The sequence below is a fragment of the Engraulis encrasicolus genome, chromosome 20 (genome assembly GCF_034702125.1).
Source record: "Engraulis encrasicolus isolate BLACKSEA-1 chromosome 20, IST_EnEncr_1.0, whole genome shotgun sequence".
In the NCBI taxonomy this organism is placed as follows: Eukaryota; Metazoa; Chordata; class Actinopteri; order Clupeiformes; family Engraulidae; genus Engraulis; species Engraulis encrasicolus.
The window spans coordinates 8,356,656-8,419,363 of record NC_085876.1 but is presented as its reverse complement, the minus strand read 5'-3'; the positions used below and the strand labels follow the sequence as shown (position 1 = coordinate 8,419,363).

The 62,708-nt window shown below is 44.4% G+C and overlaps 4 protein-coding genes across 4 annotated transcripts in view; 3 read left to right on the top strand and 1 right to left on the bottom strand.

Moving 5' to 3' along the window:
* Positions 1 to 8,020, top strand: part of ahdc1 (AT hook, DNA binding motif, containing 1) — a 34,783-nt gene extending 26,763 nt beyond the window's left edge. The window contains exons 2-5 of the mRNA XM_063186142.1: positions 2,097 to 2,134; positions 2,632 to 3,878; positions 3,957 to 7,704; positions 7,938 to 8,020. Coding sequence (XP_063042212.1) covers positions 2,820 to 3,878; positions 3,957 to 7,664 — 4,767 coding nt within the window. The 5' untranslated portion in view covers positions 2,097 to 2,134; positions 2,632 to 2,819 and the 3' untranslated portion in view covers positions 7,665 to 7,704; positions 7,938 to 8,020. The remainder of the gene's footprint in view (positions 1 to 2,096; positions 2,135 to 2,631; positions 3,879 to 3,956; positions 7,705 to 7,937) is intronic.
* Positions 8,021 to 23,723: 15,703 nt separating this feature from the next.
* On the top strand, positions 23,724 to 37,478 carry wasf2 (WASP family member 2). Its single transcript, XM_063185334.1, has 9 exons — positions 23,724 to 23,852; positions 25,581 to 25,740; positions 27,467 to 27,601; positions 28,058 to 28,211; positions 29,436 to 29,553; positions 30,585 to 30,709; positions 32,231 to 32,365; positions 33,334 to 33,806; positions 34,312 to 37,478. The coding sequence occupies exons 2-9, from the start codon at positions 25,608 to 25,610 to the stop codon at positions 34,470 to 34,472; spliced, it is 1,434 nt and encodes a 477-aa protein (XP_063041404.1). The 5' UTR covers positions 23,724 to 23,852; positions 25,581 to 25,607; the 3' UTR covers positions 34,473 to 37,478.
* Positions 37,479 to 39,831: 2,353 nt separating this feature from the next.
* On the bottom strand, positions 39,832 to 40,836 carry gpr3 (G protein-coupled receptor 3). Its single transcript, XM_063186141.1, has one exon. It carries the CDS (start codon positions 40,834 to 40,836, stop codon positions 39,832 to 39,834), a length of 1,005 nt encoding a protein of 334 aa, XP_063042211.1.
* Positions 40,837 to 42,339: 1,503 nt separating this feature from the next.
* On the top strand, positions 42,340 to 53,259 carry cd164l2 (CD164 sialomucin-like 2). The gene is made up of 7 exons (XM_063185333.1): positions 42,340 to 42,539; positions 43,430 to 43,590; positions 47,101 to 47,193; positions 48,888 to 48,965; positions 49,466 to 49,501; positions 51,712 to 51,877; positions 52,734 to 53,259. The coding sequence occupies exons 2-7, from the start codon at positions 43,512 to 43,514 to the stop codon at positions 52,747 to 52,749; spliced, it is 468 nt and encodes a 155-aa protein (XP_063041403.1). The 5' UTR covers positions 42,340 to 42,539; positions 43,430 to 43,511; the 3' UTR covers positions 52,750 to 53,259.
* Positions 53,260 to 62,708: the final 9,449 nt, after the last annotated feature.

Genomic DNA, 62,708 nt, shown 5'->3' with positions numbered 1-62,708 from the left:
TTACTGAGAGCCTTAACCCCTTAATGCACGCCGTACCTCCAGTGGCACGTTGTAATAGTCATTGAAAAGTTAACTACCATAGTACTACAATACCATGACATAACACAGGGCCTTTAGTAATTCACTACGACTTGTTCATTGCCATACTAGTAACAGCACATTTATAACGCTGTGTCTTCATGGGTTAAGTAACAGATTAAGACATAGACATGACAGTTTTGGCGACAGTAAGGTTATAACATACAATAGGCTCTGCGCTAAGGGGTTAATCCCAAACTGCTCCTGGGGGCAGGGTAGTACCCTATATGGCAGCCATTGCCAGTGGTAGATGAATGTGTGAAGCATATAATGTAAAGCGCTTTGACTGCTGAAAGGAGTGGAAAGGTGCTACGTATATAAATACTGTCCATATAGCACAACTGTCACATACACCAAAGTCACACTTATTTTTACCAGGTCGGTTCTTCAAGACAAGCCCAAGATCAGAACTAGTGAAGACCAAGTCAAGACAGTCAGGCAAGCCGACGGGGGGGGGGGTCAAAGGGGTCAGTTGTCCTGGGCCCAGGAGGATGGCTGGGCAGAGGATTGGGTCCTCATTACATTGTCTGTAGTGGGTGGGGGTCGTATTGCAATATTGACAGAACAGAGAGCTGCGGCGAACTTCCGAACTTTCGTGTTGCAGTTGCAATAGAGTCAAATAATGCTGGAAAATATTAACGAGAACCCCGTTGGCCATCTACCCCCTTAATAACACCCCCAGTATTGTCCATAGGGCTGATAGCTCTTTTGCAAGTATGTGCACTCGGTCACACATGGTTGCTTGCGTTACGTAGCCTCTTACTGCAGATGGGGTCGGCGGCAGGCCTATTCACTATTGGTTGAAAATACTAAACTGCATCACAACAACATTGCTATAACAGTACTGGGAGCCTTAAGTAACAGATTAAGACATAGCCATTACAACTTTGGTGACAGTGAGGTTATAACATCGGCTCTGCGCTAAGGGGTTAAGTCACGCAGCAAGCATGTCCCCAGCCATACTGTACTGAAAACATATACATACAGTAACAGAGGTCTGAATTAGCTAGCTACCAGGGCACGCTGAGAAGTTAGGAGCCTTTCTCAAGGGCATGTCATACTGTATGTAAAGGTCAGAAATAGCCTAACCACTACATTTACTTACCACTGCATCCCCTGTCGGGTGTCACGGATGCCGTTAGCAGAGTCCGGTGGTAGAGCGTTAGTAAACCTCCCTCCCGAAGCCTCACACTGATGAGACAGCGCTGAGCTATCGGCCTAGACCTTTAAGGTCAATGATTTTGCACTTGTGCTCCCATGCCGAAGGGTTGCTACAGGTCGCGAGTTCGAGCCCTGAGTGGCAGACTGTGTGATGACCTTGGTTACACCATCATATGGCTGTGAGAGGATGGAAGAGAGTCAATCGGCAGCATTTGTTTGATGTACTCAGCTGATAGGTTTTAGCTCTAAAAGGTCCAGAACCTAGCCCAAACCTAATCCAAAAACATCTGGGTGAACAGACAAAATGAATCTCAAAAGACATCCTTTTGAGATTCATTTGGTCTGTTCACCCAGATGTATTTGGATTGTATTTACCGTAGCTGTATTGAACGTATGTACGTAATGAACGTATTTTACTGTATTAATGTGAATGAACTGAATTGAATTTTATTTTATTAAGTGTAATGTAATTATTAAATGTAAACAATTATTTCTTGAATGGCCTGGTTGAACTAACCATACGATAAATAGTCATTATCTAAAATATGTTTGTGCAACCACACATGGTTGTACACCATGGCTTTACACCAGTCGCATAACAACCAGGCCCCAGGGCAAAACACATATAGATACCCCACCCCCAAACACCCACTCGGCCTGCCAAGGTCATGATTGGGCCCCCACAATGCCAACAGGAGGGCCCTGGGCCCATAGACAACAACCCCCCATAGCTCTGCCCCTGTTTTGCACTTTTATTTACCCAGCAAATGTTTTGCTTTCATTTGTGCATTCATTCAAGGTTAAGCCCATTGCTTGGACTCCCTGGCTAATATTTTGTGTATTCTGTTTCCCCACAGCCCCCACATTCATAGAAATGGCAGCCAAGACAGAAAAGGTAAACAGCGTGATTTACTGCCGAATGACTGTACTGATCATAGTAGTCATTTTCAGTGTAAAAGAGAGCATGTGTCAAAAATACATACATTCTCAATTATGCGGTGTCTATACAACATAGAGTAGTGTACGAATAACCAGAAGATTGTTAATGTTTCTATGTGTTCAATTAACACTGCAAAATGTACTGTGTGTATCAAAAGAGTACAATAATTCAGTAGAATATTTAATGAAAACTGTAGAATTTACAAAACCATTTAGTCATACATGAGCAATGGATTGATGGATTGATCGATGGATTTATTTATTGATTGGCTGATTGTTCATTGATGGATGAATTGACATCATCATTATTTTCGTTATTGTGAAATACAGTACAACTCTGCTACACGTGTACCACCTGTACGTATGAATCACTCTGTGGTAGTTGTGGTGTCTGCTTTGTAGCTTTATTAATGACATGTTCTCTTTCTCTCTGTTTGTGTTTTATGTCCTCAGGCTCCTGTGTGGTAGCCCCCTCGTGTGTGCCATCAGGGACTGTGGAGCAGAAACACTGGTTCCCATATTTTGACAGCTAAACCAACAGGGGCCTTCTTATTCCAACTGATCTTGACTGGGCTACAATAAGCACTAGGAGGCTTCTGAAATAATCTCACACACACACAAACACACACTCCTATAGTCCCATGAGCGGCCTGTCTGGGCGTCTTCGATCAGGCGGCGTGCGCGTTGTGTGTGGGGGGGTGGCGGAGGAAGAGGACTGCGCCGAGCCGGGGGAGGCCTGGGGGGGCCCAGAGAGGGAGGAGGAGGAGGGGGCCCCCGCCACTGCGGCGGTCGCCAGTGGCTCCGTAGGACCCGGTCCCCGTCCCAGTCCTGGTCCTGGCTCAGGTCCGGTGGCGAGTTCGGGTCTGGGTTCTGGTCCCGTACCCTCGGGCCCCTCAGCCTCTGCTGGGCAGTACGGCATCCGCCCCCCTCACTCCCTGGCCAATGGCCTACGTAGCCATGACAACCAGCGCAGGGCGTCCTCGTGTAAGCACAGGGGCGAGGAGGCTACGGTTACCACAACGACAACAGCGGCGACACCTGCGAGCCTGCATCAGCAGGATCGGCAAGCCCACGCCCCCATCAACACCCCACCTCAACGGCCGCCAGAGACGCACACAGCCCAGCCCTCAGAGCTGCCCACAGAGTCTCACACAGTGTCTCATACGCCAGGGTGCACTCGCTCAGAAATGGAGCTGGAATCGACAGCGGTGCAGTCACAGTCACAGCCGCCGACACAGACACAGACGCACAACCAAACGCCGTCGCCGCTCGTCAAGTCTGTGCCGTCTGGGCATCCCCCGCTCTCCTCAACCAGCTCCACCCTCACCAACACCATGACCGGCACCGCCACCACCCCCAGCCCCACCACAGCCCTCCCCCTTGACCACACCAAGCCAAATCACACAACCACCACAACACCAACAGCCGCCACCACCGCTTCTGCCGCGGTCACCGTGTGCGGGACGGGCGGTGTCGGTGTCGGTGCCTGTGGTGCCGCCCCTAACACCACGACAGAGCAGGAGAGGAAGTACACCCTGAGGAGCTCGGGGCGGCCGCGCTTCCCAAGCCACCTGCGCAAATCCAGCAGGCTCCGCCGCACCTCCGAAAGCACAAGGGAGCGGCAGGACGACGAGATCCTAGAGATACTGGATGAGGAGGAGAGAGCGGTAGTAGTGAAGAGAGAGGAGAGACCAGTAGTGAAGAGAGAGGAGAGGCCAGTTGTAAAAAGAGAAGAGAGGCCAGTTGTAAAAAGAGAAGAGAGGCCAGTAGTGAAAAGAGAGAAGAGGCCAGTAGTGAAAAGAGAGGAAAGACCTGTCATAAAGAGAGAGGAGAGACCTGTGGTAAAGACGGAAGAGAGACCGGTAGTGAAAAGAGAAGAGAGACCGGTAGTGAAAAGAGAGGGGAAGGCGTGGAGAGGAGGACACGGAGGAAGGCTAGGATTAGGAGGGGTGGTAGAGCGGCTGAAAACAGAGCGAGTTCCCGAGGTTTCTCCTCCTCCTCTTCCTCCTCTTCCTCTTCCTCCTCATCCTGCTTTCCCTCCTCATCCTGCTTTCCCTCCTCATCCTCGCCCCCGCCCTGCTCCCCCTCGCCCAGCGATCGGCCACCCTCACCCTCGCCCGCCCCAGTTCGGCACCCCGACCCCTTGCATCCCGCGCAGCCTCGCCGAGTGCCCCATCTGCCCGCCGCACATCAAGCGCAAGGGCCGCTTCATGGGCACCCGCCGCATCGTGGTGAAGGTGCCCCGCATCCCCGTGCACCTCAGCCGCCGCCAGAAGAGCTACAAGATCTCCTCTCTGGAGCCGGTGGGCCCATGGGCACCAGCAGGGGGCGGCAAGGAGGCCAACGCCTCGGGCCCGCCGGGCGCGCCGGGGACACCGGGTGAGGGAGGAGGAGGAGGGCCTCCGCGCGAGCCCACCGCCCTGCTGCGCATGAAGAACAACGGCAAGAGTGTCATGGTGATGTTCCCGCCGGGAGAGCTGCCTGTGATCCTGAAGCGGCGCCGGGGGCGGCCCCCAAAACAGGCGCTGCCCGGGCAACCCGACCTGAAGGAGACCAGAGCGGCCGCTGCAGCCATCGCAGCCGCCGGGGGCAACGGAGAACCGGTCAAAAAGCCGCGCCGACGAAGACGGGTGAAGCTGCCGTCCCCTCAGCCGTGCTACGTGACTGAGACCAATGACGCATGCGGCGAGTATGCAGACGTCTTGTCCAAGCTGGCATTCCTGACTCGGCAGCCTCCGCCCACCGGGCGCTGCTCCCCGCCGCGATGCTGGACGCCCACGCAGCCAGAGAGTGCCAACGCCGTGCCCCCGAACCCTGGCCTACCCGCCCTCCTCCAGAAGCTCTCAGGGTTTCGGAAGAGGGGCGGCAGAGGGGGCGGTGGCGGTTTACGCGGTGGTGCGGCAGGACTCGGGGGCAAAGACAACAAAAGCTCCTTCTGTGAGTTTTTTGAGACCATTGGAAAGAAGCGGAAAGCCGTGCCTGAGCCGGGTACGCCGCGGGGCAAGCGAGGCAAAGGGGCCGCCGGAGCCGGGCTGAGCAGGGCGGCGCTAGCAGAAAAGATCCAGGCGGGCGAAATGATGGACCCCATGGCCCCTCCTGGTGAGAAGCCGCCGCGTAAGCGACGCCAGCGCAAAAACGGACAGCTGAAGGGCGGACAGGGTAGCTTGTCTGGCGACGACTGGGCCAATGGCAGCATGGGGTGGGGCGAGGGGAAGCGCACACCCGAAAGGTACAGCCTCATGTCCTGCTCTGAGGGGAGAGGCAGTAGTGCCGGCGGGATGTACGGCAGCCCAGGTGTGCAGAGCAGCAGTGGCGGCGATGACGCACAGGGACTGTTTGCCGGCTACTTCCGCTCGCTGCTCGACTCGGACGACTCCTCGGACCTAGTGGACATGTCCAGCCCCGCCGGCCACAGCAAGACGCCTGTGGGGTTCGAGGGTTCCCCGCACCGCTGGTCCCCTGCCTTCCCCAAATGTAGCCCAAAGGGCCAGAGCACTCCCACGGGCGAGGCCGGGGGCCTGCCTCAGACCAAAAGCAGCGGGGGCAGCAGCACCCCCGCCAGGCCCTCCTCCTACCCCTACGGACAGATATCTCCAACCACGCCCACCTACTCCAAGACCTCCGCGCTCTCCCAGGCCCGCTCGCCCAGCTCTACGCACCCATCGGCGGGCTACAGCCCTTTCCCTTCCGGCTACAACATCAGCGGCAGCGGTGCGCAACACCCACACATGTCTTCAGGCGTTATGGGCTCACCCAGCCAGGCACAGCAGAGGGGGAGTGAGTGCAGTTTTGGGTTCGGGCCGACAAAGGCCTCGTCCTCCCCCTCGTCCCAGTGCTCGATGGCCTACGCCGGCTACCAGCAAGTAGCCAAGTGCGGCTACGGGTCCTACAGCCCGGGCCACTCCGCCATGATGAGGGGTGAGGGAAACGGCCCCACGTCGCCCGGGGGAGGGGGTTACATGATGATGTCCAAATCCGGCCACCACCATGCTACCTCCTCCTCCTCCGCTGCTGCGTCTCCACATGAAGAGTACCGGCAGTACGCGGGTCAGTGGGGCTACCACCACCGACAGCAGCAGCAGCAGCAACAGCAGCAGATGTGGGGAGGCGGTGCCGCCAGTGGCGTGGAGGGTTTCATGGGGAGCCACAGCTACCACGGCTACGCTGAGTACGCCGGCGGCGGTGGCGGCGTCCCCACCACGTCACCAGAGTCCAAGGACATCCTGGACATTTCCAATTACACGCCGCAGAAGGCCAAGCAGCAGACACGGCCGTGCTTGGACACGCTTTCCGAGTCGTCATCGGACTCATCGCACATCAGCGGAGGAGGGGGAGGAGGCGGAGGGGGACGCGGCCCCCCACCGTCGTCATCGTACAGGCAACAGAGGGAGATGCCGGTCATGCCGATGGAGAGCCAGTCCAGCCTGTCGAGCCTGGAGAAGCTGATGATGGACTGGAACGAGAGCTCCACAGGGCCAGCATACAGCTGGAGCCAGAGCATGCTGTTCCAAGGTGGGGGCGGCGGCAACAGCTGTGGTGGTGGTGGTGGTGGTGGTGGTGGCGGAGGGGGGTCCACCAAGCAAGGTCGTGGACGGAGGAAACACAGCGAGAGTCCGCATGGTGAGAAGGAGACCTGCTCACCTGCAACGGTCACACCAGGGTCGCCCGTGAGCCCTTCCTCCCACGGCCCGCCGGCCAAACGCGGAGGGGGCGGAGGCAGAGGGTCCAGGGGTGCCCGGGGAGGCCGGTACGGCTACTCGCCCTGCCAGAGGGAACGATCCACGCCCAAATCCAAGATGGCGGCTCAGAAGTCTCCTCCGCGGAGCATGTTCCAGGACACACTGGATTACTACAGCGGAGACAGCAGCAGCCTGTCCCCCATGAGTCATGGCCCTGAGACCTGCGAGTATCCGTCTCCGTACTCGGGCCACAGCTCCACGGCGTCGTCTGACGAGCGCATCTCGCAGATCTACCCCAGCGAGACTACCTCCCTCTCGCCCAGCCCGTCCATGCAACTCGACATCCTGAAACCCTACCCTAAACCCGCCCAGTCACAGGCTCCCCACACCCAGTACTGCCCCTCATCCTCCTCTAGGACATTTAGCCCCACCCCGTCCCCGACGACGCCCCGCCTCATGCCCCAGCAATGTGGGGGCTCGTCCGGGAGCAAGGAGCCCATCTCGCAGTATGACTCACCCCGCTACAGCTCCCCGTCCCCGTGCTGGTACAACCCCCACGCCTACGAGGATCCCCGGACGCCCCCGACCACCGCCAAACGAGACGTGGTACCATCCACCCTGTCCATGATGAGCCCAGGCCTGAGGGCCGTCCCCCAATCCCCCTACCATACCCCTTCTCCCTCCGTACAACGAGGAGGTGGCCCTCACTCGGACGTGGGGGACCCTGAGGAGTATGGGTACCCTCGAGGGGGCGTACTGTGCCAGCTGCTCGACCAGACCAGCGAGGACTGCTTCACCAGCCTCTAGACAACAACAACAGGTCTCCATGGCAATGTGTGCGGCACAGGTGAGGTCTTTTTTTCTTCTGGCCACCTTTGTGGGCTTTGTAGAGTTGTTCTGGGTAAACAACATTGCTCTTCTATCTGGTTGTTTATCACACACACCTACACACACCCACGCGCCATGCACTTTTATATACAGTATATAGAATATATACATGCAGGGTTTTTTATTCATGAAAGATAATTGTGCTCTTGCAATTAAATGATATATCTCTCTCTCTCTCTCTCTCGTTTGCAGCTGATATGGACGACATCTTGCTCATTTTTACTCCTTTTTTAAAAAAAGAAAAAAAGACTGAAGAAAAGATACAGAGGAGAACAGCTTGGACTCTGTCTTTCTCCAGCAGTGACAATCAAGAGACAACCACACGCACACACCCAAGCGCATTCACGCACAAAAAAATACATTAACACATACATAGACACATTCACATATATTGTACACACATACAAAATACACACACACACACACAATACACATTCTGCCTCTCCTTTTTATGTTGGGTTGGGTGGGTTGATTGAACAGTTGTTGGTGCTTTGCTATTGTAAGTGAGAGAGCAGATAGTCAGGGAATCAGCCCCCCCTTTTCCCTCCCATACCCTTCTCCCTCCATTTGTATTTTAGCTCCAACATTATACAGTAAATATAGGAGGTTGTTCAGTTTGCCCCTGGGTGGAAACCTAAAGGTTCGCTGAGGAACCTATAGGTGTCAAATTAGTTCTTGGAAGAGAACACACTCCAAAAATAAAAGAAGTTTTTGGTTCTTGTGTTCTCCGAGGTGCCTTCAAGAAAACCGTCAAGAATCAATTTGTCACCTAGAGCGCTTTCTGGGTTTCCCCAGAAGCTGTTTTCAGGCCGGACAGAATGCTGCTGCCCACAACACTTAAATTTGGAAGCAAAGTGCTTACCAGTGAAGGACCCACGTCCATGCCACGTGCGGTGCTCTGCGTTAGTCTTTCTCGGCGGGGGCTATAAGCTTAAAGCCATTATTAGTCCATTTCATTTTTTTAATATGAAGGGGGTCAGTCAGTAGGTTAGTGCTGCGCACATTAATATGAAGGGGGGCATTGGCAGGCCTATGGTGAGGCCAAGGGGGCATTTGTTCCAAAGAGGTTCAAAACCACTGTACACTCTACGTTGTCATCATGGCTTGCCTTGATGCCATCAGCCGTTTTGAGGTTAGGTGTGGAACTGGTTTTCTGCCGGCCTGAACACACTAATAACAATGCGAAAGCTGAAGGTCAAGGAACTTTTCATTTTTACAGTCAACAAACCTATCAGTCACTACAGCCCTGTGGTTTGGACTCTCCCTGACTTTCTTTTCATGTTTTTATTCCTTTGCTTTTGTTGTATTTCTCTCTTTCTCTTGTTTTCACCTATTGCTTACCTGGGGGGTATTCAAAGAACCAGACTGAGTAGTAAACCAGATTGAGTTAACCTGGAGGCCGTGGTAAAACTTGTAATAGAAGAGCCTGGAGCACTCATTCTCCAGGTTTACCACTTTCTTTAGGTTACCTCAGGGCTTCCGCACACCGACTCTGACAAAGTGCTGAGCACTGCTCCGCAAAAGTTCGATTCCATTGTTTTCAATAAAACCCTGCAAACTGGCGCGATAGCGATGTCGGATAGCGATTAGAGACAAGTTCTATTTTGTCAGTGCCGCCCATTGACTATCAATGCTATGTTCGTGTTAAATTGGGTTTGGGGGTCGGAATTGTGTCGGACGCGAAAGTGCTTTGCAGTGCTGTCGGAGCCGGTGTGCGGAAGCCCTTAGTCACATTCGTCATTTGACTATGTTCTTGGAATACCCCCCTGCCCACCCAACAATTCCTCCCCTCCAAACCATCCCTCACACACACAAATAAATGGAAGTACTACTCTGTACCTAAGCTTTTATCACCATCAGTAACTTTTTGCTGAGTAATTATGCATCTACCCTTTCAGGAGTACCAACACATTCTAATGTGATCAGAATTGTGCCAAAAAAAATGACTTCTCACTGTGATGTCATAAGGACCTTGTGGGATTTTTAACAAAGTTCTATGGGATCGGTAGAATGTTCAAGCAAAATTCTTGAAGAACTGGGGGGAAATCCTTACCCCTCAAAGGGGTAATAATGTCGGCTACCTTCTAAGGTGCAAAGTGGTGACCTTCTGGGTGCAAAATATTTTTTTACCATCTTACCATTTTAGGGTACGTAATTGCTCTGCAGAAAGGCACTGGTGTTGTGACAAGTTTACATACAGAGCCGTACTTCCACCTGTCTTTGTGAACCAGATACTTTACATTAGTGATCCCACCGGCAACACCAGCATTTGTACATAAGACACACCAAACAGCTCAGTGTTGTTATGGAAACTGCTATGTTCATGCTACAAAAAAAAAAAATCAGTATGTGAGATGATGATGATCATGACAATGATGATGATGATGATGATGGCAGTTTTGTTGTTAAAAGAGGTGGGTGTGCTTAGGCACACACCAACAAGCAAAAAAAAGAATGAAAAAAAAAAGAATGAAAACAGGGACGTAAATAACAGATCGCAAAGCATCACAGTCTGACTTGGGGTGTCTGATATCTCATAAAGGGGGAATGAAGGTTTGAAAGGGAGGGGGCCTCGTGGCGCGCGTTTTGGATGACCCCGCCCCCTTTTGTTCTTCTCTTCCTGTGATTGGTCTGCAGCATGGTTCTACTGCTCCTCTCCATGTTGTCCCTGTGCGTATGTTACACCATTTCCTGTCTGGAGGAGGAAGCACACTCGTGCCCAAAGACTCGTGCCCGCCACCACCTGGTGAATACACCAGCGCCAGGGCATTCCAGATTTCCTCTTTTCCTTTGACTTTGTTCCTGTTCTCTTTTTTCTCTCTCTCTCTCTGTCTCTCTCCCTCTCTCTATTCTCTCTCACACTGTCTGTCCCTCACTCTGTCTGCCTCTCTCTCTCTCTCTGCCTCTCTCTCTCTCTCTGCCTCTCTCTCTCTCTCTCTCTCTCTCTCTCTCTCTCTCTCTCTCTCTCTCTCTCTCTCTCTCTCTCTCTCCGTGGTTGGCTGTATTGTGCTGCTCTTGTGATGATTATTATATATGTCTATTCCATCCCAGTGGGGTATTTAAATACATGCTCTTCTGATCATTGCTTAAATGCACGTCTCCTGTCTCTCCATATGTGTATGTGATACAGAAGTGTCAAAAGTAAAAGTAGGAGTTAAGAAACCGCTGTGACTTCACTAAGTAACTGGTCTATGATGAACTGATTCTTATGATGAACTGAAAATATCACGTACTGGTGTTGTCATCATGTACTGGTGTTGTACTTACACAATTTACTTGTACTTTTTCTTTTGACACCTCTGATGTTTGAGAAATTGCTGCATAAGTGTGATAAATTCTACAATATTATTCAGCCACTTGTATGGGCAGGTAAAACTCAGACTTAAATAGGTGATAATACAGCAGGCTGCACAAGGGCCAATTCAATATGAGGTACCCAAATTCACCATGAGGACAACAAATGTTTCTTACAGTAATATGGTAGCAAGGCTGCATTCAGGACCGCTGCTGAGGTTTTGGAGGCCCTAAGCATAACTGGTTAGGAGCCCCCCCTTATGATTAAATAATAATAGTAATAATAATAATAATAATAATAATAATAATAATAATAATAATAGTACTAATAATAGGTTTATTAGTCAATCTCAATTTAGCAGGCCCCAATTTTGGAGCCAAAGTGGTTGAGGCCCTAAGCGCTCTGCTTACTCTGGATATGCCTAGTGGTGGCCCTGACTGCATGGCTAATGCACATACAAAATCTCCTCATGATGAAATCATACTCTGTCTTACTAGATCAGTGTTTCTCAAACTTTTTCAGGCCGAGGACCACTTTGCCCCCCCTAAAAATGTTCAGGGACCACCTGTCAACTGAATTGACAGTTGAGGGGTGCTTATTTGACACTGCTCATTTCGATGCAATATATTCACATTACAAGACTGCATTTTTGTGGTTAAAATAATACTTCAGCTAGTTTTGTAATTATGTTACAAATATAGCCCACAGCTAGCTCGTCTTGGAAAAGTAGAAATCCCCTCGCGGACCACCTGAGCACTGTCGCGGACCACCAGTGGTCCCCGGACCACACTTTGAGAATCACTGTACTAGATGATACAAAGTCTCGCTAGAAAAAGGAGAATCTAAATATTCTTTTTTTATATTCTAATTTATTTAAATTTCATTAAAAAAAAATGTTGATGACTATTTTTGTCACCACAGTAACCTTAGCAAATGGCTTGAGAAGGCCTGGATGTGCAAATTCAATGTAGCCCAATTGTCTCACAAGGTCTGATTAAGCAACAGATATTCAAGCAGTTTGAGCACATCCAATTGTGCTTTAGGTGTGTACAGCACACTGTGAATGGTATGAAATAGCATCTGTTTTCAAATACTTTAGTGCCTGACAGTGCGAGAAGGATTTACAATAACTTAATGCACTATACATACACTTAATTGGTGTGTATAGGCCTATTTGCCCAAGTCAAACACACAGGTTTTGCCGTTTCTCCCTGTCAGAGTGACAAGGAGCATCTCTCACAGTGGAAAAAGACATATTTCAAAGGACGTGTTCGACTCAAGGTCAAACTCAGTTCAGCTGCACACACAGCGGAGTGAGAGATGCGGGAGAGAGATAGAGAGCGTGCGTCCCACGGACTCTGCCCTCTCCCCCTTATCTAGCGTTTAGATGTCAAAGATTGTGTCACTGTGATATTACAAAAAAAAACAAACGCTGTGCATTAAAACACACACACACACACACACACACACACACACACACACACACACACACACACACACACACACACACACACACACACACACACACACACACACACACACACACACACACACACACACACACAAAGATCTCTCCTTTTTCTAACAGCCTGGCTACTGATGGCTTTGGTCTATTGAAGGTTTGGCACTGGGTCTGAATGTCCCTTGTCACAAAAACAGTCTTCACACTCACAATACAGAGCCCATGACTGACCGGGGGTTTATGCTGTGTAGTATCATTCAATGTGAATCTGAAAACTGGATTTCATATTTATTAAGACTGGAAGACAGCAGTTGTGACATGCCTTGCCTCAGTACCGGACAGTCTTGGCTGTCAGGATGCATGTCTTTTGTCAACTCACCATCACCTTACAGTAAATGCAAAGACCCACACCCCACTAATTCCTGTTTGGCAGAGGGAGAGAGAGGGCAAGGAAGAAAGATAGGAAGAGAGAGGGAGGGAGAGCAGGCCTGTCGACAGAAGGAGGCCAAACACGTCACTTCTCCCGGGCCCACAGAAAAAGGGGGGCCAAGATTGTGACCCCATTTCCTTGAATGTAGAAGAGGGCCCTTTTAGATACATTTGTCGGGGGTCCTGCCAAAGCTGTCAGTCGGTCCTGGGAGAAAGAGAGAGAGAGAGAGAGAGAGAGATATCCAAGGTCACCAGGTGAATAATGAAACACCTTCAGAAGAACCAATGCCAGATGTGGCCACTGAGGCACAGTGGACTACCCTGGCTATTGCAACTGCAGCTCTCTGCAAGCGTTTGGTCTGGATAACTCACCTTGTTAATCCACTGCTCCAACAGAGGTCCACAGAGCAGGTCTACCTCGTGCAGGGCAGCTGACAGCTTTGGCTGGGCCTGGGACAAAGTTATTTAAAAAGCCCCCCACCCAATACAATATAATAAGAACTCAATTGTTCACTGTCACTGGTGGTACTATATGCCAAGTTCATGTGGCATATAGTACCTGACGAAGCTTACGCATACCCGCAAAAGCCTGGAGATGACCCAGAGTGCACAGTAAGTATTGGATAAAGCAAATGACTCTGAATACTGCATGAAGACGACAAGCATGTTGAATCCATGGGTTTAATGGTAAAAATAAAGGACGTGCCTGAATAGTCCAGCACGCAATTTTAAAACATGTTTAAACTGATTAGTAGTGATCAATCCATAGGGCTTTATAATTGATGAGTGAACACACTGTGCTGATTAGCTGCTTTTATTTGTTTGTTTGTTTTTTGTTCATTTGTTTGTTTGACAGTTCAGAGGTGAGTAAAATCATGTTTTATTGACATTTGTCCTACACTACTATTAATTCAAATGAATACAGTACTTACGCCCAGTGGTGAAATTGGATTTTTTTTTTTTTTGCCAAAAAGGCCAGGGTCCCTTCTTTTACTGAGAGGGGTCGATATCTCACTACTGTATTTCTTCAAAATAGAGTAACAGGGGATGCTCAGCTCTGGCCCGGTAGTATTGAATGAGGAGAGCTGAGAGAGTCCAGAGAGTTCAGGAACAAGTTTTTTTTGTTTCGTTTCAACACTTAGTTTTAAAGAGTCAAATGTAACACTCTTTTAGTTGGTCTTAGTGTTGAATGTACACTGCTTTCTGTGGTAAATGGTGGCATGTATGTACCTAACAAGTAGCTGCTGAGCTGTACTTGCTTCACGGGCCCGCAGACAGGGGGAGACAACGGGGTCAGTTGTTCCGGGCCCACAGAATTGTATGGGTTGAGAGCTGAGCACCTTCAGATGATTTTGCCTTGAGGCCGGGTCAAAGCTGGCAGCGGCCCTGAGCCCAGTTCTGCCGCACCTCCGCCCCCTACTGCCTGCACTTGGACATGGACGTGGACAAGTGCAGCACGATTTCCCCCTCTCACATTCAAGGTGTGACTAACCAAAAGCAAATAATGCCCAGAGGATGTGGTCTTTTGCCAAAACTGTTTTTAGACTAGAAATATATTACAACCTATAATATATTACAAGCCTATAGCCAAATATTTTAATTAAATTCGGGCGGTTGGTTGAATCATTCAACTAGCCTAATTAAAAATAGCCTATATAGTAGCCTATATAGGCTTACCACCAACAACAATTATGAAATAATGAAAACAAATTATACTATGTAGCCGCCTTAACAATAGAAGTAATTAGGCCTATTAATGAATTCGTTTGCCAAAAAATAGGCCTAAGCAAAAAAAAAAAAAAAAAGAATTTCACACTTATCTTAACACTTATCATACTGTCACAGGTGGGGGGTGCGCGTTTGACAGCGGCACCCCCACTTAATACCAACTACCCCGAGGAGCATTGTACACATCAGGAAACACCAAGACAACAAAGTCATTTAAATCAAGTATTTATTTTCTATTTGGAGACATAGTTCTGTATGCATGTGTGTGTGTGTGTGTGCGCGTGTGTGTGGATGTGTAACCAGTTCTCTGTCCGCGGGGTCCAATGGTCCAATGGTCCAATGTCTCTGATCAGCACCTCAAACCTCTCACTCGGTCCGTGCGCATCGTAGCCTCCGACAGGTTGGGCGGGGCCACCTGGCTCGTCTGGGCACGCGGAGGCGGATCAGCTGGTGGAGATAGGAGAAGGGTAAACAGGCTTCCAGTCTCTGAATTCGTATGAATAACGCACAGGGGGATGCTAACTCCCATCACCAATTGTGAATAAAATATGCCTACACAGCACGAGTAACTAAGCTACTTATTTAAAGGAGCACACGTGAGCAGCACAGCAACCAACACAGCACACATAAAACGATGGTGTAGGGGTGGCCATCCTCGCTGCGCAAAAAGTCTTTTCCGATCGTGCATTCGCTGGGTCCGGGAGTGAGAGAGTGAGTGAGTGACAGACAGAGCGGGCCAGGGGCAGTGCACACAGCGGGGAGGAGGCTTCAAGGTGAAGGCTATGGTGACCAGGCGTGGCACTTAACTTCGGTGGAAAGCGTCCTCCACCACCAGCTTTCCAACGCAACCTCTTCGTGACTCTGGCCGCAAACCTCGTTCAGGCAATATGCCGTCCGCGCCATTCGTAGTCGTCTGTTGCTTGTGTCGTCCAAAGGACCGAACGCGTGCCCTCCTGGCCCCATCCGGATACCGGCGTGCAGCTCACCCCCCTCCCAAGGCTGCCCCCCGGCCGCGGTAGTCTCTCCGACCCTTCTCTTGTGCGGTAGCTGTGCGTCTCGTCCTCCTCCGGATCCTCCTCGCCATCTTGCCACCTGCATTCAAAAAGCCCATACCCACCCCGTACACCCAATCACCTTTCGCCTCTTCCCATTGGCACCTGCAAACATTTGCAATCAGTGAGAATAACAGTTAGTCAAAGTTTGTCACCCCCGTGACAATACGACTGCTGTGTTTTTTTTTGTTTTTTTTTAAAAGGCAGTGCACAGCCTTTTGTGACACGTCGTGGTTTGACAGGTTATCCAGCCTCCAAAGAAGCGGTCATAAGTGTTCACAATCCGTTCCTGGCATGAATGCAGAATAATAAAAACAAAACACCGTCGACTGGCGGTCTTGTTTAGGGCTCGCGCGTGTGTTATTATCAAATGCCCACTGTTACGTGCAACACAATGTCGTCGCCAAATTTAAAATTCGATCTCTCTCATGCTGGCGTTACGGGACACACTTAATTACAATGGTGTTCCTGTCTGATTGAGTCGGTTTTAATTGTCTTTACCGGTTCAAATTGTAGTAGGTATGCAAACTCTGTATCCTGAGGATACCCGTTCCTGGCTTGAATAGTGCTGAAATAAGTTAGAGACGGATTGGGAGACGGTGAATGCAAGACAGAAAAAAAGTCGAGTTTAAATTCACATTGTGGTCTTGTTTAGGGCTCACACTTGTGTTATTATCAAATGCCCTATCAAATGCCCAATGCTAAATAAAACATGCAATTTGCTGACTGTATTTCTACTACTACTAAAACTGGGGGACGGGCAAGGACGGAAGCACAAACAGACCACAGACACAGGCAGACGCTGCTCTGCAAAAGCGGTGCTATACTGCCCCCCGCATTCCGAATGGCCACAGGGTGTAATGATCACGGTACGCTGCCGCGGCCCGGCACGGTAATGAGCAGATTGAAGTTACACCATCTGTAGTTTACAGCAGCTCTTTGTCCGGCTTTAATCACTCGCTTCTTGTGAAGGAAACATAACTGGTTCGTGCAGAAGATTAAAGTAGAGGAGGAATACCGCATGGCACAGATGATATACAGCAAGAGAAAGGTCTGCAGAACTGTTATTGACCCACTGACCTAAAAGACTCTGCATTGCTTATTTCATTTCACCTGCCTTGTGAGTTATGGGCACTCCTGCGTTTAAATCAGATTGGCGTAATCAAGACTAGATCTCGGATCTTGGTAGACTTATAATTTATCAAATTCGGGTTCTTATCAAAGCTGTATATTCCCATCCCCTCACCTTGCTAAAAAAAGAAATAAAAAAGACTCTTTCTACATGTCATTTGTGCATTGGAAGGGAATACGACAGTGTTGTATGAAAGAAAATATAGGCTATTAGCAACACTTTTCACACGGTTTTTATTTCAAGTGACAGCCTGGAGAAGGTGAAAATAAAACTTGAGAACCTTTCAGGTTGTGCAGCCTCCCAAATTACCTGTAACACTTGTTCCAGCTATCTGGTCAACATGTATTCAGTCGTTTCAAAAACTACTCAAATCGTTCTTTCATGTCACGTATGCACAAAGGAGCTCATCTCACATCCTAGGGGATTTTATTTATCAAAAGAACGGAAAATGGAGACATTTAATGAGATTAGGAGGTCAAACAGGGGAATGGGAATTTAATAGGTTCATGCAATAGCATAATTAGCAGAGCACTGGTCCTATTAAACAATATCCATGAGTCTATACAACACAATATTCATAAATGCCATGGTCTGGATATTAATGTGGGTACAGAATCATTAGGTAGGCCAATGACAATACATGTAGCCTATGTGGAGGTTTGTCCATTAATTGTCACAAGGTTTAAAAATATATATAATGTAATACTTTTATAATGTACTCATCAGCAGGATTGCTGATTATTGTAGCTGCAGGGGAGCCTTATATTGGTATTTTTACGTGCATGTGCATGTATATGCAGACATACATGCGAATGCATGCGCACGCGCACGCGCACGCGCACGCGCACACGTAGACACACACACACACATACATACACACACACACACACACACACACACACACACACACACACACACACACACACACACACACACACACACACACACACACACACACACACACACACACACACACACACACACCCTTCGAACACGAACACGATGGCACTATACTGTTTATTAACTAAACTGGCTAATTAAAACTAACAGACGCTTCATGTAAAATAGGGGCCAGCCCAGGCTGACTGTCATGACCCAACAACGGTGACCATTTATCTCAGATCAAGCCCTCATCCGACGGCTAGCTCCTAGTCACCTAATTACACATCCACACTAGGCTCCTCAGAGGACCAGGGGCCACGTGAGGGGAGCCTTGGGTGGCCTGATAATGACTTCAGGCACTTCAGCTAATGTCAGCAGAGACAGAAATGTAATCACCGGTTTAAACAAAGGAAAAACAGCCTTGCACTTCCAACTGCCCTTACGGTTACCGTAATCATAGAAATGTCAAATGAATTGTGTGTGTGTGTGTGTGTGTGTGTGTGTGTGTGTGTGTGTGTGTGTGTGTGTGTGTGTGTGTGTGTGTATGCTGTGTGTGTGTGTGTGTGTGTGTGTGTGTGTGTGTGTGTGTGTGTGTGTGTGTGTGTGTGTGTGTGTGTGTGTGTGTGTGTGTGTGTGTGTGTGTGCATGTTTTTATCTATTAAAATGTATGTGTATATTTCTTGTATGGATCATTTGGGCTCCGAGTCTGTGAATTAAGTGTGTGCCCATGTGCGCCCATTTTTTAGGTAAAATATGTAGCTATTGCTCAGTCAATGGGTGGTTTTAGGCCTATTTGTGGCAATAAAAGGCAATGTATGAAGGGGAGTCAAACTCTCTGGGGTACCACACTGGGGGAATGACTTCTGCACTAAAGAGCCAGGCTCATTGGCATCAGTGTCATCCGCAACCCATAGTGATGGTCATTCCATTTTTTTTATTATTGTAGGGCCTACACTGTTCTAAATGCCATCTTCCAGAAAAATATCAAGATATAATTCTTGTTCTTGTATATGATTTATACATAATCACATTCAATTCATTCTATTCTATTCTATTCTATTCTATTCTATTCTATTCTATTCTATTCTATTCTATTCTATTCTATTCTACAGGTTTGCTGAGAAGAAAGACAGGGACAGGTCATGACATCCATTCCACACCTATAAAACTGTACATGTTAATGAATTGCTCAGAGTAACACACTGTAAAAGGAAAATCTGAAATACAAACACCACAATTAATCTGTCTCACTCTGAACCATGTGACACAGAAGTGTGACTCAAAGAATAGTACCTGTTGTAGTAGGCCTAGTAGTAGTAGTAGTAGACTCACTCTCATCTCAGGTCAGGGCCGGCACTAGGCATAGGCTGACTAGGCAGTCACCTCCAGCAAATATGTCGGGAGTGTCACAGTAATAGACATCTGACCCACAATTAGAAATCATTCTTAAGCACACAGTATAGAGTATGTATGTAATATGTACGTATGTACTATACAGTATATGTAGGCTATAATATGCATGTGCATTTCTGCTATATCATACGGTATGTAGACTACGGCACTACTGATGCATGTAAATGAATAAAACCCATAAGTGTATGTACGTACTGTATATAAAAAGGGGCAAGGAGGGTGCTTGTAGCCTAGGGCAACAAACTGACTAGAACCGGCCCTGATTGAGGTCTCTTACATGCAGCAGCAGTTCTACACTTCTGAGGGCCCTAGGCAAAATATAGACACAGGGCCTTCTTGTATTATTTTTGGTGGTAGGCTATTTACTGTATTCACTATGATGGGGCAGACAGTTGGGGGCCCCGTACAGAGGGCAGATTTGGCGGGGCCCTGGGAGATTGCCTAGTCTGCCTATTGGTAAAAGCGCCTCACATCCCAGCAACAGCCACCAGAGTAGGCTACAGAGAAATAACACAATAGCTCCACCTCAGTCTTCTTCACACAGAAATGGTCAAATGATTGATACCTCTGCCCAGTGACTGTTATTCTGAGAATATGTTTTAGTAATGTCTCTGTTTGCTGAATTCATATGTTCTCCAAGGCTCTTCTTTATTGGTGCATCTCTCTCTTGTCTTGGCTAGTGGAAGGAGTGGCCCCAATCAGTGTCTGCAGTTAAGAGCTACCGACGCTTCACAAGGCCACCAAGTGGTGGAAGAGGGTAAATGCAGCCCACTAGACTAAATCGGTGATACAATTTTAAAATCCAAATTGGAGAGTAACTGAATTCCTTGGCAAAGCTGCCACATATTTAACCTTTACGGTAAAATTCATATTAAATTTGAAAATAGGCCTATTCTTAGGTCCAAAGGGGGTCCCAAAAGAAAGAAAGGTTTTGGAGAAAAAAAACTACACACACACAATAAGTAGGCCTATAACAGACATTTTAATCACACTGAATGGATTTGCAACTCAGGGATGGTTTCTTTCATCATAGACTGACTTCCCACAGTCGGTGTCAATATAAGGCCATAAAAGGCCTATGCATTCAAGAAGACAGGAACTGAAATGCTGATAATATTCAACCAGTTCTACTATGTAAGAAGCTAAGACATGGATACCATGAGTAAGTACTGTTTTAAAATGGTTTAGGATAGGCCTATAACAGCTTATGTTACTGCCTCGATGTTTATGCCTTGATGCCCTAACAAGACAAAGGGAACATCAAAAAAATTAAGAGCATGATACTGTGGCACTCCGTTTTCTTATTTTTTAATAGTACAAAGGCAAATAGACTGCCCGACGCGTTTCGACACAAGGTCTTTGTCAGGGTGCAGTCACTCAATTGCAAGGCACAATATATTACAGCTGTCATTGGTGGTGGGCGTGGCCCATCCACTTAACCAAAATTAGCAGACAGGTATGACACTTAATCACACAAGGCATAAACAACATTTAAATTACACAAAGCACTGTTCAGGTAAGTATCAGGGTAATATTGTACACACAAATAATGAAACTTTTTTTTTTTTTGTGGCAAAGACAAAGGGAACATTATTCTACAAATGCAAAAAAAAAAAAAAAAACATAGGGGACAAAAAACAGGTCCCTGCACTATTTTTCACCGTTTCTCTCAATGTGTGATTATGATCATTGACCAACAATGTTGTGGGTGAACAAAAGCTGAAGTCTACTTAGTAACAAGACCAACCACTAGAGGGCGTCATACAACCACTTCCTACATAGTAGGCCTACATGGCAAAATTAAACATCAACCTTCTGTCTTTGACATTTCCATTTGTTAAACTGAACAATGAATAATGCTGTGAATAAGAAAATAATTGTTTTCTCAGTTATCATATGTGTGGCTATTGTCTGTGTCTTTCTAGAATGTGCCGTGTCTGCCACAGTTCCTGTGCTATGCAATGAGTCATTCTCACTTCCTGTTGCTGTGCTATTTCCATGGTTACTATTGGGAGGAAGGGAGGAAGACTGCGCCTGTGTGCTACTGTAGTAGTGTGTATCAACTCAAGCAGATTAAAGAGTTATGCTTGGAAGCACACACGCTTACAGACACAACCACACCCATGCACACCCGCACAGCATTTTCACACAGACAGACAGACAGACAGACAGACAAACGGACAGAAAGACAGGCAGACAGACAGACAGACACACACACACACACACACACACACACACACACACACACACACACACACACACACACACACACACACACACACACACACACACACACACACAGGGAGAAAGAGAGACAGAGACAGAGATTACAGATACAGATATGCACGCACACGCCCGCACACACTCACTCACTCACACATGCACGCGCACGCACGCACGCACACACGCATGCACGCACACACACACCAGTACAATTCTTGATAAGCACACACACTCATTTAGAGACAATCATCTTGGCCTAGTCTGGTAGATTTTGGGCATTCAATTTAAGACAAATACCACAAAAAATATTGTAACATACAGAGGTCTATAGGCTACTTGTACACTAATGGGCTCATGAAAGTGAGCTGTCTCATAGTGGGTTTAATAAGCCTAGAAATGAACTTAATATCACTGTCTCCCACAGGACAGACAGGCTACGGAGGTCCTTTGTCCCTCAGGGCCATCCAGCTATTCAACACCACACAGAAGGACACATAGAAAGAGATCGTCATAGGTGACTGGACTGCAAACCAACCCCCACACCTGCACGCTTATATGCTTCTGTCTCTCCGCGCTGTTTTTCCAGCCCCACCACCCGTTCTTTTACCTGGACTCTTATCCGGCTGGATGTGACTGATTATACCCCCCCCCCCCCTCCAACAGGAATGACTTCTCTGCACCATGACTTTTACTTTAACTTACTGCACTCCAATACAGCCATCCAGGACAATCACTTTTTGTATGCACAAGTGTGTGTGTGTGTGTGTGTGTGTGTGTGTGTATGTGTGTGTGTGTGTGTGTGTGTGTGTGTGTGTGTGTGTGTGTGTGTGTGTGTGTGTGTGTGTGTGTGTGTGTGTGTGTGTGTGTGCGCGCATGCGTGCGTGCGTGCGTGCGTGCGTGCGTGCGTGCGTACGTGCGTGCATGCGTGCATGCGTGCGTGCGTGTGGAGGGGGAGCGAGGCCACACAGTGTGCAACTTGTGATCCACCATCTCCAATGGATACTTGACCCTGGCTTTGTCTCTTGGACTATTCCACAGAGAGTGACACTTTTTGGACACTTCATTACTTTGTTTTTTTGGCTGCTCTGTACCACTTCACTGAGGCACATACATGTGACAAATCACTGTTACACTGATATACTTATCACCACCCGCAGTGTGTGTGTGTGTGTGTGTGTGTGTGTGTGTGTGTGTGTGTGTGTGTGTGTGTGTGTGTGTGTGTGTGTGTGTGTGTGTGTGTGTGTGTGTGTGTGTGTGTGTGTGTGTGTGTGTCTGTGTGTGTCTGTGTTTGTGTGTGTGTGTGTGTGGGGGGGGGCTATCTTGGCCTGAATGTATGTAAGAGTGAGCTATGGTTAATTATGTGGAATGATGTGTGTAATGTCTTATCTACGTATGTACATATGTATGCTATTTGACCCCTTCATTTATAAATAATAAATGATACTCTGCTCTCTACTCTAAGTAATTTGATCTAAACAATGTAATTTTCCTTATTTCCTTCTACAGTAGGTACAATTTCGTTCCATGTCACAGCCGTCACGCTCCAGTTCACCTGATGAGAATGAAGACGAAAGGCACCTGTTGTCCTGTTGCACAAAAGAGATAATTACAGCAAGCAATTAAGCTCTGAGACTTGGTCTGACCTCACATCAGTTGAGGCTGCACACACACACACACACACACACACACACACACACACACACACACACACACACACACACACACACACACACACACACACACACACACACACACACACACACACACACACTTTCATGATGTGAGGACTGTTTTATAGGCCAAATTGTGGATATCGCCAAACATGTTTTTGCATTAGGCATTCACATATGAGTGCATTTAAAAATGCTTTGCATTTGACATATGGTGGAACTATATATTTAACCTGTATAAACAATATAAATGTTTGAACTATATAAAATCATATAAAATGCAAAGATTAAAACAATAGGCATGACATTTGTTCTCACAAAAGAAAAAGTAATTCTAGATTATCAGTAGGCTACCCATTATGTCGAAAGATTACTAGGCCTACTGGGCTATTTTTGTCTTTTTCGGCAGCATTTTTCCATGCAGGAATTTGAAGCAAGACAAGCCAGGCCTGCTACGGATTTGTCCGTGCAGGCCAGAAATCCAGGAATGCGCCAACATTCACCCCCGCCCTGCACACAGTCTCAAACAGATGTTTTCAAACCACTAGCAAAGGGTGTTACGCCGTTTGCGTACACAATGACATTTCCACGCTGTCGTCGTAAATGACTGCTGCAACGACCAATGGCATGTACTGGAGGGGAAATTCTGGCCAATTACACGCTCCCAACTGAGGAGCTGAAGTTCTGTCCGTGTCACGACGTGTTGTAGTTCCGCAAATCTCAAGTAGACGATTTGGGCCCACCTTAAAGAAGCATAAAACTTCAAATGCAATCAACGTTCTCATATCTTCAAGTGTGAATACTTCGTCCGCTTACACTTGGTAAGAATTAACTTTTTTGTTTTGTACCATATGAAAGTTTCTGTCAAAGAGGAGCGCACCGATTTTCGTGAACAGACTGAACTGCTGTTTGACTAACTTTGGGATAGCCTACTTCCTGCTTTTTTCCTTTCAGGCCTGGCCCGAAAGTTTTGCCGTTTCATTAATCTTTCCCAGTTTCATTAATTGAAAACTGTCACCTGCTTTATTCATAACTTTGCTGTGGTAGACGTTGAGTAAGCTAGCCAAGTGAAATAAGCTCCTAATGTTACACGCTGTTACACCATGTTCTGTGCCTTGGTTTACTTTGTCCATGTATGAGAGTTGCAGTACGACTAGCATTCGTTTAAATTCTACTTACTAATTTGTTTAGCCGCACTTTTTAGTACTTTTACGTTCTGTCTTGATAGAATTGTGGACTGGCTAGGTCGATTTATTTCAGAATATTTTATGTCAGCTTTGACAACAAGTTGTCAACTAGTTCAAGCAGTACAGCCAAGCACTGGAGGGATCCCTCTGGTGGCTAACCCGCGTATTGCAGTACTGACATGTTTTGACTGCCATTAAAACAAGGCAGCTGGAAGTTGTTTTCTGCCCGTTGGATTTAGAAATTCACGGATTTTCCCGTAGCCCACTGTACCTGCAGTGATGGGACTAAATGGGGCAGTGACCGGTAAAACTGGTCTTTTGGAATATGTGACACTGGATTGTAAATGTCTGAATCCAGGTGGTCCACCATCACTGTACGTTTACCTTGATGCTGGGTCAGGTGGGGAGGGCAAGGAAGACAGGAAGAGTAGTGTGAGAAGATCATATCTGAGGAACACACAATTCCAACAGGTTGCTTGCAATAAAAAACACAGCAGACTCATGTATACAACTTCATGCATGCAACATGAGTAGTAGTAGCCCAGTGTCATAAATGAAATCTGATCAGCTCACTTTTAGCTGAATCAGGTGTAATGATGATGTATTCTCACAGGGTTAGTATTACAAATTCAAATGGACAAAGCCGCCGGAGCAGCCAGTGGAATAGAGAAGTATGTCAGTAATGGCACTTATTAATATGGCAGGTAGTGGGATAAATTGGCCAGCAACATTCAGCACAAACATGTGGGCGTATCCCACAGCCAGGCCAGCACATTAATGCACAACAATAACACACGTAAGTGGCCGCACTAACCCCTATGCCTTAAGTAGAGGGCTTACTCACCCACTGCAAGCAGATCAACTGGAAAGAATGCAGCAGTAGCCTGTGCTCTGCAGTGGGGAGTGAGGAGTAGGCTGTGAGGGGACAGAGTCACAGCTATGTAAAATGTAATGGGTCCATTTCAAACTAGTACCTCCCAGCCTCTCCTGTTGCTTGAGGCCTTGTGCTTTGCCAACGCCCCACCTCCGTGCAAAAAGCAAGTACCGATAAGTTGCCCTCCTGTCAGCCTAGGCAGAGCAACTTTTTGAGGGACTTTTCCCCCATTCAACATCCTGATTGCAGATGAGAAAAGGACCCTTCAATTGTGCCTTTGACGTTGTTTTAAAGTTATTTTTTTCTAACATTTGAATGCGAAAAGTATTACTCTGACATTTTGTTTGTTTGATTGTTTGTGACGTATAGGGTGACACTACCCAGTTGTTGATCTGCTGATTAGTGTTTGTGAGTGGCAAAACTAAGACAAAGGTTTCAAAAATGCATTATTAATCATGTAATTGTTTGTTTGTTTGTGTATTGTGCAGGGTGACGCTACCCAGTGGACAGCCACCATGCCTCTGGTGACGCGTAACATCGAGCCCCGGCACCTGTGCCGCCAGACGCTGCCCAACAGCGTAAAGAGCGAGCTGGAGTGCGTCACCAACATCACCCTCGCCAACATCATACGCCAGCTCGGATCACTCAGTGAGTGGGGCTTTAACTATCTGTGAATCGCCGTTTAGGCCTTTGAGTTTTTTGTTATTGTTTTGGGTTTTGTTTTTTTGTTTCTTGTATCGCAATTGTATTTTCTAAAGTTGCCTTGACTTGACTTACAAATATTCTGTGGGAAACACTGCAAAGACCTTGAGCTCAGGTCTACTTTCTCACGTCTGCAGTACAGTCCACCAGAAAATAAGTCTCTATGTTACAGGATTTGTAGTAGGCAGGATTTAAAGGAACAGTCCACCAGTACAACACAGCCTCACCCCGGCCAACATTATCTGGCAGTTGCGATCACACTGTTTTCAGGCCGACCAGAATGGTGCCAGTGCCGCTTCCCGCACCAGTTACATACGTTCGGAAATTAAGTGCTTACCTGTAAACCACCCACGTTCATACTGGGCTCTGAACTTTTCTGCGTGTGACTGTGTGTTACCCGGATGAACCTGCTGACGTTCACGTTGCTGTCACGGTTCGCCGAGGAAAAAAAATGTATTTTACCAACTTTCCAGTTCTCGAACGCTCAGACTTGTGCCGTGAACATTAAGTGCGGCAACGGGCTCCAGCACGGTTATTAGTTGGACGGAATGCGCCATTTCTGCCCTCGGCAATACAATTTACTAGAAAATAGGTGCTGATTGCTGGCCAGACAGATCGATTCTCATGTCCATACCCTCACTGACTGTTCAGAACCAAAGTTCATCAGCTGCAGACTTCTCTGTCGGCCCTAAACACACTGACAGAGGGAGCCTTCTGATTCTCAGCTGAACTTCCTCTCCTCCCATGTGTATAAAATAGGACTATGAGTTGTATAGATGGGTTTTTTTTTGTTTGTAAACACAGTGTTGTTAGAAGGGGCAAGACAATGGCAGCCAACCACGTGAGCTTATTTTTTGACCGACAGTGGTTTCCAACAATCAGAGGTTGAGTTGTCCGCTAGGTTTGCCCAGCCAGTGGAAAACAAAACAGAAACCATGTATAAAGTAGAAGTAGAAGTACTCTTCTTATAGATGCAATTGCAACACTAGTAGTATGATGCATAGCTGAATCCATGTAATATCATACTACTAGTGTTGTAACAACATCTGTCTGTCTACTTCTACTTTATAGGACTATGATTGTCGTGACAGATGCAAGTCTGAAGTGCAGAAGTTACATGAATCAGTTGAGTAGGTTGTGTTGCAGGCAGAACAGTAAGTGGGTTCCATCAGGACTGGAATTGCATCAGCATTGGAGTGGTATCAATTACATACTTCTACAACCCACATCTGAACCTTTGTCAATAAAAGTGGACCTTTTATATATAGCTGTGAAACAAACACTTGGGTTTAGTCGGCTTTTGACTTCCCTTTTCACAGCTGCTTCTCGTCTGTTGACTGGGCTGTTTTCACCATCAGCGTTGATTTGAACTTCAAGCTCCTTTTAGAAATGTTTCGTGATGAGGTTTTTATTGTAAGCTCGCCAAACATGCATTTGTCTGTGTGCCTTAAACAAGTGTACTTACAACAGTAGCTTCCATGTATGTGTGTGTTGTGGTGGGTAACGTGTTGTCCAACGTGTGTGTGTGTGTGTGTGTGTGTGTGTGTGTGTGTGTGTGTGTGTGTGTGTGTGTGTGTGTGTGTGTGTGTGTGTGTGTGTGTGTGTGTGTGTGTGTGTGTGTGTGTGTGTGTGTGTGTGTGTGTGTGTGTGTGTGTTTGTTTTCTGTGTGTAGGTAAATATGCGGAGGATGTCTTTGGCGAGTTGTTTGTGCAGGCCAGCACGTTTGCAGAGCGCGTGAGTACCCTGGGGGAGAGAGTGGACAGGCTGCAGGTTAAAGTCACACAGCTGGACCCCAAAGAGGAAGAGGGTAAACACACACACACACACACACACACACACACACACACACTGGCCCAGTTTGCCCACACACGTTCTCACACAAGTGTGAGCATACACACGTACACCGCTTGTCTGTCTGCTCAGTTTACATAGACGCACAAATACTTCGCACTTCAAAAACTACCAAGAACACTTGTAACCCCTGACTATACGTATGAATAAATTGTAAGTGTAATACATGTCATTAAGAACGAATTCAAATTTTAATTGTATTTCATTTAATTTACAATTTAAATTCAATTGTAAATGTCAATACACTTGAGTTGAATCTTCTCTTCTTCTTTTTGTCCTCCTTCCCCAGTACCTCTGCCTATGTAGCCCTTTACTATAAGTATAAATAAGTTGTACATTAAATGTCAAAGACATTTGAGTTGAATGTTCTCTTCATCTTGTCCTCCTCCTCCTCCTCCTCTTCCTCCCTCAGTGTCTCTACAGGCCATCACTACTCGTAAGGCCTTCCGCTCCAGCCTGACCCAGGACCAGCAGCTCTTCATCCGCCTCTCCTTGCCCATACCTGTGCACGAAACCTACCTGGTCTGCGATAAGCCGCCGCCCCTCAACAACCTCAGCGTGTACAGGTGAGCAGTGTGTACAGGCGGACTTTACATTATGCAAACCAAGGCAATTGCCTAGGGCCCTGGCCAAATCTGCCATCCATAGGGGGCCCCAATTGTCACACCAGTCGCAATAAACACAAAAAATTCAGCCTGATCTTATTTTGTCACTTGTGTACAGTAATCGAAAATATATACGAGGTAAAACACTAAAATAGCACCCTCAGACCTTCCATGCCAATTGGTGACGTGTTTAAAGGATGACTTCTGAGGGCCCCATGTTTATATTTCTCCTAGGTTCCCAAAAGGGCTAGATCTGCCCCTGCAGGTGAGCGCTCAAACTAAGAGTGTGCAATTCAATTTTACAATTGGCCAAAATCAAAACCTGTGACTAAATAACGGGCAACGTTTTTTGCACAACAATTTGTGTTCAAGTTATTTTAATTTATAACCGTGGCGTATCGTGGGGCATTTGAAATGATGTCCGCTGGACTAATAAAATGGCAACACAAGCGAGTTAGAGACTCTAAGAGACTCTGACTCACACTGTACTTAAATCTAGAAGTGACATAAAAGCTGTAGGGTGTACACATCTATAATCTTTAATTCAAATTCAATAGACGCAAGGCCAAGATGAAAACAAGAGCTTGAAGTAATCATGTGTTATATCGATAGACCGTATTTAGTATAGGATAAACAACAGTATTATCATGGGCAGGGTTAACATTACAACATTAACCTACATCATCACAGGGATATATGACATGCTAAATCTACCACTGTCTCGCCCCCCTGAGATAAGATGGAATATGATATGAACCATTTAGACATATGATACAACGTCTGCCTGATACTGCAGACTTGACAAAAAAAATGCATTGAGAGTGCAGTAGTGGACAAGACAGGAAAAATATCAACAACCACAGACAGGATAAACATGACATTGTGATATGCAATAGCATACAACACTATTCAAATGCTCAACCACATTTGATATTTGGTTTCGTTTTTCAGCCAAGCGTTTAATTTCAGTTTCGGTTTTAGCCCAAAATACGCATTTATTATAGATGACATGTGTGTTTGTCCTCGGGGAGGATGGCAAAGAGGTTCTGACGTTTTACATAGATCCGTCCTAGATATAAAATTACACCTGATATGTGTGTTATACTGTATATTATTATATTATGTATGATGTGTGTGTGTGTTGTATTCGATGTGATATTCTATATTCCATGTGTGCTTTCGCAGGGAGGATGGCAAGGAGGCGCTGAAGTTCTACACCGACCCGTCCTACTTCTTCGACCTGTGGAAGGAGCAGATGCTTCAGGACACCAAAGACATCATGAAGGAGAAACGCAAGCACAGGGTGAGTATTGCTGTATTCATGTGCTATGGCAGTTATGGTACATGCCAAACGCCAAAATGGAAAGCACACATGAACATGTTATATTTTTCCAATTTGGGCAACTCATAGAATTTTCCCCAGATGAGATCAGCTTTGACCTTTTCAACAAGGCAGGGATATATTGTAGTTTTGAATACACTAGAATAGAATAAAATACACTGGCTCTTATTATCTTTCACATGTATTTTACAGAGCAATACAATACAATACAATGACACGGCTGCATGTGGCCATTGATACCATTTAGGTACTCAGTTTGTGAAATACATAGGGCGATACAAAGCAACTACACGTGGTAACACACTAGAGATATCAATAAAGCACAATGTCCTCCTATGAGGTAGTCATTCACTGATGCAAGACTTGGAGCACTTTGAATTCCACAATTGGCACAATGAGCAGCTCATAAAGTTATTTATTAATTCATATACTGTGTATTATATTGGTCAATTAGCCATACGTACTGTTGGAGAAGGTGCTGTGCAAGACACAGAAAATGTTCCACTATTGACACAGTGACAGTGTGTAGCTTGTGCTCTAACCCCATCCTATCTAACACAATGTGTCCGTAGTGTAACGGTGTACACAGAGCTGAAAGACACATGAAGCATTTCTTTTCTGCTTACCACAGAATTTCTTTATTTTACATGTATATCTGCATGACAGTATCCAGCAGTCTTATTGCAGTGTTTACATTCAGTAGTGCTGTGGCATATCACACACTCTACTGATCTACTGTGGAGACTTGCTAGCTAGACAGTAGGATTTTCTTACCGTGTTGTGCAACTAAGCTCCGATGGCACACGCCTACTCGCAGAATAACTCAAGTGTTGTTAATGCTGTTTTGTCTGGCTGTGTGTGCGTGCGCGCGCGTGTGCTTTACGTATTTGTGTGTGTTTGTGTGCTTTACATATTTGTGTGTGTGTGTGTGTGTGTGTGTGTGTGTGTGTGTGTCTGTGTGTGTGTGTGTCTGTGTGTGATTGCGATTGCAGAGAGAGAAGAAGGATAATCCCAACAGCAGGAACCGAAACCCACGCAAGATTAAGACCCGCAAGGATGAGTGGGAACGCCTCAAAATGGGACAGGAGTTTGTGGTGCCCAAACACGACAATGACAGGTCTGTGTCTTCTTCATGGTGTGTGTGCTTGTCTGCCCGCATTCGGTTAGTCAGTCATGTCTGTGTTTGTATTTTAGAAGTTTGTTTATGCGTGCATGTGTGTCTGTGTCTGTGTCTGTGTCTGTCCGTTCGTCTATCTCCTTTTGTGACCTTCTACATCTATGTCTTTCTGTGTCTGTACCTGATTGTCCCAGGGTTTTTTTTCAACTCCCTTTACATACTGTGCAAGTGAATCACTATGCAACGAGGAAAACAAATGTGGAAGCATTGTTTTTGTCCTACATTTTCAGCTGGAGTTTTGGAATTTTGTGTTTTCAAATTAATCCATTATAATGGAGGGGGTACCTTTTCCACTTGGTTGAATCGGCTACCAAATTCTTGTACTAAACAAAAGAATGCCAGCAGTATTAGTAGTAGCAGAATCTTTGGCAAAATCTGTGAAACTGCCACAGATTTAGTGTCAAAATGGACTGTGTTCATTTCATGGAATTCAGTGAGACCATGTTGTAGATGGAACAGTAGGTTACATCTTTGGTCATTTCAGGCATGTGCTTTTCCTGCCCTCTGCCCAGTGGTTGTTTTCAATCATTCTCCCTTTTTTCTATTCTTAGATTGAACAGGCTGTGTAGGCTTGTGTTTGTGTGTGTCTTTTTTTCTCCTGCACAAAAACTCATTTGAGTCCTTGAGTGGTAGAAGCGGTCATGTAGATGTCCGTGATTGTCCAGGCTTGTTTATTTGCTCGTTTTTTCCTGAGAGCTCAGACACTCATGGGGCCTTGAATGGTAGCATTGGGGTATTTTTCCTCTGGGATTTTTTTGTAGATGGCCACGATTGAGCATCCTTGTACAATTTGTGTGGGGTTTTTTTTGTTCCCCACCATGAGCAGAATCTTGTGTAAGGCAGTGAATTGCAGCATTTGTCCTTACCGAGCGATCACACCGCCGGCATTGTAAGAGCTACAGCGCTGCTGACTCCTGCCTGGAAAGCACAGGTCAGAGGCGTTGAACGCGCAAACGATTCAACCTGAAGCGTTTGACAAAGGAATCTCGACCAACCAAAGCTCGTGTTTACAAAAATCGGAACATTCCATTGGCTGACGCCTGCTGGCGCCGAGCTCATTACATATTTTTAGATGAAGTTCAACTTTTGACGCCCTCGGCTTTTGATGCCCTTGGCTCTAGAAACGCTTTTGCGTCTCTTAACACTTCTGCCGCTTGCTCTTCCATACAAAGTCAATTACTTCCGCATCTTTCCACGCGTTCAACGGTAGCGGTGTGATCGCACGGTGAGTGAAGGCTTCTGATGTAGTCTATATGTGACATTATTCCCAACTCTACAAGTTGTTTTGTGTAATTGGTTTCCATTCAATATTTGGGGAAAAAACATTTGATGCAGAAATGCCGTTCTGGGGGGGAAATTACATGCACACTAATTTGCCTTTTAATGTAACCAATTGTCAATTGAGGGAATTCTTACAGTTCTCCAGTATGCTTGTGTGTTAACTTTTGTCCGTATGTGCAGGAACTCGTCCGAGGCGCTGAATGGCAGCATTGGCTCAGGCGAGGACGGCTTCATGAGCTCTGAGATGGAGTACGACCCAGGCTCACCGCTACCGCCACCAGCCCCAGATGACCTGCCCCCGCCACCACTCGACATGTGAGTCTTCAGGGCCCCCTCTTGTGCTTTGTATGTGTTTTATGGTTGTCTTCAGGTCCAGGACCGTCTTAAAGCAACGTGGTGACCCTGGGCACTGTATCTCTCTGGTGTTCCCTTTATAAACAATATTTATATATTCATAATCATATATGTAAAGTTTTGTGGTTGTGGTGCCCCCTCACTAGTCGAAAATAGTTGGTGCCCCTGGGCACTGTTTACTGGCCCTTATGGATAATCCGGCCATGTTCAAGTCATGTTATCTGTGTTGCTTGCTTGATGTCTGCAAGTCCTTTTTATTTAGCCCTACCGGTTAGCACTTTGGTCAGTTTCCTTTGTTGTTTTAAAAGGGCATTATAAATAAACTTTGACTTGACTTGACGACTTAATATCCTAAAAGATATTAGGTACAAGCCAATGTCCATCCTCCTGTCCTTTCCTGTGACGTAAAATGACTTTTTTGGTTGTCCTCTTGTAAATACTTCAGTCTTGTGTCAATGACATTGATTCTTTGAGTCCTCTGTCACTGATTAACTCTTCAGTCTTCAATTATTGACATTGACTTGTCATTGACATTCAATCCCTGACAGTGACATTGATTGTCTTCTGCTATTCACTTTTAATATATTATGTTGATTTGTGATTCCACTACCATTTGAGTTATTATTTGTCTGGAATTGTAAAATGCATGTTGTTTACTTGGACGAAAATCCACCTGCTGAGCAGTTTTCATGCAGACTATCCTGACCTACAAAGGCAAAGTGCAGTAACTACACATTTTGTCAAACTTCAGTTTAGACTGAAAATGGTGTTCCTTACCAACCTTAATATCCAACCCAATACCAAGGCTTTGAAGGCATTTTCTTCTCAGTTTCAATGTTGGCTACTGCACTTTGCCTCTGTAGAGCAGTATACTTCTACAGTATGTTAAGTATTTCACAACTTTATATCATGCGCTATCTGTCTTCCAGGTATTCAGACGGCCAGACCCAGAAGCGCACCAGTCTCCTCAGCCCCTCTCACCCAGCTTCCCCTTCCCCCATGGCCTCCTCCCCTCCCTCACGCACCAGCCTCTCCCCACCCCCGGCACCTCCTCCTCCCCCACCACCGGGTGGCATGGAACCCCCACCTCCCCCACCTCCTCCTGGCTGGGACCCAGCCCCACCAGCCTCCATCCCCGGCCCTATGACCTCTCCTCCAGCTCCCCCACCTCCACCCATGCCGGCGGGCATGGCAGCGCCTCCCCCTCCTCCGCCTGCTGGAGGTGGACCGCCGCCTCCTCCACCTCCTCCTCCTCCGCCCGGCCCTCCGCCTCCTCCCTCGGCTGGGCCGCCTCCTCCCCTGGCCTCCTCCTCCTCTGCGGCTCCGGCGGCACCCAAAGCCCAGCCGGCTCCAGCTCCCGCCCCCGATGGAAGAAGCGACCTCCTGGCTGCAATTCGATCAGGTAACCTGATTTGTAAACATTCACTCTTCTCCAGGGGCCGGTACTACAAAGCGAGGTTACAGGCTTTTCAGGGTAACTTGAGAGAAACTTAATATTAACCCATACTACTGAGGGTGGATAAACTGAGGTACGCTGTCATGGCAATTTATTCTACATCTCAAACTTGGTCGTGGCAGTTTATGGTCTTGGATAACTTGAACTTGAACCAGCCCTCTGTCCTAAAGCTTGACACATTGGTGAAGGGAGTGAGGATCTCTCCGCAGGTAGCGCCAACATGTGACCCATTCCAAAATTCTTCCACACCGTGGAATGTTATTTCCTCAGGCTTTAACCTGCGTAAAGTTGAGGAGCAGGAGAAGAGAGAGCACGTACAATAATAATAATAATCATAATCATAATAATCGTCATAATAATAATAGTAGTAATAATAATTCTGATAATAATAATAGTCATGATGATAATAATAACAATAATATATGATCATGTTATGTGATTATTTCTTCAGGCTTTAACTTGCGTAAGGTGGAGGAGCAGGAGAAGAAGGAGCACATGAGCAGTGATATGGGTAACGATGTGGCAGCCATTTTGTCCCGCCGTATCGCCGTGGAGTGCAGCGATTCTGAGGACGACTCCTCCGAGTTTGACGACGATGAGTGGTCCGACTGAGATGTCTGAGATGTGTGTGTGTGCGTGTGTCTGTTATCTTTGGGGTGTTTGTACGTTTCGACAGTGTGTCACAAAAGTCAGTACACCCTTCACATTTCTGCAGATGTTTTAATTAACGGTATATCCTTTATTGGGACATTATTTTGTACACAATGAAAAGTAGTCAGTGTGTACTGTAGCTTTTGTAACAGTTATTGCTCACTCAAAACATCTCAACCATTAGTGTCTAAACCACTGACCACTTTTCACTGTGTCAAACTGTTGTCCCATAAACAGATGTACAGTGATTCAAAGTCTCCAGAGATGTGAGGGTTGTACTCAATTTGTTGTTTTTGTGTGTCTGTATTTGCATGTGTTCATGCACATGATCTCACCCACACTACCTGTTATTTTAGCATACAATTAACTTTCCAGAGAGACCTGCAGCATCATATTGACAGTGTGTGTTTATGCATGTGTGTGTGTGTGGGCGTGTTTGCGTTGGTGGCTTGGTTGTACTGTATTACATAAAATAAGGCCCAGCTCAGCCACCATTTTCCATTTACAACTCTCTTACATTTCCAAAGAGGCTAAGTAGTTTTAAAGTGGCCAGGGGTTATACTAAGAAGCTGGTTCAATAGTAAACCAGTTTAAGTTAACAAGGTTGAGGTAAATCATCTAATAGAAGAGCCTGGAGTCCTCTTTTTCTTTAACTAAATGATGGCTATAGGTACATCTATTAGCAGGTTTACCACTTCTTGTAGGTTTACCAAGCCTGGTGTATCACTTAACCATGTTCTTAGTATACCCCCCTGATGTATGGCAGGGATGTCCACAGTTCCTCAAGGAAACTGGTATGTTGGTTTTGTTTTTGTGAATTGATGAGACATTGCGAGGGTGATTTCTCTATTTATTGCCTCAAACCAAAAGCAACTTGCCATATTATGGCAAGAGAGTGGGGTTTTTTTGGGGTATTTTTCACTTTTTGCATAACAACTTGTGGTAGAAATCTTAACCCGTCAATATCTATCAAACATCTAAGGCTTACTCAGGTTTCCTCAATTTTCTAGTTCCTATTTTAATACTTACTCCCACAGACGGTTAAAGTCGCCAGTATTAGCTTGTTTCAGGGTTGCTCTTCTCACAGTCTCACATTGGCTCTATGTTAAGCCCACTGTATCGCAGCACTCATTCACTCACATGCTTTACAACTGATAGGCTATCTGATTCTTCAGTGTAGGACTTGAGATATTCATCTCCATTGGAGGCATTAGCGCTTTGCCGCACTTTCACTTGGTTTTCCGATGACCTATTTACTGATGTGGAGTACCGCGGATCTTAATTCACATCCTCAGCTGAGTGAGTGTTTGTTTGTACTGTATGTTTGTGTGTGTTGTGTGGAATAGGTGTTATGTGTATATATACATATCCATATTTGAGTCATCTGACTTTTTTTCGTATGTTTGGGGATTATATAGCTCTTTCTGAATTTATGAAAATGTTAATTATGTACTGTTCATAAAAGCTTTGATTACATAATATACTGTACTTCAAATACACTCTCAACATTCTGCTACCACTTGACATGCTCACACCCACACACATATACGCACATGCACGCACGCACGCACACACACACACACACACACACACACACACACACACACACACACACACACACACACACACACACACACACACACACACACACACACACACACACACACACACACACACCTGTACACACACATACACCTTTACACATGGAGAAAGTCCCTGTGTGAAGCATTTAATGACCTAATTTGCTAGAGAGAGAGCGAGAAATCAAACGTTTAAAGCCAAACTGTTTAATCTAGTCATTTGTTTTGTATTAAAATGCTTAAAAGCCTTGTCTCATGGGTGAACGTTCCCAGCCGCACCATTTATAGACATGTTGAAATGTACACATGCCTATGGCACCAATGGCCTTGTCACAAAATCTTACATCATGGGTTTGCATTTTCATATTGCTTGGTGTTGAATGCAAAGGTGTCCATCTGGACTACAGGAAGGACATAAATAATCTTGGCTGTATAATACTGTGTTGTAGAGCCTGCACCACAGCCCTTCTAGTAGGGTGCATGGGAACCTGGCACTGGGGCCTATACACAGAAGCTGGTTCAGGGGTAAACCAGGTTCAGTGAAGAGGTAAATCATCTAATAGAAGAGCCTGGAGTCTTCATTTTCTTGCGCCTGAACCAGCTTCATATCATTCCCTACTGATATCTAAATAAGATTGGTGTAAACTGGCTCGAGCATCCATTTTGTTCTTTATATCTGTATTCATTTGAGATCTGTGCCATATGGTCTCCTGAGCCTTACCAGAAGGGACGTGACTTGGGCTCTTTTGTTTAATTTGACCATTTTCAAAACAAGCTGATCCTAGTAATGTAATTGGCTAATTATTGTACTTTTGCTGTTAGTAGGCAAGGGGTAAGGAATGCCCAGCAAGGTTTTGTATTTTTCTGAAGCTGAGATCGACACCTCTGGGGCCTATTCCAAGAGCATAGTTAGGTGATAAACCTGGCTAAGTTAACCTACAAAGAGTGGTAAATCTGCTAATAGATACCTGTCCAGGTGTCATTTAGTTAAGCAAATGGGCTCCGAGCTCTTTTATTAGTTGATTTACCACAACCTCCAGGCCAACTTATCAGCGCTTGCGACTGAATCATCTTCGTGGAATACCCCCCGGGTGTTACTGGCTCTATTGCCACAGATGAGCGATGATGTTGGGGGACCAATCCAAAGATCCAAAGTGCCTTGTAATGTTACTAAGTGCCTTTCCTAATACTGTACCTTACTATTCCAAACCAGGCCAAAGTTTAACACACTGGTCCAATTATCTATGCCAAGTCTGTGATCAGACAAAAAATAATATTATGTATGTTCTGTTTGACTTCTAACATTTTTTTTGCATATTTGTCAAGGCTTTGTATATGATCGATCAGTTGAGGAAATTATATAAATAAACAAGATCAATTCACACTGCTTTGTCTGTCGTTTATGCTTTTCTGTTAATAATCAAGGACTAAGTGCCAGCAATGACATCAAGTTGGGGGTAAGGTTTCTTGTCCAGTGGTTAATGAGACTGTCAGTACAAAGGGTCACATGATTAAGTCAGGGATTCACAAAACGTTTTTGTGCTGGGAAATCCAAATTGGACGGAACATTGTAATCGCAATTTTTTTTAAGCAAAAGTGCTGTACCATATTGTGTTTTGCATTGCAACAGACTTTTTCATTGGATCCCCTGGCAGAGAGCTACAGACCCCGAGGGATCCCTGGTCTCCCTGTTTGGGCACCACTGCGTTAAGGGAGTGACTGAGAATAAAGGAAAGAAATGTGCACACTGTTTTCCAAAAGACTGAATTTAATACCTTGTAAAAAAAAGAGCAACGTTTTGATCTAACAATGTTCAGGGAGCTTTAACAGCTGCCAGATGAACAACTGCCAGATTATGGGAAGTGACCTATAGGTGATTTGTGCCATTTTCATCAGACCTGTTAGACCTGATTGGTGATCACCTGTTCTCCTCAGGACTGTTTCGTGAGTCACGCTTGTGTTCAGGGACAGATTATTGCATGGGTCTATTGGGCCCAGGACCGGGTCCCAAGAGTCAAGGGATCCCTGAAACCCTAGCTACTGTTTCTCAAATCAGAACTGTATTTTAACATTTTCCGGGGGGATACTATTCACTTTACACATTGGTGGAGATGATGGCCTGCATCACTGAATTGTGGTCTCATTTGCGATGCGGTGGATACATTGACTCCGTTCAAGAGTTGAGCTTTGTCAAACTTTTGGAGGTTGATGTGCATGTGTCATCCAATATCTGCGTCAAATGCCCCACCACTTTCATGAACCAGTTGTTCTGCTGTCATCCACAATTGTTTTCTTCACTGGCTGATATGGTTTGACAGCACCTCCGTCAAACACACCCACCATCGTGCATCAACCGCTTGTGTCTGATCCCGGTGTAGCTGATCATTTCTCTCTTCCACCCTCGGCCTTGGCCTAGTTCCCAGTAGATGTAATGATGAGCCGCACTCTGATGACTTCCCTTTAATCCATGAATTAAAAGGTGACATTTCTCCTCAGATGCCCTCAAACTGTTTTACCTTATTTGAACTGAGATGTGTGTGTCACTTGACTGTAGGAAACATGACACACTTCCCACACATCACTTGCCTGGCTGCAAACAGTATTATTACATGTATTGAGAAGGGGAATATTGAGAAGGGGGCCATTGAAGAGGATTTTGTCCCCGGCCTGCTAAGAGTAGTTAGTGGTCCTGAGAGGCCTTATACTGTACATAGACTGCTTGCTATAGGGTCTGCATGTGTGTGTTTCCCAGCTAGGTTAAGCAATCGTTGAATCTGGTGCATCAGTGGAATGTCTGGCAAATGGTAGATTCAAACAGTGACTGTGTCAGGCCACCATTGCTTGGTAGGAATAAGATTTGTTCCCATTTACTTATTTATTATTATTTTTTATGTAGGCTATGTGTGTTTGTGCCTTGGGTTTGGGGTTATTGTGTTTATAAAGAACACAATTTGAATAAAGCAATGTTTGGGAAAAAAGATTTATTCCCATTGGAAGCTACTTCATTATCTTCAACAACAATAATAGTGACTTTGTTATCAATATGAGTTAATGGATATAGTGTGCTGATTGCAAAATATGTCATTTATAATTCAGGATTCCATTCAGTACAACAATGTGAAAAACACTAGAAGACATTTTTCTTGGTACAAAAAGGTGCTTTATTTTGTAACAAACGTAAAAAATAAATAAATACACAAATCCATTACAATCAAGCGGATTTCAGACTTCCGTTTTCTGGTAGAAAACTCTTCTTCCCTTTTAAAGCTAACAGTAGCAGCACTGTATTGATCCATCAGGCTATTAGCACCGTGACAGCGCTACCAGAGCGCAGTCCTATTAGTGCTGTCGCTTTGTCATCAGCAGTGACGCAAGTCTCAAGTATTAAACTCGTACAAAGTGCAGTAGAGGATGAGGCACAGGGACAGGGTCTGGTGGGTTGGAGCTGCGTCGTGCAGCTCTACCCCTCCTTTCTTTCTCTGTCTCTCTTTTTCCGTTTGTTCCCTTGAATGAAGGGCAAGTGTTGTCGTTGGCAAGTGCAGCCTTTGGCAGTGATGATGAATCGATGACGTCCATCAGATTTGTTTAGTCCTTCGTGTGTGTGTGTGTGTGTGTGTGTGTGTGTGTGTGTGTGTGTGTGTGTGTGTGTGTCTGTCTGTCTGTCTGTCTGTCTGTCTGTCTGTCTGTCTGTCTGTCTGTCTGTCTGTGTATGCGCGCGTCTCAAAATTTGGCACACATCATCAGACGTCACTGGGCGTGTGTGTGTTCTGCAGGTGTGTGTGCGAACACCCGAAGGACTTGAGCAGGACCTTGCGGATGTGAGTGTTACGGTAGGCATAGATCAGGGGGTTGATCAGGGAGTGCGTCGCCACGGGCACCAGCGTTGCATAGGTGTAGCGTCCCGGCGCCGAGCCGTCTCCAAGGAGGCCGTAGATGGTGAAGGGCAGCCAGCAGCTGGCGAACGTGGCAAAGCTGAGGGCGAGCGTGTGCGTCCGGCAGCGCGTGGGATTGTGTGCGTGGGGAAGCGTATGGCGCTGCAGGGCGATCATGCGAGCGTGCCGACGCACGACCTGGCATATGTGGGCGTTGAGCTGCAGCATCACCGCCAGGATGAGGAGGAAGCCGCCGCACAACACGCTCAGGTGGATGCGCGTCAGCGGCTGCACGATGCTACAGGCGCTCGGGTTGAACCGGTGTGCGGAGGACAGAGAGTCCAGGGTCGAGTCCAGTGCGCAGGTCACACCCAGCAGTGGCAGGGCGCCCTGCGTCACGGCCAGGAACCACGCGAAGGCCAGAGCGGCGCGGGTGTGCGTGCGATGCGTGTGAGAGTCGTAGGTCAGCGCGCAGCGCAGGGACAAGAAACGGTCCAGGGTGATGCCCAGCAGAGAGCACACGCTGGCGCTCAGCGCGCACACGCAGACGCACACGCTGGCCATGGACAGCACTTCCGAGTAGGGAGACACGCGAGACAGGAACCGTAGAACCAGTCCTACGCCCGCCAGAGAGTCCGCCCACGCGAGCGAGCCGATGAGCAGGAACATGGGCGCGCGCAACAGGTGCGAGGACAAAATGGCCGCCACAACAAGTCCGTTCTCGCAGCAGATCAGGATGCCAGACAGGCACTCGGCATAGTCCCACAGTGTCACCGGGGTAGGGGTGAGAGCCTTGGCCTTGGGACTCGAGTCGAGCACTGGAGAGGGGTACTCCTGTTGGAGCCATGCCATGCCCGTCTCATTCTCGTCCATGTTCTGTCAAAGAAAAATGCATGGAGATTATTGGTTGGGATTGTACTGTTTGACAAGTGTGTCACATTTTACTAGGTAGCGTAATTGACTTTGCCCTCAACAACAGCCATCCGTTTCGCAGGCTATCTAAAGACACACATGCTTGTTGAAACACACACTGTCCCTTAAAATATGGGAATCCCTCCCAACGCGGATGGGAGGGGCAGGGCACACTCCTTACACAACAGTCTGCATCTTCATCTGCCTTGCACATCGCATCAATCTCGCCGGTGAGATCTATTGTCTGAAGCCCATACCCAAATAAACACCAATCAGGCTTTATCAGGTGAGGTTTACTGTAGGCTGGTGTTTGAGTACGAATTTATCCATGCTGAAATCTTGCCTGAGATGATTATGTACGGAACGCAAAGCCCAAACAAAAAACTAAATGATCGTTAATAATGTATGCCCAGCGCACACATGGAGCATCAAAACACTATACCAGCCCGGTTAGGGATGTTCGCGGTGTAATACATCTGATAGCGTGCCCAAATGTGTACAGTGCAGAAATTACTCACATTTTCACACTCAATCCACGAAGGGAATAGATTACTCACCTCAAGATTTGCCAGGGGAGAAGATTGTCCTTGCAGGAAAGGTTGAGCAAACGCAATTTATGAAGCTTCCTTTGCAGCAAAAAGATTTGCAGTGTTTGTCAGAAAAAAATCTTTATATGAAGAAGAATCCTCGTGCGTTGTATCATGGTATCATCCTCGCTGAGGAGAAAGTTGGCTGCGTCTGCGTTTGATGGTCTCGCTGGAATGTGTCTGGCTTCAAGTAAGGAAGATGCCAGAAAAGACCCCCGTTCCATCCCACCCTTAGCCAATCAGCGCCATGCATCGGCTTGAATGGTATTATGTCATTTCATTCATAAAAATCCGCATCCCCGAAGCTCCTCCCATTGCAGTGAGGTACGCAGTAGAGGACAATTTCGATAAGCAGCCCTAGGTAAACCACTCGTGCGGTATTTCCCGCTTCCCACGACCAAAATATGAGTCACCACTGTCCTTGGTGCTGAAACGGACAGACACTGGAGCGCATTTTAGGCGGCGTCCGTTCAAAGGGATGGCATAGGCCTCATGCAGTGCAGAAACCTGACACTTACTAGACACTTATTAGGTGAAAGAAACGTAAGCTGCATCACAGTTTAATGCTTGAAGAAAATCAATGCCAAGCGTAACTGATGGGTATTAGAGATTAAAAACTGACTGGAACCGCACGTCTTTCGAGGAAGCCTATGAGTAGCTTACGGGCATTGCACCATGGATAGCCTATACTTTCCTATCTGGACGAGGACAGTTTTTTTAAGGGTTTTAATTCTATCCCCCATTGTCTATCTCTTCTGAATCCATTTAAGCAAGAGGCACATGCTTGCATAACCCTACATTGACCTGCCCATAAAAATGCTGCCCACGACTTAGGTCATTAAGATGACCATACTTTCACTGAGGGCATTAAAGCTGTTGCCATATCTCGCCCACATACATCACTCAGATAGACCCATTAAGTGCACTGACTGAAGGATTCCCGGCAGACTACGGTGCTTGTTATCATTGGGGATGTGGGTTGACGTTCTATGGATTGTCCAGCAGTGGGCGAGATCATTTGGGTAAACCGGATGGAATTCCTCTCAGCACTGACCATATAAGGACCGATACTTTCCGGTGAGTGTCTTTTCCCCGCAGTCTTCATATATAACACCTGTATATGCTACAGTGCACAAGCCAGGAACAAGGCATTTACATGTGACCAGCAACAATTTTCGGAACAATAAACTACATGCCACGTGTCGATGCCTTTATTTCTCCCGGTAGGCTACATTGCATCTCACTATCATGTTCAGACATGGATGTGACGACATTGGGGAAAGACACTGGGGCACGAGGAGCTCTGAACTCCGTGTTGTCACGGCAACCAGAGTGACGGGATTTCACCCGGGAAAGCAGAGAAAATATAACCAGAAAGGCCCATGCCCTGCCATCTTGCTTGCTGATTTCAGAGTAGTTGCTGATCATATAAAATGTGGCTGACATCTGATTGTCTTCAAGGGGACATAACAACAGCAAAGCAGGACCGCCTCACATAGTGTCATCAAATAGCCCAGAGATAGATAACCTATCTAGAACATAAGTAAGAGGTTCTAGGGCTGAACAGATGACATTGAACAATGTGCATGCCTGGTATTTTTTGGAATTGTGGTCAGTCATGTGGGTTTATAAAGTTCTGGGTATAGGGTGGAGGGAGGGAGGGAGGTTGGTTGGTTGCCTGGTAACATGCAGTGGAAGGGTCACATTACCTGTCTCAGTAACACTGAACTCACACAAAAGCACCTCACGCAAACTCACATACATCACACCACCACACAGTACACCACAAACCTGTATACGCACTCACACATACCTAGGCACGGCTGTCCTCTGACCGCATCAAACCAGGAGTGAGAAGCAGGCGAGAAAGACTATTCTGGAATGTGTCACATAGAGCGCTCTGTCTATCTTAGGGACTAGGCCTTTTCTTTTGTTTTATTTGCTTTGGTGTTGTGTGGTTTTGTTAGCTTGACCTCGACCTACGCTGGAAGGGACTTGCATTTATGTATAGAGCGCTTGAGTGTCACAGCAGTCCATAAGTGCGTCAGGATGAGGGGTTTCATGCTCGTGCTGGTGGGGACTCTTGTCACGTTGGAGGTTATTCAGCTGATCTGCGCCCAAACTGCAGGTAAGTCCCCACATTGTTCAGAAATGATATGTGACATCCTGTACTGTACAAAGGGTATGAAATATGCATTATAGCATACCAAATATAAAGACAGAGGTAAGGCATTGTTCAGATATGACACTTAGACTATGTCGTGAAGTCATATCACCTAAAGTCACCTATGTCATGAACCTGCCATGCAAAGTGACAAGCAGCCTATCAGTATCTGAGGGCTGTTCTATTTCTTGGTCTAGGACACTTTGTTCGAGTCATGAGATCATGAGATCAAGCTATAGACACCTTCTTGTTAACTGAATGGCTGCTCTTTGTCAATTCGATTTCTCTGTATGGCCATGCAGTGTTTCCCACAGAAATTTTGGAAACTATGGGGGCAGCCGTGGTTTATTTTGTCCGGGGGGGGGGGGGGGGGGGGGGGGGGGGGGGGGGTCTTCTCACACGGGCCTTTTTTTTTTTGGGGGGGGGGGTGTATTCTTGCAGCGTAAATGCAAAACGGCCCAAAACNATGACTACAGTATGACATTGGCACATGGAGAAACTGTAGGCCTGGGCCTATATTTCAGCCATCCATTTATATTTTGAGAAATAAGGCTACATAAGATTTTACCCATGACTTGTATAATAGTAGTACATTGTCATTGTCAAAAAATGCAGTACAGTGAATAATTTCTGTTTACAACACAGTTTCATTCGTCCCTCATGCAGGGGTCTGGGGGAAACAATAATAAAACTAAATAGGAGCAGAGATAAGAATTTAAGAGCACTGTGAAATTGTTAAAACGCATAGACAGAAAGGGTCTTAGAGTGTAGGCTATGCCTTTTCCCCCACACATATCTGTAGGCGTACACATTCTACATGAGGGGTGCTGGTCACAGGGCCAGTTTTTTTTCCAAATTCCTCCATTAAAAGGGCTGAATAACATATTACACATTTTATGTCTATATTCACATTCATTACACATTAATTTCTATATGCAGCCCGATGTCTCCTCTGCTTGTGTCAATGAAGGTCTGTCACCAAACTCATTACAAACTGTAAAAACAAAAGCCTAGGGAGTGTTGGTAAACTCATCCCAACTGTCCCTTCTCTGAAAATTTTTATATTGCTCCCAAACCCAAGTAAACTACAACAACTTGACTAGGCTTTTGATCCCTGTCTTTCAAGCACTTGTGGTTCTCTCTATAGCAGGGGTGCACAACCTTTTTTTTTAACCAAGATCTACTTTTGAAGTTGATGGTCTGCCGTGATCTACCAAGTCAAATTCAAGGATGTCAGTATGAAAATTTAAGACCACCATTTATTAATCACCATTATTATGAACAAAATGTTTTCAGTAGGCTACTATGGCCGTATCTTTTCAGTGTGTTTTTAAAGTGTGTTGAATAGCCTATCTTTACAAAGCAATGCAGCACTGATAGTATGCAGAGATAATTTCAGTCATACACAAGTCATAAACAACTGAAACAATTTCAAAATGATAAACATTTGGTATATAAAAGGCACATAGGCCCTATTTCTAAAATATGATGAAGCATTATCATGCCTTCAGTGGTAGGCCTATAGGCTACAAATTAAAAAGGGCTCAGAAATTCACCATTTGTTATGGGTAAATAGTAGGCTACTATGAGAGAGAGAGAGAGACAGAGAGAGAGGGAGAGAGAGAGAGAGAGAGGAGAGAGAGAGGAGAGAGAGAGAGAGAAGGAGAGACAGAGGGAAGGAGAGAGAGAGAGAGAGAGAGAGAGAGAGAGAGAACTCATTGGATTGGTTAACACCCCTGTTAAGTGTGACTTCTTCTATTAAGGTTTTTTTTCAGCAAAGGCTTTCTATTGTGAGTTTGGCCAATCGTTTTGTCCACTTCTGAAGAAAGAAACAGCACAAATTGAAGTGAATTCCATAGAAGTGAATTGAAGTGAATTTCCCTTACACGCGGCACGCGATGTAAACGCAGTTAGCGATGATGCATGCGACTAGCGATTTGGACGAAGATCCTCGCATATCGGCGTGTCATAACGCATCGTTGCGCACATGTTCTGTTACTCACCCGATGTTACACGTGTGCACACATGAATCAACTGTAATACCCTTACGGTAACTTCCTAATGCTTTCCCCTCATTCTGCGTTACCGTGGGACTACTTATCTAACCAATACAGAGTCTATAGGATGTATTTACTCCAGGAGGAAAATGCGAAGGAAATTCAAAATCGTAATTCAAATCGTTTTTAACAAAAACGGATATCGTTTAAAAAAAAAAAAAGTAATTTTTTTTTTTTTTTTACATTTTCGTAAACTATGGCGGCCAAATTCAAACTATGGCGGGCCGCCATAGTTTCCTCAATGTATGGGAAACACTGCCATGTTAAAATTACTTACAGCCATAAGCCTTTTCCTGGAGGCTTATGGCTGCTAGTTCCATAAGCACTCACACCTACAGGCACGCACACTCACTCGCACACAAACGCACTCATTACTGACATTGTACTGTTGTGGCCATCAGACCACAGTTTTACAATGCCTGTAGGTCTACGTAGTGAGATTGGCTTTGATGGCTTTCATGTGTGGACAGCACAGAGCTGTGTTTTTTTTTTTGATTCGTCACCTGCCCACATATTATCCTGTTCATGACCAAATAATATTCAATCACAATGAGTTGTCAGTATTAGTCTACCACTATCAGAAGTCAGTAGTATATTTTCTAGTAAAGTGAATGATTTTTTGTTTAGAATGAATGGTTTTTACTTTTGTTTATCTTTGCTTAGAATGAGTTTTTTTTTTTTTAATTTCGAGGACGCAAACACGATTATACCTTTTACAACAGTCATCATTCCAAAATATCTGACATACATTGGAGAGTGCCTGTTGGAGAGTGTCTGTTCTGTGAAATGTTTTTTTCTGCATTTGAAAGATGGAATCTAGTGGACGAGAAATGAGGAGTGGATAGCAGGATAGTTTTCCCTAATAACTAGTTGAAAAGCCTTTATGGTACAACTGCATTACATTGGGTATTTGCTAATACATTACACCTTGGTCACTGCCACTCTGGTACCATGAAACTAAAGGGACACGTTGTGGTAACAGCCAAATTTATAACAGGGATGTGTCGTAATGAATTCATGACTGTGTCATGGTGGCAGATTGCTATAAACAGTCAGTGCACATGCAATAGATGTACGACTATTAAACTCGTTAAGACATGGCAAAAACAATTTGCTGTTACCAGAATGGCAGTGACCCAGTCGTAGTGCATTACTAAAGGCCCTGTGCTATGTCATAGTGGTGTAGTACTATGGTAGTTAACTTCTCAATGACTATTACAGCATTCCACTAGTGGAACAACATGCATTATGGAGCCACCATACAGATACATATACTCATATATTACACATACTACAGTATTTAACATACGGATACATACTGTGTGTATATGGACATTTATTACACTTGTATGGATTATGGTAGCAGATTTTTATAAACAGTGTCAGTGTTTGTGTTGCTGCTGATGTGTTGCCGCAGGTGATGGGGACTGTGCGGTGATGGATATGTGCGACCAGTGCGTCAGTCTCTCCTTCAACTCCACACGATGCATCTGGCGAATCTGTGACAATGGTGAGCTCACATGCGTGTACTGTACGCACACACCCACACACCCACACACACACACACACACACACACACACACACACACACACACACACACACACACACACACACACACACACACACACACACACACACACCATTATATTGTGAGTGTATTACAAAAAGAACCGGCTGCTCTTTCTGGTCCCGTTAGACTTTTATGGTGTGTCAGTTCTATTTTTGATCATACTAACTCCTCTAGAGCTCTCCTTAGGGGATTACATCTAGTCACAAGTGTAACTTGTCATAACTCATAAGTGAAATGTACTGAGGTCACATAAATGGTCTCAGTATGGTTCACTTATGTAGGGTCTGGGTAGACATATGCATAGGATATGTTTAGTTACAGGTCTGAGTTCGCTCAAATGGCTGAAAGGGACAAGGTGAAAACACCCATGTACACATTGGCTTGCCGAGACACACAGGACAAATGCACATGCACTAGTTTGCACATAGACACACATGTGCACATAAAGGCATAGAGCTGAACACACACACACACACACACACACACACACACACACACACACACACACACACACACACACACACACACACACACACACAAAGCCACAGTTCAGAGCATGCACACACACACACACACACACACACACACACACACACACACACACACACACACACACACACACACACACACACACACACACACACAAAGTCACAGATACAAGCACAGGCACACAAAAACATAGGCTGCAATTGTCTTCAGATGTGTCATAATCTGTCCAGTATTTGTGACACCAGTAATTTGGAAATGTTGAAAATGTTCCGATATCAAAAACACATAATGGAACATCTCACCCTTCCTGATACACACACACACACACACACACACACACACACACACACACACACACACACACACACACACACACACACACACACACACACACACACACCCCTCCTCAGTGATTCATGGCTATGGGGTAACGTGAGCTTCTAAACCCTGTAACCATCAGGTCAGTAAATTATTCACACTGTTGCCCACACACACACACACACACACACACACACACACACACACACACACACACACACACACACACACACACACACACACACACTCGTCTCCATACTCATTACTCTCTATTTTTCCTATACACAGAGTTGTGCACGCATGCGTGCACACACACACACACACACACACATTTTCATACTATCTATTTTTCCTATACACAGAGTTGTGCACGCATGCGTGTACACACACACACACACACACACACGCGCGAACACACACACACACACGCACTAATTTTAATACACAACACGGTGTGTCTTCCCTTACAAACTGCCATCCATGTCTGCACACATGAACACACACACTCCTTGAACTCAGCCACACACCCATGAAATATTCAGTGTCATGATCCTCACTAGATCCATGGCATCATGTACACCCGAGCTGTGTGTGCGTGCTTGTGTGTGTGTGTGTGTGTGTGTGTGTGTGTGTGTGTGTGTGTGTGTGTGTGTGTGTGTGTGTGTGTGTGTGTGTGTGAAGGAAAAATAGAGTGTGTGTTTGTGAGTGTGTGTGTGTGTGTGTGGGGGGGGGTACATCCTTTCATATATGATGGAATTAAAACTAAAAATGTTGATGAACTTTTTTTTCGTCTATCACCCCCACCCTTTGTCTCTTCTCCACATAGAAAACCTGACAGGATGTGTAACGGACAAAGCAGACTTCTCAAATTGCAACAGATTAAACGAAACTGCCATGTGTTCAGGTAAGTGTTCTCATGGAGATTATTAACTAGTACTAGTAGTGATTTGAAAAACATCGGTAACACTTTACAATAACTACCTATTCACAGCTTTATAAACACTTCATAAATAATGAACTAACTGTCAACGAAATGTTTACAAATGTTTATAAATGGGCAAGAAATACTATGTTAACACAGCAGACACAGTGCAGTTGCATCGGTCCTGGAAGTTTCTCCTCCAAAGACCAGAAGGCATGAAACCACATAAAACTCACACAGTAGAAGTTGATTCCCACTCCACTGTGTAGTCGTAGTTTGGTTATTAGTCATTTAAAAACACTTGTAAATTCTTTGTTAAATATTAATTATTATTAAATGTTAATAAAGTGTTTATAAAGCTTTGACTAGGTAGTTACTCTAAAGTCTTAGGCTACCAAAACATCTTCTATAAATGCCATTGGAAAGACATTGAGTTGATTGTACTTTTCTCATCCACGTGTCTCTCTTTTCCTCTGTTTCAGAGGTCGATATTGATGTTAATATCGACATTAATATTGGTAAGCAAATTCAAATCACTGTTTCAATATTTTTACCTATGTCGTATCTAAGTTCCCTATTAATGCCATGGAGGTGCTTAAAGGTAGACTATATACTTTTTTAAGTAGTTTATTTCCAGAATTTATACTGCCCGTTCACAAATGATATCTTTGCTATGAGTATCTTCTACCAAAGATACCAAATGACACTTTTCATACATAATAAAGTGGATCCTCTTTGTGTCCACCATTTTGAATTGACAGTATTAGGCATCTTTAGTTATAAAATTTACAGTACTTGGCTAGCATTGAGCTAATGAAACCCGATTGGTTAATAAAAAACTTGTGAGAACGCTAATGTAGGCTAGCTGACTAACATAACACTAACCTACAGATAATGAAATATGAAATATGAAATATTTATATAAAGAATATAAATCGAGCGACATCATATTTACTTACTACAATATTGATTTGGTCCTTCTATTTTCATATCAAATTAATCAAGTGTCAGACTAAAGGTAATTTAAAGGTAGTAGAGTGGATGGCCGCCTTGTTTGTTTGCAGATTCACAGTTGCGGGGGGAGCTGACGCACAGTATTCTGGGTATATAGGCACGACTAAGGATAATGAAATGCATATTTTATACAGATCAAGTGGGTTTAAAAATATAAGCAGTAGGATATTTGTGAGCATCCTGCCCTCACAAACATAAAATAAATCTGAATTATGTTTTAAAAAATGTCAGCACCTATGGTGGAGCGCTGCGCTCAGACTCTTAGATTTATCAAAGGTCGCGTTCCTGATGGCACAGTGCTACTTTTGCTGGGCAGCGCGCAATCACACTTTGCCATTTCAATGCATTCTGGTATCCAGAACCTGAGTGGCACCCTAGATAGCAGTATCACCCGGGAAAAAGTCGTAGGTGAACATTCTGTCCTTAGAAGTGATATTTGTTCATTACGAATACAAATACGAATACCTCATTTTCCATAATGTGGAAATTTGTGATTTGTTAGGCCTGTTTGTTCATTAAAATAGTAAGTTAAAAATAATTACCATCAGCGGGGGTGTTTAAAAGAATAAAATAGCTGAGAAGTAAAAAAAAATATATGATTAATATAATAATAAATACACAAGTAAATTAGCCCAATGAAAGGACTGGAGGTGGATTAAGTGTGAATCATGTGTTATTTATCGCCCTTATTCCTTTAGGAACAAAGGAGATTAATATGTTTTTATTAGCGTTGGGCACTCTAAAACATGTCTTAGAGGGTAGGGGTTCGAATTCACAGTGGAGAGGATGTGAAGGGTCATTTGGTCATTTAGGCCTATGTGGTCTTGTTTAAAATCTGTTCATCATACATTCCAGCCCTTAAGTGTAATGTACGACAAACAGATTTTAAAAGTACTTAGTGAATGTCCATGAAAAGAAAAAGAACTATATTGTTTCTGAATACTGTTGAAGAACCAGCTCTTTTCTGTGCACTGAACTGTATGGCACATTGACACATTATTCGAAGTCAGCATCAAATGTGATTGCAGAGTACATGTATGTGAGAACATTCATCACCCTTCTTGATTTTCAACTGCCAGCACATATTATGTGGCAACTATTATTAAAGGGCATTGGTTTCATAATGTTTTACACTTTTATTAAGAGTTAATGATACGAATGATTAAATGATAAAGACACGTGCCCTGTTATAAATTTGCTGTTATCAGAGTGGCAATGACCAAATCATAATATATTACTAAATGCCCTGTGTACTGTCATAGTCATCTTTTACTAGTTAATTTTCAGAGTTTTAAACATACTTGTAAATGTCCATGAAAAGAAGAAGAACCCAATTGTTTCTAAATACTGTGGAATAACCAGCTCTGTAATGAATCATTTCGGTGCACTCAACTGTATGGCACATTGACACATTATTTGAAATCAGCATCAAATCTGATTGCAAATACATTTATGTGAGAACATTCACTACCTTTTAGATTTTCAACTGACAGCACATATTACATAGTCTCTTCCATTTGTTGTTTCATTTTGTCTGTTTACTGAATGGCATAAAATGAAAATATTCATGTTAAAAATTATGCCGAGTGTGTATGTTTACTCGAGATCAATGTTGAGCTAGAACTTGGCATGGCAAAGTCAACCATTTTCATTTTACACCTTTAAGCTGTATAACCTTTAACCTATGATGTCGTTTTTGTTCTTGTGAACCAAGAGCAAACAGATGAAACGAAACCGGCTGCGTCCAACCCTGAGTTCTCCCAGGCCTCCTTCGACCTGTCCAGCTTCATCGGTGGCATCATCCTGGTCTTGGTACTGCAGGCTGGAGGCTTCTTCGCCATGCGCTTCCTGAAGACCAAGGACAGCACCTACGAGACCATGTGAGTGGTTTTACATACATTACACTTAGCTCACGCCTTTTATCCAAAGCCACTTACAGTTATTTACAGGGCATTGGTTACAGTCCCTGGAGCAGTATGGGGATTAGGAACTTTGCTCAAGGGCACTTCAGTGGATGGAGTGTAGGGAGTGGAGGGGTGGGATTTGAACCAGCAACCCTCTGATCTAAAGTCCATGTCCTTAAACATTAGGCCACGGCCGCCCCATTTTTAATGGGTCTTTTCTTTTCATAAATAGTGACAACTATATTTCTTTATTATCCGTAAGAAAGATTTGAAAACGTTTTCAAGACATGGGATTTTGAGCAGAGGAGAGGTACAGGATTTTGAGCAAACAAGTAGCCCTCGGCCTCGGGTAGCCCTTGGTAGCCCTCAGACCCAGAAAGGTTGGTGATGCCTACTCTACTGTAGATGTTAACTCTCGTGACACCGCATTTTTTTTGCTATGTACGTATCTAAATTTGTCTCCTTAGCAATTATTATTACAAGGTAGGAGTTTCTTCATTTTTAAAACTTTTATTAAGAATTAATGATAATTTAAGACACGGTCCCGTTATAAATGTGTTGTTATCAGAGGGGCAATGACCAAGTCATAATGTAATCCTAGTTAAGTTTTTCAGTGTTCAGTGACTATTACAGCGTTTCATTGGTGAACCACACACATTACACTAAGGGGCTACCAATTGAAAATGATGCACAATGTTCCTGTCATGCTTAATTTATGCCCCTGTGTTTCTCACTGTCGGCACCGACACGTGTCATATTAAATAAAATATGTGTTTGGCTGAAACGAGGCGTCATGTTCTAAAGTCCTCTCATTCTTTGTCATCTCCCACAGAGATCAGCCCCAGTGACAACGGAGCATTTTAAAGAGCGACGAAGATCGCATTGATGGTTAATGGCATCCTCATCATAGTTTCAGTGGTCACTGTAACTATCTGTTTATTTATTTCTGTATTCATTTCAATCACTGCTTCCTCTTTTTACACAGGAGGCTAGCTGTGTTTTCACTGTCAAGGTTCATCAACTGTCGCTATGTGTTTGAGTGTAGAGTGGTGATGATTAATTGTTGAAACATTCCTTTTTAAAGATGAATGCACCTCTAGTTGCACTGTATGTTTTCATCTGTGTGTCTGATTTTAAAGATGTCTTATTTTACTTGATATCTTTTTTTTTAGATTTTAGTTCATCTACAACATAATTGAGCTATCCTCTCTGTTGATTCAGTGTTCTGTAGCTTCACTAGACTAGATTGCCCAATAGGTTTGGATTCCTTGAGATATGTGTTCACGTTCTACGCAACACAAATGAAGATCTTTATTTAATTATGATGAAGTAAGTAAGACGTTAAGATTGATGCTAAATATCAACCACACTGCAATGGTTTTTTTTTCCATTATTAAGGAATAAAATGCCCTTGGTCAAAACATGTTTTAGTGCTATATGCTATATGCTACCTGGTACCTGAAGCTCCTTGGGAACTGTGTGGAGGATACGATGAGAGGATTAAGGTCTTTTTTATAGCTCCTTAAAGGTATGTAATTTTTAGTAGTAGGCTATATTTCCAGAAATTATGTAGCCCATTCACAGGTGTTACATTCTCTAGGTTTAAGACCTGTGCCACCCACTAAATCCACCCCAGGTTGTAGTCATTTTGCTCCCCAATCTACCCGCCCTTTGCCGCTTTATTGCATCACCCAACCTGGCAATGGTGATCCAGCCCTTTGGACCCCACAACAAGGCAACCCACTGTAGTGCGAATATTTCATGTCTGGAAAAAAAACAATACTAGTTTAGACTGCATCTAGGAGTGGTGCAGAGAAGAAAAGAATTTACTCTCATAAATAACCTATTGCACATTCTGCAATGGAAACTGTAGAGGGCACTGTGTTCATATTTTAGAGGTTTGTGGAACTTTTTCTCTCACACTAACCTCCACCTTTGCATACAGAAATGTGTCTGTTCTGTTACAGTCATCAATACACATAAGACAAGAAATTGCAGTTGCAAATGCTCACCCAATTCAATCCCTTATCGCAGAGCCTATACTATGTTATAACCTTACTGTCACCAAAATTGTAATGGCTATGTCTTAATCTATTACTTAAGCCTCTCTGTAATGTCATAGCAATGTTGTTATGATGTAGTTAAGTATTCTCAGCAAATAGTGAATACGCCCGCCGGCGACCCCATCTGCACTAAGAGGCTACGATAAGGAGAGCAAATAATTCCCCATGAAAAGGGCAGCGAGTGATGCCTGAAAGGAGATGCTGTGATGTAAAAAAAAAAAAAACCATTACAAGGACACAAGGAACACTAAAAGGACATGCAAGTCAGTTTGCACAATGAGGAGCAATCATTGGCTAGCTCATCACAATACATACTTACCTGCAATGTCCTTTCAATATTCAAACTTTGATTTACACCACAGTGTCCTGTTAATGCTGGTTCAGTGTGTGTGAGAGAGAAAAGGCCTGAGAAAACCAGGTGGGGTGAAATCATTTGGGAGTTAGCCTACTTATTTTTCAGTGATCAGTGAGTTAAAAATTGGCGTATACAATTTTGTATACAAGAAAATTGGCGGTAGTTGCATGGACTTACAAACATAGGCCTAGCAAATGTTGCAATACCTGGGTCAAACCAGCATCACTGGTTAGGGTATCGGCACGTTCATCGATCAGTGTGAAGTGTGTGCCTGTAATCACATCACACATCTTACAAGGAATTTTGACACCGCTGTGCATTGCAGTGGTTTATCATCACACGATCAGACATACCTAAATGCAGAGTCAGCAGCAGTTCACAGAGTGGAGAGCACATGCATGACAGTGAATCCACCATGCAAAGTTTGCACAAGATCTTAAAATGTATTTTTTCTGGGCTTTTTCGCCTTTAATTCAGACAGGACAGTGAAGAGCGACAGGAAGCGAATGTAGAGAGAGATGGGGTAAGGATGGCAAATGACCCAGGCCGGATTCGAACCCTGGGTGCCACCCTTGGCCATGCAAGCCCAAATCTGGGGGGCTTTAGCGTGCTGTGCCACAGCGCCCCCGCTATCGATTTTTTTAAAGGCAGCGATTTGATTACTTTCGAGACTTAAGAATGCCCCACGATGCCATACGATTCGGCTTGATTCAATTTTGTCCAATTACTTTTCCACTTCTATCATGTTATGGAGCTAGGGCATTGGGCAGGGGCCAGTAATTTGATTGTTTTCGATACTAAAGAATGCCCCATGATAAGATACCGGTATAATTTGATCGTTGGCCGTAGGATTGATGCATCCATAGGCCTACATTGAGTATTATTTTACACCCCTACTTAAAACATTACATTTTTTTTTCAGATTATTTGAAAAAAATGGCAGATGTTATAAATAATACTAGGCCTAAATAAAAGTGTTCTACTTCCCTATCCCCTACTGTGGTCTTGCCTATATCAATTCATCACCTCCATGTTTTTTTCTGATCCTCTCTACCCCCTATCTAAACCTCCCTACCAACCCCACCACTACTGCACTTGAAACACTTTCTTCCCCACCCCACTTCCACCCTGCTGCAAACTTCATCAGACTGCTGTCACCAAACAGCACTCCATGCACTTTAGAATTGAAGACCTCTCTAAAACATTACAAAAGCCATTTCAATACAATTTCCATAGATCTTTTTTTCCCTATTATTTCATTTTTAAAGGTTGCATCAGGGTAGGGATCATATTTTTCTTACCAAATTCACAAAACAAATCTTCACTGATAATAACATCAATATCATTTTGGAAAGAGATCTTCAGACCAACAAGTGGAGTTAACATAATAAAATTAGTGGTGAAAATGAGTTAGACACACAAAATAGCTTAGTGTTGTTTATAATTGTAAATGTGTATAAGAAAATGTAATGATTCAATGTCCTCTTCCCATGTCCCCATTTTGTGAGCCCTGTACCCTTGCGGTATAGTTTTCTGCAAGCGGATCTGTCTGAGAAGATGAGAACACAGATGCTATCATCAGTTAGCAAAGCTGTGGTTTGACTGAGATCGGGGGAACTGAACTGAGATAGAAAGGAGTGAGAAATGCTGATGGAAGACACAGATACGACACAGAAAACAGAAAACGTCCTTAGTGCGTGAATGCAGTCTTAAGAAGCACAATTTTAGTACAAGGGTTATTCATTTACACTTATAGCTGACACTTTCACCCAAGGAGTACCATGAAGTTAGGTGCCTTGCTCAACGGCACATCAGCCATGGATGATGTGGTATCAGACCCTGCAACACTCTGTCCAGGTAGAGGAAATATGTGGCACTCAAGGCTAGAATGTTTTTGATTTAGAACTTTTGATTTGGCTGTAATGCATTCTCTACCAGGACCAAGGTTGAGAACCCCTGCACTGATGAGCACCAAGGAAAAAAAGGTGAAGACTCAGAAGCACTCAGATTTCCTGTTAGGTTTCGCAACCCACTGTTTCCAAATAAACTCCCTAACCTACCATTGCCTTTATTGGGTTATGGTTATTAGTCTTGACAGATGCCATACTACAAACTAATAAAAACATGCATGTGTGTGTTTTATACTGAGCAACCATTCGCCGGCACACATGGCTTCCTTTGTGAAGGTGCCACATGCGATGAGCTCATTAGTAAATGTACAGTGCACATTTGGACCTTTGCTTGCTGTGTGTGCCATGGAATGCAGGGTTACAAGAACGACAGATGCCAATTCAATCTCTAGTCTATTCAATCTTCAATCAAGTCTATTCACCAGCCAGTTAAGGATGTTACAGCAGTTGTAAATCTGAATGCAAGGTTCTATTGTCAGAGAGAGAGAGAAAGAGAAAGGACATAGACCTTCTCCCATGCCTTCCTCTCTTCCTCCTTCAGAAAAAGGTTACAGGTCTAGTTAGAAGGTAAGGACCACAATGAAGTCAAGACAAAGATGATCAAAGACAATCATTTCAAACTTATAACAGGAAGTGAGGTTCTTATTTAATACCAAAGGTCAAAGGTCAATGTTTGTACAGGCTCCCCTTCATCACAGAGGAAGTCACCATTGGGGGATGGGAACCCAAGACTTTCAAGCGCACTAGGCCTTGATTACACAAAGATACGTTTTCTTTGTTTGTTTGTTTGTTTGAATCTGCTTACATATTGACCCCATTGACATGGAAAGAAAAAGGTGCATTTCTACATATCCACTTAAAACTATTTTTTTAAATCTGTTTTAAGGAGCTGAATCTCAGTGAAAGTGTTAACAAAAAATACCCATAGGTGTGTAGACAGGGTCTAAGGCAGGGGTGAGGAACCTTTTTCATTTGAGGGTCCACTTTAAATTGTATTAAGTTCTCCAAGGGCCGTACTATTGTATGAGCACAAACCAGGATTTCCCCCTGCACTTCAGTCCTATATTGAAGGCGGCCATCGTAACAACAGCCTCCACATAGGTGTGCACAGATAGGGATGAGGTGGTGCTAAAGCACCTGTCCCTTTGCCCTACTGGACAAAAAATACCCTCTTTGAAAGTTATTTTTGTCACAATGTACTGTGGTCCACATCTTGACATGATAATCTACAAATGCTTCACGTTAAAAATCATTTTACAACAATGTCCTGATAAAGTATAGAGCCCTATAGCCTAGTAAGGCAGTCAGAAGTTTCACATGCCCTCAACACATCTCTTCAGGACTTTCCCCCAGAAATGTGATTCCACCTTCACTAGGTCCCCTTAAAATATAACTTCATTATATTGTAAATGTAATTTCTAAGATTGCTTTACAAAAGATGTCATATTTTATATGAAACTGCATAACATTAAAATTATATCGGGGGCTGGATAAGACAGCCTCATTCATGCACATTCAAACAACAAAACAATGATTTCACTGATCATTATCATTTTGGAAAGATATCTTCTAATACAAGATAAACAATGGGAGTTAACACAATACAATTTGTGGTGAAAATGAGTTAGATACACAATATAGCTTATATATAACAACCATCAGCTCATTACTTTCATTCATTCATTCACTCATGTTCTGTCTGAAGGTGACCTTAGGTGTTGTAACAAATGTAACAAATAAAGTTTATTATTATTATTATTATTATTATTATTACTATTATTGCTATTAGTATTAGTAGTATTGTTATATAAGCTGACTGTGAACCTCAAGCTACTGAACCTCTCAGCCTGTCATTTACGTAGTAAGTCTGTGATTGTGCTGATAAGGAAATGCATAGTGCAGCAGTGAGATCTCTCATAGTGATATGCATGGTCCCTCAGCCATAAATATCGACACATCAAGCGCAACGAGTCATTAGGAGTTTCATCTCTAATCATCTTCTCACAGAGACAACTTCCTGGAACTATGCAGTACACAGCAGGTAATTGCATCATTTTACATTGCATTGCTTTATGCAACATACTGGTTAAACGGGAATTGAAAACATGTAGGGTAATTTTCAACCGTTTCTTTAATACCATTCATAATATTTTTTCTTCTTTCTCTTTTTCACAAAGCACAATGAATTACAACTGAACTGTGTATTGTGAGGTGCCTGCCATACAAATTCTATTTCTATTGCTCTTATTCACTTAGCTAATGAAGGCCTACATGAAGTATAATAATACAAAAAATGAACCACAAAATAAACAGTTACAAAATGAAATAGGCTAACTATAAACTTGTGATTTTTTTCGCACACCTCAGCTGGCAGGTGTGTTGGAGGTGACGCCCGCACACATTTGGCTATTTTCTTTTGTCTTTCATTCACCCGTATAAAAAAAAATAGCAAAATGATCACCGTGTGGGAGCTTTTTAAAAAAAAATTCTGACAAATGAAATGCAACCATGTGCTCTTCTCCACTCAATGCTGGGACATGTTTGGCCCTTCCTCCCTGCAGGTTGGCTGCTCTGCGCTTTTCTAGGGGGCCTGTTGGCACACACGGAGGCTCTTGACATCAATTGTCCAGAAATCTTGCTCCTATCCTTTGGCTGGAAGCATTCTCCCAATCATCCTCGAAAAGAAGTTATTAAATACCTGGTGCACAAAACGAAAGAACTCCATCACGCATATGTGAGTTATGTATGTATGTAGTGTGATCATAAATCAAGGTCTAAAGAAGAATTCCTGCCCATTTCAACATGCAGTGGTATTGCTCATACTACCTTTGACTCGGCAGTACACGGCAACATAGCCTATTTGTATTTTCTTCAGCTCTTCCAAGAATCTGGCCATTTTACTGTAATGGGGCATTTTTTATTTATATTTTTTTAGAAACATACTCCACATGTCATTGTAAAAGTCATGCAACATCAGCAGACACCTAAAAACATAGCATTGACTTCAAGGATGATGTTTGGAGCATGTTAAGATGCTTTTAAAAACACAAACAAACCATGCCCTCAATAGAATGGCCAGGATCTCTGAAAGGTCTGAACAAAAAAAGATCATTAGTAGTAGAGTAGAGTCACATTATTGATCCTCAGAGGGAAATAAAGGAATTAAATGCTACGTTTTCGGATACTGAGAGGTCAAGGTTAGTATGAGCAATGCAAATTCATGCTGAAATTGAAATGGTAGTTCTCCTTTAACCTCTTACTGCAGATGGGGTCGCCGGCGGGCCTATTCACTAGTTGCTGAAAATACTCAACTACATCATAACAACATTGCTATGACAGTGCCGAGAGCCTTAAGTAACAGATTAAGACATAGCCATTACAATTTTGGTGACAGTAAGGTTATAACATAGGTGCTGCGCTAAGGGGTTAAGCAGTAGTATGGGGAAATGAAGCCATTGTAGAGTGGCTTGAACGATTTAATTGAATAATATATATATATTTTTAAATGTAAGTGCACATAATGAATTACTGCTAATTATTTCTCCATGTGGCTCTTTAACATTTAAGAAGGAGACTCTGAACCTCACTGAAAAGCAATGCAACTCTTCCAAGAATCTGAAGAATCTGACGGAGGTGTGCATCCCTCCTCACTCTGCTGGATGTGACTTCAAGTCTTCAGGATGTGCTCTCTTCGAGTACATGGGAAAGGCCGTGCACTGGATGTTGGAATTAGAATGTGTAAAGCTGGTGTGTGGCATCGAAAGAATTAGGACTGAATTCAAAGCTGATTTTTTCCAAGCAATACCCTGTGATGAGTATAAGTTTAATTTCACACAAATCAATCACACAAGAAAACAGATATGTGCGGGCAAGATGATCCTGGAGACATTAATATCTTGGCTAAATAAATATGATATTCATACCAATCCCTACTAGTCAGTCGAAAACAGGTCTTTGTGCGTTTTAACCCCTTAGTGCAGAGCTTATGTTATAAGCTTACTGTCACCAAAGTTGTTATGGCTATGTCTTAAAGGCTCTCTGTAATATCATATCAGTGTCGTTATGATGTACTTAAGCATTTTCAGCAAATAGTGAATAGGCCCGCCGGCGACCCAATCTGCACTAAGAGTCACAAGTTTCTGCGGCTGTTGAATATCGCTTAATATTTGTGTAACGATGATGACTAAATTCTTTTGACCAACGATGATGATATGGCTTGCAAGTTGTCTGTTAGCTGACTTATACTGTACTCTGTAAGAATATACTTCAATATTGTTAAAACATGTTTTTGTCATGTATCTGTAATATAAGTGTACTTTGATATAAGCATAAATAAATATTACAGAGAGAAAAGCATGATGCTAAATAAGTCTGTTTTACGCATGTACGTAGGCTATATGCTACGGGTACTATAAATTAATATGAACATCAACGTAATTATTTTGAGATGAGTTCATGAAAAACAGAGAGTCCCTTTATAAATTTAAGTCAATTTTCTTTGTGCTCAAATAACATTTTGATTGAGATTAGTTGGAGGGGAAGCTATTTAAACATGAATTTTGACATTGAGAACATTGAAGTGGCTTTTAAAATGTTGTGCATCTGAACTCTTTATTTAGTTATTTATTCATTTATTCATTTAGCAAAGGGCTTTATTGGTGATGGGACAGTTGAGAGTTTGACAGGAAGCGAGTGGGAGAGAGAGGGAGATGGGCAGGATTGGGACATGACTCGGGCCGGACTTGAACCTGGGTCCCCGTGAGCAAGCAAGCCCATATGTGGGGTGCTTAGCGCGCTGCGACAAGCACATGGGCCATCCCGGGGCATAAGCAAACTATGCGATGGCTTAGGGCCCCCATGCCACCAGCTCCCTAACCTCCTCCCCCCTCCCCCCCAAGAGCAGCAAAGTTCCAGGAAGAACTTAACTCTCCTTCGTTTTCCGTGATCATATACTTGTGTCTTTCTCATGTATCAAGAAGCCATGATACATTGGGGGACACCTCAATGACATTTCATTGTAAATCCTTTTGTGATAAATGGGTACATGATCTACAGACAGCCTACCCTGTTCTTAGCTCTTACCCCTCACTCGTGCAAGTACATGAAGCTTATGAAGCATCTGATGCTGCGTAGGTGGTGGTATGGGGGGGGGGCAGATTAAATGTTGCCTAGGGCCCCATAAAGGCTTGGGCCAGCCTTGACAAGCACCCTCCAAAGGTTACAGATCTAGTAAGGTCTAGTAACACTGACAGCCTTACAAGGGCCGCATGTCACACCCAGGCCTTTTGAATCGTTTAACATCTACTCTCTTTTACTTTTAACGGTAACACTTTGCTTGACGTTTGCTTCCGCATGACATGACAATATCATAAGTGTGTCCAGACGGTGTCATGACAGACATGGACGAGTCAGTCATAAACTTAATGTCAATGTCATTATAGCAATGTCACCTCATGGTCATGAAAAGTTGTCAATGTTTAATTGGCTGTCTTTACCATAGCCAAATGTTAATGAACACAGCCATAAAATGTTAATGGCATTGACATGATCATGACACATCCATAACTCCGTCACGATACTGTTGTGACACCATCATGTCATACCTATGCCACCTGCAAGTGTTACCATTTCACCTTTACTCTCCCCCTACCCCTATCTCCAACAATGCATCCCTACCCAACCCTTCTTCACCCCTAGCCTGATTATCATCGACTTTCAAATCTCTTCGAGACTTGGTCTGACCAAGAACATAACTATTAACATTTCCCAAACGGCATGGTTGACCCGTCTCCCTTGGATTGCGACCAGTTGTTTGCTTTCCGGCAAAGTGGGAGGAGTTCCCGATTTCTGCAGAGCTCAGAAACAATTTTAGTTTGGCTCCTGGCCTGACTAGAAGCAATGCTGAAGGTGTTGCGTCACTAGGAGGGCGCGGCCTGGCTACTTAACCCCAGCTCCCATTTAACACATTCAATTATTCAAGACAATTCAAGACATCTCTTTGTCACACCATAACATCTATTAACGTTTATTTGTGTTTAGCAATGATCAAAGAAGTAGGGTTCAACTTAACAGATGTTCAAAAAATATACACAAACTACTGTATGTTTCAACCAAAGTACCATGCTCTTACAATATATGAGCCAATTTGTGAATAATGTATAAGACATGAAATGAAAAAGCAAAGCACGAATTAGTCCTTCATGTCAAGCCAAGCAAAAATAAAGCAAAATTCCCACAACAGAATAACAGACACTTGCTCATTTAAAACCTCTTGCATACCCCTTGTTACACAGAATTTATGAACATATGAGGAATGAACATAAAAAGCAAAAGCACACAAGTTACTTATCATTGTCAAAAGAAACAGAAAAGGCAACATTCTCAGTAAATAATACAGATGTTCTTCTGCAAGACCTCCTCTATGACCCTACAGCACTAGCGTTTCTTGAGGACAGCCTCGGCATTATTCTGTTGCGGAT

Bases quoted from the DNA above. Each gene is read 5' to 3' on its own strand.
- wasf2 (XM_063185334.1), top strand. From the start codon at position 25,608: ATGCCTCTGGTGACGCGTAACATCGAGCCCCGGCACCTGTGCCGCCAG. The intron at 32,366-33,333 runs GTGAGTCTTCAG...TCTGTCTTCCAG, and splicing joins CCCCCGCCACCACTCGACAT to GTATTCAGACGGCCAGACCC. The intron at 33,807-34,311 runs GTAACCTGATTT...TTATTTCTTCAG, and splicing joins CCTGGCTGCAATTCGATCAG to GCTTTAACTTGCGTAAGGTG.
- gpr3 (XM_063186141.1), bottom strand. From the start codon at position 40,836: ATGGACGAGAATGAGACGGGCATGGCATGGCTCCAACAGGAGTACCCC.
- cd164l2 (XM_063185333.1), top strand. From the start codon at position 43,512: ATGAGGGGTTTCATGCTCGTGCTGGTGGGGACTCTTGTCACGTTGGAG. The intron at 43,591-47,100 runs GTAAGTCCCCAC...GTGTTGCCGCAG, and splicing joins GATCTGCGCCCAAACTGCAG to GTGATGGGGACTGTGCGGTG. The intron at 47,194-48,887 runs GTGAGCTCACAT...TTCTCCACATAG, and splicing joins CTGGCGAATCTGTGACAATG to AAAACCTGACAGGATGTGTA.